At 43.7% G+C, this 66,939-nt stretch overlaps 3 protein-coding genes across 5 annotated transcripts; all 3 read left to right on the top strand.

Annotated features, from left to right (window-relative positions):
- Positions 1-6,227: 6,227 nt before the first annotated feature.
- On the top strand, positions 6,228-27,592 carry CHI3L2 (chitinase 3 like 2). Of its 3 annotated transcripts, none has more exons than XM_077951420.1 (13): positions 6,228-6,652; positions 10,564-10,648; positions 12,106-12,389; positions 14,145-14,174; positions 15,048-15,249; positions 15,548-15,604; positions 18,503-18,653; positions 19,218-19,342; positions 19,600-19,729; positions 22,904-23,086; positions 25,477-25,593; positions 26,384-26,523; positions 27,367-27,592. In XM_077951420.1, exons 3-12 carry the CDS (start codon positions 12,350-12,352, stop codon positions 26,519-26,521), a joined length of 1,173 nt encoding a protein of 390 aa, XP_077807546.1. In that variant the 5' UTR covers positions 6,228-6,652; positions 10,564-10,648; positions 12,106-12,349; the 3' UTR covers positions 26,522-26,523; positions 27,367-27,592. The 3 variants fall into 3 exon arrangements, with proteins under 3 accessions (XP_077807546.1, XP_077807544.1, XP_015003648.3); XM_077951418.1 differs by having other exon boundaries at positions 6,233-6,652; positions 10,564-10,798; positions 27,367-27,588; XM_015148162.3 differs by lacking the exons at positions 6,228-6,652; positions 10,564-10,648 and adding an exon at positions 11,637-11,753 and having other exon boundaries at positions 27,367-27,588.
- On the top strand, positions 27,451-41,598 carry LOC144332098 (acidic mammalian chitinase-like). Its single transcript, XM_077951655.1, has 7 exons — positions 27,451-27,588; positions 34,907-34,963; positions 36,453-36,577; positions 37,116-37,237; positions 38,021-38,206; positions 39,031-39,147; positions 41,308-41,598. Exons 4-7 carry the CDS (start codon positions 37,235-37,237, stop codon positions 41,344-41,346), a joined length of 345 nt encoding a protein of 114 aa, XP_077807781.1. The 5' UTR covers positions 27,451-27,588; positions 34,907-34,963; positions 36,453-36,577; positions 37,116-37,234; the 3' UTR covers positions 41,347-41,598.
- A 12,548-nt stretch (positions 41,599-54,146) lies between these two features.
- On the top strand, positions 54,147-60,330 carry LOC703284 (acidic mammalian chitinase). The gene is made up of 11 exons (XM_015148169.3): positions 54,147-54,274; positions 54,720-54,749; positions 55,739-55,940; positions 56,640-56,696; positions 56,792-56,957; positions 57,202-57,326; positions 57,508-57,631; positions 58,287-58,472; positions 58,981-59,100; positions 59,216-59,357; positions 60,009-60,330. The coding sequence occupies exons 1-11, from the start codon at positions 54,250-54,252 to the stop codon at positions 60,254-60,256; spliced, it is 1,425 nt and encodes a 474-aa protein (XP_015003655.3). The 5' UTR covers positions 54,147-54,249; the 3' UTR covers positions 60,257-60,330.
- The last annotated feature ends 6,609 nt before the right edge of the window (positions 60,331-66,939 follow it).

Here is a 66,939-nt window from a genome sequence, read left to right as displayed (position 1 = left end):
CCAAGACACAAAGGAAACCAAATGCAAATTGATACTTATTCTATAGGGTCCAGATACCAGTCTCCTTCTTAACAGGAAATTGAAAGTCTCAGTAAGTCTCTCCACAGAGGCCTGTTTGCAGGAGGCCAGGGCAGGAGGTAGAGCTAAGTTTGTTTATCAGCTTATTCTGGGGACGGAGGTAGAACCGTCACCCACAACCAGAGGAAACTGTCTGGTTCCCCAAGGTCGTTATGGGACTTCCTGCCAGAGCACCTGATGGAACAGTTCACGACTGAGGTGGGCCCTCACCTTAAAATCTTTCTGTAGACAGACGTGGGGGGTGGGAGAATTTGTAAATGACCAACCAACCACCTGTCAGGTCAAATCTGAACTCCCTGGTGACTCGAGGGAGGTTTTGTGCAGGAAAAGCACCAGGCCTACCAGGCCTGCAATGCAGTCAGAAATTGCTGCATGTAAATCCTGGCCCTGCCATTTGAAAGTTGCTCAACTTGTTCCCTGTAAGATGGGGAGAGGCTATAAGGTACACTATACCCCGGTGATGAGGGTTATGTAACTTCCTCTCCCATTCATTTTCATTTCCCCACTTTCCTTCCCAGTTCCCAAGATCCTGTTATCCTTCCTTTTACACTGACAGCCAAAACTTAAAATTCTACTTGTTTTATTTTGCTGAGCGATTTAGTTCTGTTTCATTTTTTCCTTTCAAGACAAGATTCTGGGACCTAATTTTTCAGCATTAAACAACCAAACAAATGTTTTACTAACACACACACATGTGCACACGCACACACACACACATACATGAGTCCTCCAAGAGGAATTCTGCCTCCAGCTTTAAAACACATGCATTTTTCTTTTCTCACTATATTAGTTTTTCAGTCTATACTTCCCTTGTTTCTCCAGAGAACCTAAAACGAGCAAGACCACCAAGCCAGTCCACCATCCTCTACATGGGTTTCAAGGGTCCCCAGAACACTATGCTTTTTATGGCCATTTTATAATCTGAAATGGTGCTCCTCCATGCCCCTCCCATGTCTTTCAATCAGCTTATTTATAAAGTCTTCCATAATCATAGTGCCATTGTGCCAATATCTTATAAAAACATGTTTATTATATACACCTGCCAAACATAGGCACCAGGTATTTTGCAATAAAAGTGAAAAAAGCAATCAACAGTCAAAATTGTTCATCACTAGCCCAACATCCCTCCTACCACATGCCCCTTCTTCTCTGCTAATAGAACCCCTATTTGCTAGGTAATGGTAGAAATTCTTTGACTTTAAAGAGAGGACGCCTCCTGCCCTGGCCATAATGTATGAATTGTAATTCACCTAAACCACGCATAGTAATTTCATTCTCCTATAACTGGTCATGTGACCCAATGAGATATGAGGGTAAGTTTGCTGAAGGTAGCACCCAGGAAAGCTTTTGCTTTCTGGGCGAAAAAGGACAAACTCAACTGGTAGGGTCCCTTTTGCCCGTCTGCCATTTTTTCTTTCCTGTAATATTGACATTATGCATGGAAGTACTGCAGCAATCTTGGAACCATGAGGCACAAGGAAAAGAACAAAGAAGCGATCTATTAAACTATGGCTTAGCAGAAAGATAGCAAGAGCCTGGGACAGATGACAACTTTGAGTAGCAGACCAGCCTTGGTCTGACTGGTTATGTGAAACAGCTAAGCCCTCATTTGTTTATGTCACTGTAGCTGGGTTTCCTGTTATATATACTTAAATGCAGTCCTAATAGGTACATAGTGCATGCTCTCAAAAACGGTTAAAGGCTCGTTATATACACCTTTGCATCAGTCTTGATTCCAAATCTAGCACATGAGCAAATCCTGTCTGCTGTACCATCAAAAGTGTATCCCAGATTTCAACCATTTAGTACTTCCCACCACTCCCACTGCCATTAACCTGGCTGAAGCCACCGTCATCTCTCACTCATAATGCAGCGTTCTCTTAATGGGCCACCTGTGTCTACTCTTTTCTTCCTTCAGTCTTTTCTCAACATGGCAGCCAGAATGATTCCATTAAAATGTAAATCAGATGGTATCATTTCTCTCGAAAAGCTCTCCAGTGGTGCCCCGTTACTCAGATTAGAAGCCAAGGTCCTTAAAATGGACTATGGGGCACCTACCTGATTGGGCTCCTCTCTGTTTTCTTCATTTGTTTCGTTTTGTGCGTGTGTGTGTTTGTTTTGGTTAGATACTTTCTATTACTGTCTTCGAGTTTGCTTGTTCTTTTGCAGGATCTAATCTATTGAGCTCACTCAGTGAATTTTTAAATTTTGAATCTCATATTTTTTAGCTTTTCTTCACTTTTTGTTTAATTTTTCATAATTTCTACTTCTCTCTTCATTATACTCATGTTTTCCTTTAAATCCTCAAACATACTTTTTTTTTTTGAGATGAAGTCTCACTCTGTCGCCCAGGCTGGAGTGCAGTGGCGCGATCCTAACTTACTGCAACCTCCGCCTCCCAAGTTCAGGCAATTCTGCCTCAGCCTCCTGATTAGCTGGGACTACAGGCACCTGCCATCATGCCCAGCTAATTTTTGTATTTTTAGTATAGACAGGGTTTTACCATGTTGGCCAGGATGGTCTTGAACTCCTGACCTCAAATGATTCACCTGCCTCGACCTCCCAAACTGCTGAGATTACAGGTGTGAGCCACCCTGCCTGGTTTTGAACATACTTATAATAGCTGCTTTAAAGCTCTTGTATATTAATATCTGTCATTTCTAGGTCTGTTTCTATTGATACATTTTTCTCCTAGTTATAAGTCACATTTTCTGTTTTTTGGTATATCTGGTGATTTTTTAATTGGATGCTTGACATTGTAAATGTTATGTTGTTGCTGAATGTTTAGTTTTTGTGGCCAGGCAGTTAATTTATTTGGAGATTGACATGAGCTTTTTATTTATTTATTTATTATTATTATTATTATTATTATTATTTTGGCAAGGTCTTATTCTTGGCCGGGCATGGTGGCTCACGCCTATAATACTAGCACTTTGAGAGACTGAGGTGGGTGGATCACTTGAGGTCTGGAGTTCAAGACCAGCCTGACCAATATGGTGAAACTCTGTCTCTACTAAAAATACAAAACTTAGCCAGGCGTGGTGGTGCATGCCTGTAATCCCAGCTACTTGGGAGGCTGAGGCAGGAGAACTGCACGAACCCAGGAGATGGAGGTTGCAGTGAGCCAAGATTGCGCCACTGCACTCCAGCCTGAGTGACAAAGCAAGACTCCATCTCGAAAAAAAAAAAAAAAAAATTGAATTCAAGGTCTTATTCTGTTGCCCAGGCTGGAGTGCAGTGGTGTGTTCATAGCTCACAGTAGCCTCGACCTCTTGGGCACAAACAGTCCGCCTGCCTTACCTCTCAAGTATCTGGGACTACAGGTGTATGCCACTATGCCCAGATGATTATTTAAAATTATTTTTTGTAAAGACAGAGTCTCTATGTTGCTGAGGCTGGTCACAGACTCCTGGCCTCAAGCGGTCCTCCCACCTTGGCCTCCCAAGGTGCTGGGATTATAAGCATGAGCCACTGTGCCCTGCTCAACTTGAACATTTTGAAGCTTATGTTTAAACTTTGTTAGAACAGGTCTAGAATCACCCTTACCATGGGGCTAGTGTAGCCCTTAACTAAAGTTTGACACTTCTGAGGTTTCTATTAAATTCCCAGCTGCTCAAGAAGGACTTTCCACTCTAGCCGGTCTTATCAAATGTCTGCCAGCCCACTGCAAGCTCTAGTGGTTGTTCAGCTTCCAGATCTCTGGTGGTGCTTATTTCCTTGGTAATTTTTATTGTTGTTGTTATTGTGGCCCATTCTCCTGCAATCTCACCCCTGTATGGGAGCTTTGTATTCAGCCATGGATCCGAGGGAACCCCGTGAGATTTCTGAAGCTCTTTTTCTGTACCGCTTCCTTATCTCCAGCATTCTATTGTGAAGTTACCAAGCCTCTCAGCCTCTTCAAACTCTGTTCTTTGTCTCAGTGGGACTTGCATGCTCTCCGTAGGGCCCCCTCCTTGTGTTGCAGTCTGCAGAAGGCACAAAGCTGGAGTTGCGGGAGGGCTCACCTCATTTGTTTTCACAGCCCTGCATTGCATGTTGCTCAATGTCTGAAAACAATCATTTTGTATATTTTATATCGTATTCTAGTTTATTGTGTGAGTTACTCAGTCGTGACTGGAGGAGGCCACAAATACTTATTAAATGTGTGAAGCATTTAACTTCCATGCTGGTTAGTAGGCTGTGAAGATGAGTTAGCGTGCATAGAGGAAGTAGAGGGACTGAAACTCAGGGTGGGTGGGTGGGGAGGAATTTACCCAAGACAAAGCTATTGTTAGACCTAGGAGGAGAAGGCTGGTGTTTTGCATCCTCGGGCTGTGCTTTCACACTCAAGCTACATCATCTATTCCCCGGCTTAGCTGCTCTGAGCACTGCCTCCTCCTCAGTTGTCTCCTCAGTTATGTCTTCCAGCACTTGAGATGCTGACTTCTTCAGCCAAGCCCCCTGGAAGCCCTCCCCATACCCACATTCAGATAAAGTGGAAAGAGGTTTTCCATCCCAAGTGTATCAGATCATTTGGAAAAACCAAGACCCACTAGCTCCATCGTGAGCCAGTGGATGAGCTTTTTGATTGTCCCTACTTTGACTCCTGCTTCTGATTTGCCCAAAGGCCCCCTCACCACCATGCAGCCTGCAATATGAGACCGTGTCTGTGAAACCGTGCCATGAGCAGCAACACGTAAGCAAACTGGATTCTTTAAACAACAATTGGAGCAATAAGCATCTGCCTCGGTGTGCCAGGCCACAGAGGGCACAGGCAAAAGGCCTGTCTTCTCAAGAAGCACTGATTCTAGAGACTGGCTGCCACCGTGGGGTTCAGTTCGCAGAAAACACCCTGCTGCCAGTGGCTTCAGGGTCTGCCTCAGACGCAGATAAGGCAAAGGATCCCTTTGCCCAAGGTCATGACTTACCAGGGGAGCCCATAACTTGTGGCTGAATGAGGAGGGCGTATAAAGACCCAGGCATTTTAGTCTGAAGTGAGACAACTCTGATGGACGTCACTTGCTCTGGATCTCCCAGCTGAAGCTTTGTCGGAGCTGCGCCCAAACTCAGCCTCTTCCTCTGCCCAATCTTGCTCCCTCTTTCCTTTCACAACTGATAATTCCTAATTAACAACTTGTGCCCACACTTCACACGTGCTTCCAGGGGGCCCAACCCGTGACACAGGGAATGACCATGGTCATGGGCTTTGGCATCTACTGTCCAGTCCAGTTTCCCTGCAGACAGGGAAAGGTCAGGTCAGGCAGGGGATGATGACTCCACAGAACAGTCACCCTGACACCACAGGCTTCAGCTTCTCAACACTTTTTATCTCCCTTCTTTATTTTTATTTCTATTTTTTATTTTTTTTTTTTTAGATGGAGTCTTGCTCTGTTGCCCAGGCTGGAGTGCAATGGCACAGTTTCGGCTCACTGCAATCTCTGCCCCCTGAGTTCAAGTGATTTTCTTGCCTCAGCCTCCTGAGTAGCTGAGATTACAGGCGCCCTCTATGCCCAGTTAGTTTTTGTATTTTTAGTAGAGATGGGGTTTCACCATGTTGGCTAGGCTGGTCTTGAACTCCTGACCTCAAGTGATCCACCCACCTCAGCCTCCCAAAGTGCTGGGATTACAGGCATGAGCCACTGCATGCGGCCAACCTCCCTTCTTTATCAATGTGACAGAAAGTTGAAATGAAGATGAATTACTGGGACATGAGATCAGATCATGTTTATTGAGTGTACACTCTGAGTCAGGTACTATGCTAAGTGCTTCACTTGCATTATCGCATTTCATTCCCTCAAACAACCTCCCAGGGAGGTAATCTCATTATCCCCATTTTATAAAGCCCCTTGCCTCTGTCTTATGAGAGTTGGGGCAGGCCTGAGGGCAATGAGTGATGATCTCAGATGCCCTCCAGCCTCCTGGCCTGTCTTCTACAGCAGGAATCCCTGTGAGCAGCTTCATTCTCATTGCTGGCTCCTGCTTATCTCCTCTTTTTCCTCCTTCCTCCTCCAGTCCTCAGTTCTGCAGATCTGGCAGCACCTGCTCAGACCCCACCAGTACATCAGAGGCACTTTCAATGCCCATCCCCCACCCTCAAAACTAGGAAGAGGAGAAACTCTCAGACCACATCCTGCATTCTAGCAAAGTTCCCACCAGTGGTTCAATTCAGGCAAACATTTATGCGACATCTTCCAGCTCATAGCTAACCTAGCAACCACCAAAGCTGGGCTCCCAAGAGGTCATTCATTCACTCATCAGCAATGGACTACCAGTGATGGACCTGCTATGTGGAGGGGTGGAAACTGGAAGTGTACAGATGAGTGATTCATTCATTTATTCTTACACTTTTTCACCTAACAGTGACTTACTGAGGTCTTATTTTGTTTGAAGCACAGGTCCTAAAGATGTGGTGGGTAGTGAGAAAGAGTCTTGATCTCATGTTCCACTTGGTAGAAGAAATAGGATTTACAGTCCATTATCAAACAACTTTGTAACAGTCCAGTCATACGCACACAAAGTCCAGAAGAATGTGCAAGAGATCTGTAGTTTGGGATGATGGATCATAACATCTCACACATAATGGGTCTCAGACAAGGTGAGTATTGAGGTGGCTGCTGCAGTTTGTTTTCTTCCTCCCTGGTTCTGCACTGGGCCCAGGTCTTTCTATTTAGACTCTCTGGGTGCCTCACAGACCCACTGCTCTCCCCAGGGAGCACGTGCCTCTCTCTGAAACTGCTACCTCTTCTCCCCCACGCCCCATCCCAGCGGGCACTTGGCCTCTTTAAACCTCCCTCTAGCGTCCTCCCTTATTGATGGCCACACTGAGCAAGTATCCCAAGTGTCCCATGCTGAGATATGTTAAAAGAGCCAGCTTTTCCTCAGCCTTGAAGCACATTAACAGACGTCCCTTTCTGTTACACCAGTCTTAGGCCTGAATCCGGCCCCAGAAAGCAAGATGGGACAGCGCCAAGCCTCAGGAATGCAAATGTGTTAGAGCAAACAAGAAAAAGCCACTTTGCTATATTTAGAACAGAGCATTTCTTCTTCCTTCATTTTTATTTTCGTTTTTCCCTTTGATCTTCCCTGGTGTTCTCCCTCTGCCTTCTCTGTTTTGGGTCATACTTATTTCTGCAGTGAACAAGATTATGACATCATCCCTCTCTCCTCACTCGTCCTTCCAACATTTCTGAGACAACTCCGGGGCCAAGAAGAGACTGAGAAGCTGGGGGAGGTAGGACCTTCCCAGGACACCAGCCTAGCGCCAACTAGGTGTTGAGCTGCCTACCAACAACCACCAGAGGGCACCCCTTCCCCATGCCTCTGCTGCGGAGGTTCCCTCGGGAGTCCAGGCTTGGGGTGGGTCAGAAGTGCTGCAGGCCGTGGACACAGGCTTGTATCTGGACAGTGACAGTGCCTCTGCCTCATCACTGACTAATAGAAGGCCACGTGTCATTGTTATTTCCTCCCTGTGGCAGAACTGGGTTCTGAATTTCTCCTCCAGCAAATCTCCAAAGCATACTTGTAACCTAACCTTGGGTTAATAAGTATAGTTTTTCCCACCTTTAGGGATTCAAGTTCCCCCTGGGGTTTGGAATGGAGGTAGATCCTGCCTTCGCAGACCCCTGTAAATCAAGGGGAATCGAAAGTGGCATTTAAATCTGGCCTTACATGCCAAGAAATGGACATCTTCATGCTTCCACCCCGCTGGTGATCTCAGTTCCCATCATACCCCTACACTCTCATTAAGTCACACTTGTTCCCACATCTGCCACAGAGTTACAGAGTCCAACTCTGAGACTTCACTAAAACTGGTCTCCTTGTGTGTTTCCTATTCTCCTCCTGGCAATGCCCAGATCCTCCTTCTAATCCCTTCTCGAAGCTTGCTTTCAGGACGAAGCCAGCCGGGTCCCTACCAGGGCAGTGTGGCCTTTCTATTCTCTGCAGTCCTCCATTCTTTCTGTCCCACTGTGGGGTTTGTGTTTAATTCTCTGCTCCTTTATCCTGCCTCTTACATATCTCTTTCCTGAGCTAGATGCAAAAACTGAAAATCAGATTGGCAGACATAAAAATATTTTTTAAATTATATAATGAAAACAATATAAACACAATAGGAAGTAAAAACTGAAAAAAATACAATAATATGATAATGGATTAATTTATATAATATAAATTATATAATGGCTAAAAAGCCATACCAAAGAGATGGAGAATCCAATAGAAATGGCCAGGCAACTCAGAGAAGGAGAAAAAGTATTGGCCAACAAATGTATACATTAAAACGTTGTCCCACCTTTAGTTTTAACATAAATTAAAATAAGAAGGCATAATTTTAATATAAAAGATAGACTGATAATACCCATTATTTATTGTTTACTAGAATGGGGGTAATAAGCATGCCCCATATGTATTTGGAAGGAGTACATGCTGAAGCACAGTTTGAAATGTAGTATAAAAATAGTAAAAGGATGTCTTTTATACAAAATCATCTCATTGCAGAATTATCTGTGACTGTGAAATTTGGAAACAACTGAAATATTCATCAATGGGAGATATAGTCATTGAAAATCACATATAAATTGATATTCTCTATTTTGATGATGTGAAAGGATGCTTTGCCATAAATTGTTGAGGGTGGGGGAGAAAGAGAGAGTGTGTGTGTGTGTGTGTATGTGTGTGTCAAGAAGGAGGAGAGAGAGAGAGAAAAAGAGAGAGAGAGAAGGGAGTTAGGGATGATACATACCAAAATTGTTAACGGTAGTTTCTTTAGAGAATGAATAGGTACTTTCATTTTCTGCTTTATATATTTTAATATCCTTAGGGTTTTGCTGCAATGTAAATTTGCTACAATTAAATTTTTCAAATTTCTTTTTGAGACAGAGTTTCGCTCTTGTTGCCTAGGCTGGAGTGCAATGACGCAATCTTGGCTCACTGCAACCTCCGCCTCTTAGGTTCAAGCGATTCTCCTGCCTCAGCCTCCCGAGTAGCTGGGATTAGAGGCATGTGCCACCATGCCTAGCTAATTTTTTGTATTTTTGGTAGATACAGGGTTTCTCCATGTTGGTCAGGCTGGTCTCGAACTACCGACCTTAGGTGATCTGCCCGCCTCGGCCTCCCAAAGTGCTGGGATTATAGGTGTGAGCCCCCGTGGCCGGCCTAATTTTTTAAATTTCAAGTTTGAGGAAAAAAGGAATAATTTGTTTATATGTTTGTCTCCCCTACTAAACACATAAGTCATTAGAAAGCTGGAATCAAATTGTATTTGGTTCATATTTGGTTTACTGTATAAATTGTATTTATACAGTGACTGACAAAGAGTAAACACTCCATTAATTCTTTAAATTAATTTTCTTTTATACATTTTTTTTTTTTTTTTTTTTTTTTGAGACAGAGTCTCGCTTAGTCGCCCAGGCTGGAGTGCAATGGCGCTATCTCTGCTCACTGCAAGCTCCGCCTCCCGGGTTCACACCATTCTCCTGCCTCAGCCTCCCAAGTAGCTGGGACTACAGGCGCCCGCCGCTTTGCCCGACTAATTTTTTGCATTTTTAGTAGAAGCGGGGTTTCACCGTGTTAGCCAGGATGGTCTCGATCTCCTGACCTCGTGATCTGCCCGCCTCGGCCTCCCAAAGTGCTGGGATTACAGGCGTGAGCCACCGCGCCCGGCCTTCTTTTATACATTTTAAGGGTGGATGCTTTATTTAGCACATACTTCATTCCCCATAATGTTATATTTTCCTGTATTTATACATTTGCCTCCCCAAGTAGAGTACAAGTTTCTTGAGGCAGATCAAATAGGGACTCTACAAGCTCTTACCAGTTCTTTACAAGGTATAGATTTTTCCGTAAGTGTTTGCTGTACTTGTTGGATGCTGAAGGACTGAAAGCCATTTTTCCTCCTTGGGCTCCAACTCCCCCACCCACATTATCTTCCTCTTCCACGGTGGGGTTTGAGTTTAGAACATACTAATGTCTCTTGTGACTGAAAGATTAGGAGTCTAGTAAGGAATGTCTCCAAGTTAGGTTTTCAGTTGGAATGGGCACTGGAGCAGATGAAGACCTTGCTTAGGAGAGAATCCACGGCTTAAGCCTGGAAGGAAACTTGTTTAAGAAAAAAATCTGCAAATAATTGCCATGACCTTGACCATGAAAGTCAAAATCTGATTGACTAAGTTTTCTCTTTTAGTCCTGGGTTCATCATTTTCTAGAATTAAAATGTCAGGATAAAAAAGATACATCTCTCCATTCACCAACATAATAAGGCGTAATGTCAGGAAAGCAGAGATAAAACGTTAATGCCTTTCTTTACTGTACTCTGAGTGCCAATCTGATCATCTGATTGAAGTACAGAGATAGACGCCTGCAAAGCAATGCCAGCGAGAGTGAATGCACAGGCACACTTGTAAAATGCTACATTACCTCCTTCAGCAGGGCAGGAAATACCTACCATAAGATGAAAAGATCACAGTTCAAACTAACAAAGAATGCCATGAGTGCTTTCTTTTTTTTTAGATGGAGTCTTGCTCTGTCACCCAGGCTGGACCATGAGTGCTTTCTTAAATCTCATTTTAAATTTGGAAGAAGAATGGATACACTGGTATGCATAAGAAGTTTAGTATGAACCCATACTATATTTTGTTATCAACAAAGAAACAAGAACAAAATTGGCACCCTCTCAGTAAGCTGAGCTGAGGTATTTTCACACTGAAGGTTCTGCAGGCTTCTGGAGCCCTTGAGAACTGAGTAGGTAGGTTCAGGCAGCTCTAACAAAATACCACAGACTGGGTGGCTTAAACAACAAACGTCTATTTCTCACAGTGTGAAGGTGGGGAAGTTTAAAACCAAGCTGCACACAGATGAGGTGTCTGGCGATGGTCCTCTTCCTGACCTGCTGAGAGCCGCCTACTCGCTGCATACTCACATGGAAAACAGAGATAATCTCTTTTGTGTCTAGTTTTGTAAGAGTACGAATCCCATTCATGAGGATTCTACCCTCATGATCTGATTACCCCAATGCCCTTTCTCCATAGACCATCACACTGGGACTTAGGGCTTCAACATGTACATTCTGGGTTGCACCGAGGAGCCAGTTATGAAAGAGGCCCTGGGAGATAGGCAGGGAGAAGATGTGCAAGGCCCTGAGGATCTGAGCCTTTGAATCTGGAGTGCAAGTCCATTCTCACAGGTTAAGGCAGGATCCTGAACAAACATTTGTTGAGGTTTTTCTTTTTGAGTTTCACATAATTCTTTCTCTTTTTTTTTGAGATAGAGTCCTGCTCTGTTGCCCAGGATGCACTGCGGTGGTGTGATCGCAGCTCACCATAACCCCAACCTCTGGGGCTCACTCAGGTGATCCTCCCACCTCAGCCTCCCAAGCAGCTGGGATTATCAACATGTGCCACTACGCCTGGCTAATTTTTCCTTCGCATACTTCTTGTACTTGCACAGTGGAGACAGACATAGACACCAATACATCATGATACAGTGTGAAGGAATGAAAGGAAATAGAATGCACTGTAGGCAGAGGTGCCAGCTAGTCTCGGCTCAGGGGGAAGTTGGAAGAGCTACAGAGAAGGTGTCATTGGAGGTGCCTGGTAAACAATAGCTGTTGTTGGGTGCGGTGGCTCACGCCTGTAATCTCAGCACTTTAGGAGGCCAAGGCAGGAGGGTCACTTGAGCCCAGGAATTCAAGACCAGCCTGGGTAATGTAGTGAGACCCTATCTCCACAATTTTTTTTTTTTTTTAATTAGCAAGGTGTAGTGGTGCATGCCTGTGGTTCCAGCTACTCTGGAGGCTAAGCTGGGAAGATCCTTTGAGGCTGGGAGGTTGAGGCTGCAGTGAGCTATGATTGTGCCACTGCACTCCAGCTGGGGTGATAGAGCAAGAGCAAGACCCTGTTCCTAAAAAAAAATAAGCAGGCCAGAGGTGGTGTGAGCACAGAGAGAGGTGGTGGCAAGAAGAGGGAGACAGACTGGGATGATGAGGAAGGAGATTCACGGCTGAGGGTGATACCAGGAGGCAGAGCCTGAATATCACCTCCTTCTCTTCTCCAGGACCGGGTCCCTTTTAGGTGAGACTAGAAGAAAAGGACTCTTCAGCAGCTGTCTTCACAGCAACTAATTTCTGGCAGGTCAGAGTTGGCATTGCTCAAATCTGGGCTTCGTTTCCGAGAAGTTTCACAAGTCTGCCAGGGGAAGTCCCTGGACTTCTTGCTGCTTTCGTGTAGGGCAGGCTGTCGAAACCTCAGTGGATAAAAGACCTAGAGAATGTGCATCCCAGAAGAAGCTGGTCGAGGATATGGGAGCAATCACCATGGAACAGAAGTCTCTCTGGGCAGGTGAGCATGGGGTTGATAATTCAGCAGGAAAGTTGGTGAGGAAGAAAGAGGTAACAGGTCTGTAGAAGAAGTGATCTTCCTCCTTTCATGGGATTTCAGTCTTTCTGTTGACCTTAGTGTCAAAAAATTTCAGGCCAATGCAACTGTCGTAGGGGAACAACCTGATCTTTCCTGAATGGGCAAGAAGGCAGCAGTAGCTGGAGCCCTTTGCACTGGCAGGATGTTCTCAGTTTGCACAGAGGTTCTTCTTGTCCACATTAGAACTGGAGCTAAGACAGGAGAGAGGCCAAGCTTTCTTAGTCTCTTGGTGTATGAGCGTTGTATTGGGAGTCACATCTTTCATGGGCTCTGCTGTGGTTATATTTCACAACTTTTGAAGAGCTTCACATTTCTCATCTGCAGAATGATTTATTGAATTAAATGTTTTCTGAACTCTCCCTTTCAACTCTAAAGTTCTGATCCAAAACTCTAGCTTTTGTGATGGCCGGAAATTGGGATGAGAGTGGGGATGAGGCTAAACAGGGTTATGAGTGAACGAGGGACGTTTACCAGGAGGCGAAGGGAGGGTAGGGAATATGTCTGCTGGAGGAAATAAATCATTTCTTTGTGTCCATACCTCTTTCACCTTGTCTTACCCTCTCAAGCCATGAAGCACCCACTTGGCAAGAGCCTTTTGGGTTCCCTGTTGAACTCAGCTTAGCCCTGGACCCACCCTTGACAGAGTAGACAGTAGGGAGGCCACGCTTTGGAGAAGGGCCTGGAGGCTGACCTGAGAGTGGATGTGCCAAACAGAATTTCTCTGACCATTTACACAGTGAGTGTGTGGAGAGCCAGGGCCTAACTTCCCTGCCTAAAAAAACATGTGAATCATCAGGAGAGAACAGTAGAGCCCTGCTTTCCAGCCCTAAGCTCTGCAGGGGAGGAATCAGCTCCAGCAGCTGTGTCATTGAAAGTTTTCTCTCCTTTTTGGCTGCCCCTTTCCTTCACTTTCGGATCTCTAGGGGTTTCGGAGTGGACAATATCCCCAGGCTGGGGGAATTGCAGTTCCAGGAGTCTTGTCCATGGGGCAAAGTTTCTAGGATCTAGGGGTCTGCTCTTTCTTTCCTTTAGGAGGATGTGTTAAGTATAGAATAACCTCACCAGTCTTCCAAGGGTAGATGTCCTATGGAGAAGAGACTGGGTGTAATCTCAAACGTAAGTTTAAAGCACCACCAGGACCAGCTCACACTGCTTACCTTGTTGTAAGAATTGTTTTTACATAGGGTGACCATCTCATTTTGCCTGAGATAGTTCTGGTTAAGCTATCGTCCCAGGGAAATTATTAATAATGCTCCTTTTCACTCTTTGAAGGGTCTCATTGGGCAATAAACTATATGGTTACCCTACCTATATTCAGCTCCAGACTAGGCTGTGAGCTCCTTGAGTGCAGGGAAGGCATTAACTGCATTGTAATTTCCCCAGCGCAATGCTTAGCACAGAGCATAAAATTCAATAGAACTTTGTTGGATAAATGAATGAAAAAATAAATTCCCGGCTTGGAAAATGTTTCTGCCTAGGAATGTAGAGACACAAGGCACCCCAGGGCCGGGGAACCTCAAGGTCCTGTAAAGAAACCACAACAGCTGTGGCTGGGGAGCCCAGATGAAGTGTGGCTCTATCTTGTATGTGAGCACACCCACATTTTCACGGCCATTATCCAGTACAGCAGAACCAGGTTTGGCTCAACAGATTTCTCTTTCCACCCATCTATTGCAGGTGTAGTGGTCTTGCTGCTTCTCCAGGGAGGTAAGTAGTCAGTCACTACCGCCTGGATCTCCTGGCTTGGTTGGGTGCTTTCATTTTTGATGTCCAGTTTCTTTTTCTGCTACATGCTTTTTCTCTTGGTTATGCTCTCTGGTTCTGCCACTGACATATTTATGACAGAGTTTTTTTTCTCTGTATCATTTTGTGTATCCCTTCTTCTAGTTCTTTTTGAGCCACTCTCTCTCTCACCCCTCCCCCATACCTGGCCTCAATATGTGTGTGTGTGTGTGTGAATACAAACATACACAATGTTTGTATTATCTGTTTCTCTACTGATCTGTGTCATCCATCCATCCATACACACTGAACCTTAGTGCTCCATGGGTGTTTCATATGTTGATGGTATTTCTGTCTTTCAATGTATTTTAGTTTTTTTAATTTTTTTGAGACAGGGTCTTACTGTGTGGTCCAGGCTGGAGTGCAGTGGTGTGACCATGGCTCACTGCAGCCTGGACCTCCTAGACTCAAGCAATCCTCCAACCTCAGCCTCCTGAGTAACTGAGACTACAGGCATGAACCACTACACCCGGCTAATTTTTAAATTTTTTGTAGAGATGGGGTTTCTCTATGCTGCCAGGGCTGGTCTTAAACTCCTGGGCTCAAGCAATCCTCCTGCCTTAGCCTCCCAAAATACTGGGATAAGAGGTGTGAGCCACTGTGCCCAGCCTCAGTGTATTTCTTAACTGGGGTCTGGGTACTCAAGAGCCAGCACTAAAGGCCCAGGCTGAATGGCCCTCAGAGGCTCTGGCAGAATGAGCAAATGATACAATGGCTGTCTTGGGGAGAAAGTTGTGGCTTTCTGGGCTCTAAGGCAATAGCACTAGAGTCTCATTGGCTCTCTTCACTCCACTCCAGGATCTGCCTACAAACTGGTTTGCTACTTTACCAACTGGTCCCAGGACCGGCAGGAACCAGGAAAATTCACCCCTGAGAATGTTGACCCCTTCCTATGCTCTCACCTCATCTACTCATTCGCCAGCATCGAGAACAACAAGGTTATCATCAAGGACAAGAATGAAGTGATGCTCTACCAGACCATCAACAGTCTCAAAACCAAGTCAGTAAGATGAGGGTAGAAGCATCCGGCATGGATTTTAGAGGAGGGAAGCTGGTTTTAAGCTGGGCCTAAGACCTACTGTCTCATTCATTCATTCATTCATTCCTGTGTATTTCTCTGGGTGTATTTCTGATCCTAACTGTTCTCACCACTGCTTCATCCCTTCACTGAACTTCACTTTGGTTCAAACAGCCAGGCCCTAATTGTCCATATTCTCTACACTTAAGAACTCTGTTCTTTAGACAAAGGCTTCCCTGGCAGCCAGAAAATAAATAATCATCTTATTCTTCTGCTTCAGGAATCCCAAACTGAAAATTCTCTTGTCCATTGGAGGGTACCTGTTTGGTTCCAAAGGGTAAGACTACATCTTTATTTTTTGTTCATTTCCCGATGTAATTTTTGATCATCACCACTTTTCTTCCTCCTGAGAAGAGATATTAAACTAGGCTTTAAGAGGTCTTCCCTTGGCCAGCTGCAAAACTGATCTGAGTTTTGTCACAAGAAGAGGTGCAGCACTAGGTTTCCTGGGGTGTTTGAAGGAATTCTTCTGGAGCTTAATACAAGCCCAGACACTCAAGGCTTGAAAGTGGGCCATGAACAATAGTCAGAAAATTCTTAATTATTTGCATGAATGTTTTTCCCTTTATGGATTATAGAGATAGTTTTAATTGGAAAGTGCAAATTATTTTAAATTACTTGAGAGTTTGACTTTGCACCCTGGGATGGTTTGGATGGGCTGCTTCTGCTTAGAAGCCCCGCCTTGGACCATGGCAGTCAGTGGACTACAACGTCTGGGATCATGGCTCCGCAGCCAAATGGCCTGAGCACCATCAGAGCAGCAGAGGAGAAAATCGGTTCTGCTTTGCTTAAAACCAAAATAACCATTGATACAAAGCAGACATTCGAAGTAATATTTTCTACTCACATGAAAATGGTATCCCACTCACATCATGAGCTAAATGAAAATACGTAAGGATAAATATCACATTTTTTCAATCTTCAACTACAGTTTATATAATTTTGAATTTCTTCGGCTTTATTATTTAAAGTGTTAACATCTTAAAAAGTCCAGAGATCTTAAACTCGGCTAGGAGAGTCTTGGAGTTTTTACAGAAGTCTGATAGTACACCTTGTGAAACCTGTCAGTACTGTTACAGCCAGAGTAGGCAGAGAGAAGAAGTAGTGTTAGAAGACCTATGGAGATTTCTGCACACGGAAAGAAGGAAGAAAGATCAGGCTACCTAACTTTTTTGGCTCTGTGTTAACCCCTCCATGAACACCCTTCAATATGAATGGGCTTCCATGGCACCCATCCTTCTAATTCTCAAATTCTCTTCCTTTCCTAATACTTGCTTAGGTGTTGATGCAAATAAAAATGTCTTCATTTATTCATTCATTCTTGCATTCATTCATTCATTCAGTAAATAATTGCTTACCAGTTTAGTGGTTAAAAGTAGAACTTTGGAGATAGATATATTTGGTTTGGATTTCCCTTTAGACGCATGCAAGCTGTGTGACTTCTGTCAAGTTCTTTAATGTCTGCATGCCGCAGTTTTCTTTAACTATACAATAAGAATAATAACAGAATTGACCTCAGGGTGATGTAGAGGCAGGCAATGCAAGCTGTCTAGCATTGCCCATGTGCAATAAGGGCTCAATGGTTGCGGTAATCATTATTATATGATTATTGTTGTTATTATTAGGTAAATGCCAGACTTTGTGCCAGGTGCTGTGCAGAATAATTACATATGTGTAACACACAAACTTGCTTCTAAGGGACAAATTAGTAAATTTCTATTGAATGGGCATGTCTCCTAAAATTGCAGGCATCTGCCCAGAGGCTCAGGTGCAATGGCTTTCTAATTATTGTAAGCACTTTCAAATGCAAGAGAAAAGCTAGAAACCTTTTTCCACCACTGTTTCCTGATACCAGGCCAGTTTCTTGCTATCTCTTCCACTTCGAAGATGAGATACATGCAGGAATCAAAATCTCAATTTAATATTGAATAAAACAAAATTAATTCAAGGATCTAAGAAAGCCTGGGGGTGGGAGGTATTGTAAGAGGTGAAAAGTGACACAACTTAAAGGTTATGTCCCCAGGAAAATACCAGTATCTCATCTACAGCCTTGGGTTTTAAATGCTCTTGGTGCCCTTGGTGTGGGCATCTGAGAATCAATTTCATGGCTTCAGAATTCTAGTTCAGATGAAGCCCTTGAGGAGCTGCTGATTTCAAGTCCTGTTTTCATCAGAAATCCTGGGGGTGGGGAGATCTGCATTGCCTATTTGTGGCTGGGATGCTTGTTTGGGGACCATGAATTCACTGGAGTCCAGTCCTTTTTCTTGGAACTTCCCTAAATGTTACCCCCTTGAGGCACATGAAGCAGGATTAATACCCTCAGTCTCAATTTAGAGGTGGCCAGACTGGAACCCTGAGAGCGGGTTAATGACAAAGTGGCCATCAGAAAGGACTCTGACCTGGGACTTCAATCTAGCTCTCCTGATCCTAAGCCCACCACATTGCAAACTGCTTTTCCAAGGGTGTAAAGTGTTGAAGAAAACCAAAGCTGGACAGCATTTAAGCAGTAAAACAGATTTTATTCAGGAAATATTTCAATGGGGGAAAAAGACCTCAGTATGGTACTGGGTTCTATTCCAAAGGCAGCAAAGGCAAGTGAGGAAATACAGCCAAAGAACACACTGGGGGAAATCAGTGGATGGAAAATCATAAAGAGGAAACATCAGGGCTAGGGGGATTCTTGCTAAATTGATTCAACAGGATTCCTGTCCTACCAAAGGATGCCAGAGTGATGAGATATCACCTGGGGGATGGCATGGGGTGAGTGATCAGGTACCAGGGGCGGGGGTTTCTCACTAAACTGACCTAGCAGGACTTTTGCTAGAATCAGACACGGCAAAGAGACACAGAAGCCCAAGGTTGGGGTCCAGTTGAGAAGAGGGCTCAGAGAAGCCTACCTAAAGTTTGGTCAAGGCAAGAGTCTTTGTCAAAGGCAGCTCCGTTACCCTCAGGAAGATCTGCAGAGAACCCAGTCTTCCTTTACCTGGCCGGATCAACATTCTGGCCCAACAATCCTTCTTCTCTCATCTGTTCCAAAAAGCAAAAGCATTAGAATAGACAAATTGCAAGTGAATATTGGGGAAGAGAAGACTGCTCAGGATTTTTGTGAAAAATGTGTTACACTACAGATGTTACTTGTTCTTTCCAAAAAGACACTTGTATTGCTTCTTTCCAGGTTCCACCCCATGGTGGATTCTTCTACATCACGCTTGGAATTCGTTAACTCTGTAATCCTGTTCCTGAGGAACCATAACTTTGATGGACTGGATGTAAGCTGGATCTACCCAGATCAGAAAGAAAACACTCATTTCACTCTGCTGATTCATGTAAGTCAGATGCCATGGTGTACTCAGTACTCTGACCTCCAGAATCCACAGCCACATTGGGAGACATAAGGAAGAGATTGAGTGTGGTGGGAAGACACAACCCCAGGCTTTCTGAAGCCCCCACTGATGACAGAAAAGCCCCTGTTCCTATTTTAAGGCAGGAACAATATGAAACAATGGAGCCCCCTTGTATATTTATTTTGATGTTCTTCTTTTTGATGAAGAACATCAAAATAGAGCAACATCCATATAAAAGAGTGTGTAGCCATAGGATTTCCTGGGTACTGAGGTAGCCTCATAGAAGATCTATCAGATAGATGCGAAAATCTGTCAGGTAGAAACCAAGATGATTATTTCCTGGGTACAGTGAGGTTGGGGTCCTCCTGCCTAATGTGGAAACTTCCTGAGCCGATACAGGCACAAGGCATCCCCATATGGGATGGAGAGGAAACGGCTGATCTTTTCCATCTAATGTGGTTCTAAACCTCATAGATCCCAGGCAAGAAGCTTAGCGCTGTACTCGGGGAAGGGGAATCTAACACCTTGTTTCCTCATTTTTCCTAGGAGTTAGCAGAAGCCTTTCAGAAGGACTTCACAAAATCCACCAAGGAAAGGCTTCTCTTGACTGCAGGTGTATCTGCTGGGAGGCAAATGATTGATAACAGCTATCAAGTTGAGAAACTGGCAAAGTGAGTACATCAGAGCAACTTTCCATCCCTCTGCTTCCAATTTGGTCCATGCAAATGATGCATCGCATGTTTGAGGGATGAGGGGAGAAGGAGGAGAGGGAAGGTCACTGTCCTAACCCTGCGTCATGCAGCCAGGAACAACTTTACAGAGACTTTCAGTCCTTCTAGCAGCATCATTCAAAGCTAAAACAATCACTTAACAATTGTTTCTACCACTGCTCTTCACAAAATTTCTCCCTTTGCTTTTGGCACTTTAGAGATCTGGATTTCATCAACCTCCTATCATTTGACTTCCATGGGTCTTGGGAAAAGCCCCTTATCACTGGCCACAACAGCCCTCTGAGCAAGGGGTGGCAGGACAGAGGGCCAAGCTCCTACTACAATGTGGTGAGTAGGCCAGTGGAACTGCAGGGGTACTGGCTGTGGGAGTGGGGCTGGGGAGAGTCCAGCATGTCTAGAGTTACTTCTGTCTTGAACTGAGGAAGAGCTATGAGCCCAAGAGGGAACTTGGTAGCCCCAAGAGCAAGTGAGTGCAGGAGAAGTGCTTTGACCAGGCACCAAAAAAATGTCATCTGGAAAATGTCAGAAGTGCTGATAGCTGAAGTGCCCTAAGCTCTGTCTCTGGCTCAGAGTGTCCCCCATCCCAGTCTTCTCTGGATTCTCCATCTTTGATACATTTCTTGGCATCTACACAGGTGAACAGAGCTTGTACCTTCCTGTGTCCGTCTACATTCCCTATTTAATTCTGTTTTTAAAACAACCCCATGAGGTCAGCTGGGTAGGAAGTGTTACTCCCACTTCACAGATGATGAAACAGAAATTCGTCAGATTCCATTGACTCTTCAAGGTCGTGTGATGTGAAGGTCCTGGTGGTGGGAAATGAAAAGTAAAAAAAAAAGATAGTAATGTAATAATGTTGTTGATGCTGTTCTGGAACATAACGTATCCAGCCAATGAGTTTTCCTTGCCCACTGATTTATCAAGATAGGGGAATTGCAATAGAGAAAGAGTTTAAGTCATGCAGAATCGGCTGTATGGGAGACTGGAATTTTATTATTACTCAAATCAGTCTCCCTGGAAATTCAGGGATCAGGGTTTTTAAGGATAATTTTGTGGATGGGGGGTCAGTAAGTGGGGAGTGCTGATTGGTCAGGTTGAAGATGAAATCTTAAGGGTTCAAAGTGGGTTTTTCTTGCTGTCTTTTGTTGTTGGTTGGGATCACAGAACTGGTTGAGCCAGATTCCTGGGTCTGGGTGGTGTCAGCTGGTGCATCAGAATGCAAGATCTGCAAAATATCTCAAGCACTGATCTGAGGTTTTGCAACAGTGATGCTATTCCCAGCTGCAATTTGGTGAGGCTTGGAATCTTGCAGCCTTTGGCCGCATGACTCCTAAACCATAACTTCTAATCTCATGGCTAATTTGTTAGTTCTACAAAAGCAGACTGGTGTCTAGGCAAGAAGAGAGTTTGCTTCCAAAAAGGGCTGTTAATCATCTTTGTTTGAAAGCTAAACTATAGACTAAATTCCTCTCAAATTGAGTTGGCTTACACCCAGGAATGAACAAGGACAGCTTGGAGGTTAGAAGCTGTTGGAACCGAACTGTCGATTCCCTCCTGGGCAGGGGTCGCCACGAAAGATCACCGACACGAGATTCACAGCAGAGAGTTATTTATTACTAGCGCGCTAGGGTCCCAAGCTCTAAGTTGGCCCTGGGACCCCGAGTGCTTGTTACAGGTTGTTTATATAGGCAAACACAAGTTCAAACACAGCTTAGGGCGCGAAATTCAAACAAAGCTTTAGGCGTGTGGTAATTGGGTCTGTCTATGGCCTGAGCAAGGTATCTTGTTCTGATTGGTTGGGGCGGGACCTTAGGAGGTTCTTTCCTGGAATTGCTGATTCCAGGAACATCGGGGACATTGAGTCAGGGTGGGACCCAATGAGGTTATCAGGGTGGGACCTCATGAGGCTATCAGGGTGGGACCTCATGAGGTTATCAGGGTGGGACCCCATGAGGCTATTTCCCGGAATTGTCTTTCTGTTTGGGTTCTGGGAACATCGGGGGGCTATCCGTGGCCATCTGGGGTTTAAGTTTCATGATGGCCAAGCTTTCTAAATTTTATGAGGCTTAGGAATTATGAGGCCTAGTTTCAAAGCAACATGGAGTCAGTTAGCTCAGATCTCTTTCACTGTCACAGTTTTCTCAGTTACAATTTTTGCAAAGGCTGTTTCATATATATGGATGTATATTCCTAAAATTCTGGGAGAAAATAATATCTGTGTTGCGTGTTTCCAGGCCTTCATATTCAAAGTTACAAAATGGATCAGTCCAGAGCTAGATATGATTTCTGGTTGGGGTTTTCTAGGCCTTCACGTGGCTAAGTCACATCAGCCTCCTTCACTCCTTCCTCTCTGTCAGTTATCTTTAAGGATGAGGAGACTATCTTTGTCTTCTCTAACCCTTTATTTTGTTCTGAGAGCAGGAAAGCCAAAATTAACCTCTTACCTCCCAATCTATCTGTAAACCAAAATTAAATTCTAAGCCCCCCAAACATCTGAACAAATCCCTCCTCTTGGCCAAGGGCATTCAAAGTTAATCTGAAAAATTAATTCAGGTCATGATGGGAAGTTGGGTGTCAGACATGCTTCGCAGCTGACCAGCACTAACATCAACACAGAGACCTTAAGACTGATAGAGCAGACTTTCTAAGTCTGATGAGAAACATTTACAATCTAATCTTTCGGAAGCCTGCTACCTGGAGGCTTTATCTGCATGATAAAACCTTGGTCTCTACACCACTTATCATAACCCAGACATTCCTTTCTATTGACTCCAGGCCTTTAGATAATAACTCTTTCAACCAATTGCTAATCAAAAGATCTTTGAATTCACCTATGACCTGGAAGCTGCAGCTTCTAGTTGTCCTGCATTTCTGGAGTGAACCAATGTACATCTTACCTATATTTATTGATGTCTTATGTTTCCCTGAAATGTATGAAATCAAGCTGTAACCTGACCACTGTGGGCACATATCCTCGGGATCTCCTGAGAGCTGTGTCATGGGCCATTCGTCACTCATATTTGGCTTGGAATAAATCTCTTCCAATATTTTACAGAGTTTGACTCTTTACATTGACATATCCCACTGGGTTCAAGGTCATTGTGAGGCCTCATGGACCAGGAATCTGACAGCCACCTTTGTCAGTATTCACAATGAGCCGTTGTGTAGACAAATCCCACAGGGATTTTGTGTTGACTCAAAAGGGAAAGGAAGATGGTGACAACCTTGATTTCATGTTTTCTAGGTTTCTTGACTGATTTCTTTTGTGATCCACCGTCTAGTTCCTTTCAGAAATTAGAAAAAGCTGTATAAGCCTCTTGCTGCTGAAGAGCATATGTGCGTTAGAACAAGCACTCTTGTCCTGGGGAGGTCTGGTCTGTTCACACTCAGATGTGGAAAAGAAACCAAGCAGTCACCTCTGTGAAGTTTGGAATAGAGGCTAAAAAAGGCCTGACACCTTTCTTTCCCCACTCTGAGCCTCCATCTCTCTTCCCATTCTAGGAATATGCTGTGGGGTACTGGATACACAAGGGAATGCCCTCAGAGAAGGTGGTCATGGGCATCCCCACATATGGGCACTCCTTCACACTGGCCTCTGCAGAAACCACCGTGGGGGCCCCTGCCTCTGGCCCTGGAGCTGCTGGACCCATCACAGAGTCTTCAGGCTTCCTGGCCTATTATGAGGTACCTGGAAACCACCTGTACCCTCAGCTCCCTGCCGTGTCTGGGTAGATATTCCAGCTTCAATCTGACAGCACAGTAAAGCATTCTGAGTGTTGTGAAGGGGAAAGTTCACAGAACTACTGAACATGTGAAGGGAGCTCCCAACTCTGGTTTGGGAGAGGGTCAGGGAATGCTTTGTGGAGGAAGTGAAATAAGCTGAACTCTGAAGATGAGATGGAGCTAGCCAGGAATGGGGATAGGTAGAGGAGGATGTGAGAAACTAAAAAAGGAAGACTACCTCAAGTTCTTGATTTGAGCAGCTAAGTGAATGGCAATGCCATTTACAGGAGATAGGGAAGACTGGAGGGAGAACAGAGTGGACATTGGTCCTGCTCATGAGATCAGTTTTGGACATTCTGAGTGTGAAGAGCCTGTGGGACATATAGATAACAAGTGAGTCATTGAATATATGGGTTTGGATCACAGCAGACCAGTCTGCACTAAAGAGGTAGATTCAAAAATATCAGCATAAAGGTGGTACCTGAAGCCAAACCATACAATGAGAAGTGCATGAGGCCCAAGACAAACCCAAGAACCTCCTACACCTGAGGGATGTGCAGAGGAAGGGGAACATATTAAGGTAACTGACAAGGAACTACAAGAGGGTTAGGAGGAACCCACACAGATCTGTGCCAAAGACCTTAGAGAAGTGGGTGTTTCAAAAAGGAGGGAGTGGTCAAATGTGTCCAATTCTGTGCGGAAGTCAGATAGATCATAGGGATAACAAAATTGTTCAGTTAATTGTACCATCATTTCTCTCTGCCCTCCAATCTGGGGAAATTTATTTAAAAAGCACAGGGGAAGATATAAATCTAACATTAGGTCAACCAAAAGAAACTCTTTGGACGCTCTCATATCCCAAACACTGGGTACTGTGAAAGCTAGAAATAAGTAATTATCCATCCTTGTCTCTAAAGGGGTTATTGTCAAGGTGAAAAGAATGTAGAATACAGACGTAACTAGTTAAACAAGAGTTCAAAAACAAGGTAACTATAATATTTAATAAAATCAGAGAGGTATTATAAAACAATATGGGATTCAATGACCAATGAATGGTGCAGAGTGACATGAGATCAGAGATGTGTGACTGGGGAAGGCTCCACGGAAGAGGAGAAGTTTATGCTGGGCCTCGAAGGATGAGTAGAAATTTGATCAGGTAGAGAAAAAATATATCATTCTATATCCTGGTCTGTCTTTGGAGTCCCAGCCTGACCTCTCATTGTGAGTGTGGACATGCCATGGGCCCATGCTGAATGACTTGGCACCCACCAAGGTACCCATTCAGTGTAATGCTCAATTTTTCCTTTCACCTTACACATAGGAATGATTGACATATCATCAATTCAACAGGCAACAGGAATGGGACATGGGTCATCGTGAGAGTCCTCAATGAATCTCAGGGTGCCTGATAGATAGGAGGTGGGAGAGAGGCTGACCCATCCTTGGGTAGTTCTAGGTTGATAGCAATAACACTCTTAATTTAAGGGAGAAGAGAGGTCATTGCTCAGAATCTACTGGTAGGGTTATAATATCAACCACTAGATATGCACTTCCCATCTCATGGAAAGTTTGATTTGATTGTTCAGTTCATAATGACTCTAGGCCACTATAACTTTGACAGGTTGATATTTGCTTAAATATTCAACTTTCATTTTCTGCCCTCATTGTAGTAAGCGTGAATGTAGTTCATCCAAAAAGAGTAATCCAAAAGGGATTTTCTATGTGATGTTGAAATGCATTTTTTAATTGAAGATTTATCTTTTTTAGAGCTCTTCCTTATGCTAACAGAAAGAATGTAGCTAATAACAGAATGGGAGCCCCAGGACAGGGCATATTGGGAATGGGAGGGGACAGAGGGGGAGTAATGAGATTTAAGTGGAGATGCTACAAGATGAGGAATAGTGGTGATGGTCAGGATAATACTTCACATTTGTAAAGCACTTTACTGTTTTCAAAAAAATTTTTTAATGTGTATTAGGTCATTTGATCCTAACAACAACACTGGAAGGTAGATATGTTGAAAGCATTATTATAATTATTTCCATTTTGCAAATGAAGAAATTGGGAGATTTATTGGTCAGTGCTGGGATCTGATCTGGAACTCAAGTCTTTTCTGATTTCTAGCTGCTGTGTCTCCTCCTCATGAGACTTTAGCACAGACACTTCCCAGTGGTTCACCTTGGACCACCCACTTCGTATGATATATGTGGTCATTTCTTTCATTGTCTGATCCTTGGGATAAAGGTTCTGATATTTTCCCCAAGTCCCTAGTGGCTCACTGTCCTGTCTACCCCCACCAAGTTTCAAGAATAACCCATTACTAACCCTCTCGTTTCCCTTTCCCCTGCCAGATCTGCCAGTTTCTGAAAGGAGCCAAGATCACGAGGCTCCAGGATCAGCAGGTTCCCTATGCAGTCAAGGGGAACCAGTGGGTGGGCTATGACGATGCGGAGAGTATGGAGACCAAGGTAGGTGGGCAACAGGATCTGGAACAGGCAGATGCTCCTTTAGGTGGGGAATGGGGATATGTAGTAAAATGCCTGAATACTCTATGCTGAAAGAGAGAAGCTTCTGAGGCTCCAGACTCTAGGATGGGATCCAGCAGTCTCTATAGCTCAAGTCTAGTAGTGACTCTATGTCATACCTGTGAGCAGCTGTGGTACAGGTAGACGAGTTGGAAAGGACACAAAAAAGAGTTGAGAACAAGTAAGTTTATTCTGATAAGTAAGGAGTGGAGAGAAGAGAAAGGCAAGGAGAAGGGAGAGGGAATAAAGGAGACATTGGTGCCTGTATAGGTAATCTACTTTGTTAATTCTCTCAGGACAAACTGTTTAGTCCTTCTCATGGATTACCTAACTAGGAGGCTCCAGATTCCTGAGCCTACCAGTTCTTAGACCTTGGTAAGACATTTGCGTTCCTTTCAGGGTTAGGGCAAAAAAGAGGCTTGAGTGTAATTGACAATCCTGGCCACTTGTCTTGTTAAGGGCTTCCTAGTTTCTTCCCTTATTATGGAGAGTTTTCTCAGCCTCCAAAAATGCCAGACTTTGAGTGTGGTGACTCAAGTCAGAATGAGAGGTGGCTAATGCTGACTTGGTGGCTCTCTCTCCCTCAGCAATCTTACCCCTCAGGGAGTCTCTAACTCCAGAAAACCAGTTAGTCTACCACTGTATTCTAAGCTGAGACCCTCATCTGAACCTGATATGGTCCTGGGCATTTAGGGGTCACTTCTAATCTCTATGTGTCCTGTGCCTCCCATAGGTTCAGTTCTTAAAGAATTTAAACCTGGGAGGAGCCATGATCTGGTCTATTGACATGGATGACTTTACTGGCAAATCCTGCAACCAGGGCCCTTACCCTCTTGTCCAAGCAGTCAAGAGAAGCCTTGGCTCCCTGTGAAGGTAACAGTCCAGGCTGGAGCTGGGAGTGGGCAGAGAGATGGGCAGAACAGGGCACAGGAGACTGGGGGAGATCATCTTCACATATTTGGGCTAATCCTTTCTCATGCTCCTTTGGCTCTTCTGCCATGTTTTCTTAGTGATTAGGCTGGTTCTGCCCTTTTCATAGGTTTCTCATAGACTTTTAAAGTGACAATAATAATATTGATAAATTTTGGCTACCATTTATTGAGCATAGTATGAGCTAAGGACATATATATTAGGGATAAATATTGACTCCACCACAATTCTTGGTTACAAAATCATCAGCCTGTCTTAATTTTCTGAATCACAATAAATCTTACTCTGTGCCCTCAATTCACTTGACTGATGACAATTTCCATCTTAGTCACTACCTGATGCTCTTTTTCCCCACCCTCAGTTGATCTTACTTAATCTGGACATTTGTGAGTTCCCATGGTCATTAGTGATACGCCTTTACCCAAGTCTCCCTATTACCTTGAAGGTCGGTGGCTTTGCTGCTGCTCCATCCCTGGGCCCCCAGTTCCCTAGGTGCGTTGTATATCCTCCTGTGCAGATGAAGGCTGTTGCTGACCAACCAGTTATGCTGTGATACATTGGTTCTAGGGCAGAGGGTGGAGTAGCAGGGCGCTGGGGCTCACTGCACACAGACAACTAAAAAGGACTGGCTCTACTATCCTGGCAAAGGGCCTAGAACCATTTGAACACTCCTGACTAGATAATTGGGTAGCAGCCTTCCAATTCTGAGCATCCATTGTTTAGTAACTTGACTTAGGCCTCAGTTTACTGAGTTGGGCTTTGAAATATTTTTCCTTTTGTTTCCAGGATTAACTTACAGAGAAGCAGGCAAGGTGACCTTGCTGCCTGGGGTCTGCTCTCTCCCAGGAATTCTAATGTGGGATTCCCCTTGCCAGGCTGGCCTTTGGATCTCTCTTCCAAGCCTTTCCTGACTTCCTCTTAAATCATGGATTGGACCTGGTTTTGTTTTCCTGCAGCTGTTGACTTGTTGCCCTGAAGTACAATTAAAAAAAAATTCATTTTGCTCCAGTAAGTATGGCCTCATTTGTTCAGTCCTTGACCCTGTGATATCAGGTTGTTCTGTCCCTACTATTTGTGGGGTCCAGAGCTAGGGTGAAAATGGAAGTTTGCATATCATGTTTAAATATTAAAAACAGCTAACGTGCTGTTAAAATATGACTTATGCTCCAACATTAACACATACACTTTGCAACCACCTAGAAGATCAGAACTTGAACATTTAAAATTCTGAGATTCCTTGGAATTCCACACAAGAATTCCCATCTTTGCCTCTGTCTCTCACAGCAGAAGCCTCATGGGCATCCTTGTGGACACTGTAGGCTTTGCATCCAAGCTTCATCTGCACTCTACCCTCTACCCTCAACCTCCAACACACACACACACACACACACACACACACACACACAGCCACACACACACCTCTGGGCTATGCATGTGCACACAAGCATTGTAGTCCACTCTCAGTGAAAATGGGCCCAGGGAAAAGTCATGTGCAGTCCCTGAGAGAGCGCATAGGCTCTTCTGGCTGTTTGGGTAGAAATGCTGGATATCTGGATCATGATTTACAAGAGGAGGTATGCGAGCTGTAGGTGAATGTGCTCCTAGCCTGGCAGTCTCCTTACCTTGTGGGGAGGGGTGCAACTGGAAGAGGGCCCAAGCGGGACCCTCCAAAGGAGGGTCAGAAAACTATGGCCCATGGATCAAACCTAGCCCACTGCCTGTTTTTGAAAGTAAAATGTTATTGGAAGACAGCCACACCCAGTTTGTTTACATATTGTCTGTGGCTACCTTCTCCCAACAATGGCAGAGTTGAGAAGCATGACAGAGATGGTATGGCCCGCAAAGCCTGACCTATTTACTCTCTGGCCCTTTACAGAAAAGTTTGCCAACTCCTTTTCTAAAGCATGGTGCCCACAGCACCAGGTCTAAGGCTGATTCTGGTGTCAGACTCCTTAATTTTAGGATGAACTGTTTTCCCCCATTTTCCCAATTTCTTCCAATCTTTTCCTTCCAGAAAAGCCACTTTTATCTTGACCTTTGAACAACAGTTTCATACATATGTTTAATCCTCATGGTTTGTGAAGTGACAATAAGCCCAATTTTCAGATGAGCTAACTGGGGCATCAGTGTAAGGGTACATGTCTGATAAGTGGTGGCAACTAGACTGAATCCAAGAAGGCAGCAGCACCAGAATGTCTGTGGAGGAGGGGATTAGAGGTGGCTCCATGATCGAAGCGGCATAGGGTGGGAATACTAGGAGACTTTTTCAAAACGACTTTGAATATCCTATTATGATGGAAAACCCCAGACGTACATACCAAAGAACGGCAGTGGCAAGCACTGACGGATACTAGGGGAAGTTAGTCCCCAAGGTCCCCTTGAATGCTGCTCCAGTGCTCAGATCTTCTTACTACAAGGTAGAAATTGCTTGGGCACCTCTCTGGCTTTCTAACTCTGGCTTTCTAACTTTGCTTCCTGTGGTAATTGAATTCTCAAGAAGCAGAAGAGCAGAGTAATTAAGAACATAGTCCGGAGCCAGATCTCCTGGGTTCACACACACTGGCTTTGTCACCAGCCTAGTGGCTATGTGACCTTGGGCATGTTATTTACCTTTTATGTGCCGCCAGCTTTCTCATTTTTAAGGTGGGGATAATAAGAGTACCTACCTCTCAGGGATGTGATGATGGTTTGGTAAGTTAATATTTGTAAGGCATTTGGGCAAATGCCTGACACATCACAAATACTATTTGTGTTTGTTATTATTTCCATTAAAAGGAAAACATTAGATAAAACAAATCTAACAGAGTTTATTTGAGCAAAGAATGATTCAGTGAATTGGGCAACACTGAGAACCAGAAGAGGTTCGGAGAGCTCTCCTCTGCAATATGGAGAATGAGTATTTACAGACAGAACAGAAAGTAGAGAAATAATCTAATTGGTCACAGCCAGGAGTCTGCCTTATTTAAACATGGTCTAATCAGTTGGCTGCCTGTGATTGGCCGAGATCTAGTTACTGTTACCAAAAAAAATACTTCTAAGTTAGGTTTCAGTTTATTTATATACTACATTAGGTTCCAGTTCATTAGTAGGGACTCAAACTACAGAGATAACCTCAGGCCAAAGTTAATTTAACACTTCCATTATCCAGCTGCTATAACAGGCACGAGAGAGTATGGGCAGCTGCCCAACACATTAACCTTGGCCTTGCATGGAGCCTGAGAGCGCATTAAAGGTCTGTGTCTTGAGCTTTAAGCTTTGAACTCTATGGAGCTTGCTGTGACGATAGAACCATTTGTTTTGCAAACATCCAGGAGAAGATTAAGGAAATCAAGGCCCCTTGTTTGGTTGGGGTTGGGGATGGATCCTGATCCCCTCCCCTCCTTTCCTTTCCCCTCCCCTCCCATCCCTTTCCCTCCCATCCCCTCCCTTCCCCTCCCTTCCCCTCCCTTCCCCTCCCTTCCCCTCCCTTCCCCTCCCTTCCCCTCCCCTCCCTTCCCCACCTTTCCCTTCCCCTCCTTTCCCCTTCCCTCCCTTCCCCTCCCCTCCCTTCCCTTCCCCTCCCCTTCCCTCCCCTCCTCTCCTTTCCTTTCCCCTCCCCTCCCTTCCCCTCCCCTCCTCTCCTCTCCTCTCCCTTCCTTTCCTTTCCTTTTATTCTCTCCCCTATACCCCCACCCACTACAACCCCTTTGAGGAGATCTTTGTAGGCTAAGAGTCTTATGCCAAGGAGGAACCATATCTTAGACTTGCTCAGGGGCAGTATAGGTGAGAGTCAGGAGGTCATAAGAACTCAGGCCCCAGAGTCCATTTGTCTCTGCTTGCATTACAACTCTGCTACTTCTCAGTGTGATCTTTGGCAGTTTGCTTAGTCTCCTGTCCCTCAGTTTTCCTAATACATAAATATATGATAGTAATAGCATCTTCCTGAAGGGATAGTTTTGAATAAACGAATTCATACATGTGAAGCATTTAGCACATTGTAAGTGCTGAATGAATGTTAGCTGTTGTTGTGTTCAATACTGGTCCAGTTCTAGTCAGTCAGTGCATCCAGTTTTTGACATTCTTCTAGGGTTCACACAGAGGCCAAACAGTCAAAAGCCTGGGAAGGATGGGGACAGATTGTAGGTAATAAATAGCTTTGGAAATGTCATCAGCTTCACACAACCACACACATGTACTGAAGTTTCTAGGACCCATTTCTATTTTCTTTGTGAATCTAAATTGCCTTTAAATGTATCCAAACTCAAAGCTCCCAAAGGTCTGAGTAGCATCTCCCAGAAAAATCTTGAAAATGTACCTGGCAGATCTCTTAAAAAGGAGGTATCTTGGCATATACTGGGAGTGGAGCCAGCAACAAGACTCTCTCCTAGATGGGATTTCAGTTAGGTTATGTAGACGCCTCAGGGCTAATGTCAATACCAAAGGTTTTTAAAAAAAGGCCTGCCTTGGAGGAGAGCAGACCACCATATTTGGTACTTTCGTTGTCTTCTGGGGTGGAGGGACCCTCAGAAATGGTCTAGAAACCTATGATGTGGCATCATGGTGGGCTTCCTGTAGGTGGCATCCCTTTATGTATGGGTAGTAAGACTGGGGATGGAGTGGAAGGAGGTGGGTAGTAAAATATTGTGATTTTCAAAGCCTGGGACCTGTCCCAGGTCTTGCTGCCTCTCCTTTCTGAGTGAAAGCATAATTAGAAATGTCTGCCCAGGTGAATTTTCTCTAACCTCTGTAAACCAGACAACCTTCGAATAAACAGAAACAACCTTGGAAAATGATGCTTTCTCATGCCAAACTTGATAGAACTCACAAACTTCTTGTAGCCACTACCCAAATCTATTGCTATAATAGAATCAAGGTGTTAGGGCCTGGGCAGGGTCCACCTGCCCAGGATGGTTCAAGAATATGGTCAAATGGCTGCTTGATGTCCTTTGTCCATATCCCTCTGCTAGCATCCAGCTGGTCTCTTTGGACACATGGGGCCTACTCTGACCCCAAATGACTTTAGACTCTAGGTCAGCCTCATAAGTATGTCAAGTATGCAATTTTCCTCAAAGAACTTTCAGTCAACAGCCTTTTAAAGCTGCCCTCTCATGTGTCCCTGGGTTGATTACCCAAGATGGAAGACACAGATAAGATTCAGAGAGGTAAGGGGAGCCATATGCAACCTGTACTCCTTTATTACTGATCTCCCATCATGTCTGCTGCAGGGGGCCAGGTGCAGGATGAGAGGGCATGCGTGCTCCCTATAAAAAGCTGTTGAGTACCCTACTCAGAACTGGAACTTGCATTTAGGACTTCCCAGCAAAATGGGCAAGCTGCTGATTCTTGCCGTTGAGTCTTTCCCAGGCAAGCTGAGTTTAGCTTTCAGAGCAGCTGCCTTTTCTCCTCGGTTCACTTGCTCTCTCCTCCCCTATCCTATGCTCCAAAGGCCTGCACTGTCTCCTTCCTCCCTCTCTTGCAGACTTCTTGAGTTCATAACATGGTGGGGAAGTAAGGAAGGGCTCACTGAGCACCTTAGGGCTTCATATGGGAGGGAAAGTGGATAACTCTGGCAGACCAGGACAAGGCCATTTCCCCCACGTGAAATAATAGAAGACTTAGGCCAGCCCCCACCCCAACGCCTTTCCAGTGTTCCGTGACTCCTGCTCAGTGCCAGCCACAGAGCAGGAGCTCAAGACACTCACTTAATCAAAGATTAACCAACTACCAGGAGCAATTAGTAGAAAAATGAATGAGGCAGATGTTTCTCTGAATGTAGAACTCTGGGAGCAGGTGTGTAGGAGAGGGTTTGGGAGAGAGGAAGACAAGGCCTTAAAGAGTTAATGCAGCTCCCCCAGGGCTAACTTGTTTCCCAGAGAGAGTGACCAAACTGTAGAAAGGAGCCCAATAAGGACGATCACTGGGCTGGCGCAACAGCACATCCAGGGTGTGGTTAGGTGGCTTGGAAAAGGATACAGTTTAAAAGCTTCATCTGAGTTGAAAAGTAGAGTGTAGTTGTTCCTGGAAAAGGTGAGTTGCAGCTTTAGGGTGAAGAGACTGCTATGGGAAGGGGCCCTCTGCCTGAAATCTCCCCTTCTTCACCTTCAATGCCTCCTGTGCCCCTCCCCACAAATCTGGTTTATTTTTAGGGTCTATTCATTCAACACTTATTGATAGAGGGCTGACTGTGTGCTGGGTAGTGGGGACTCAGCAGTGTCAGCACAGCCCTTGCCCTCACAGAGCTCGCAGTCTGATGGGCAGGCCAATAAACAATCATCTTTCAGTGTGGTAAGGGCTGTGATGGGGATAAGCACAAATGTCAAAGGGGCCTAGAGGGAGAGCAGGGAGTTCCAGTCCCAAGGTCAACTCTCTTGGGAAGTCTTCCCTGACCTCTGTATCTCAATTTTATCACTTGTCATATGGCATTGCACCTGTGTGCTTACAGGTGTGACTTTCCACCAGACTGTGAGCTCCTTAAAGGCAGGGACCCTGCCTATGTAGTCTTTTGATCTCTGGCACTCAGTAATTAATATAGATTTATTGAAAGAATAACAACACGTCCTCCTGGCTCCTGAGTCACACACCATCATCTGAGCTTCCGAGTAGCCAAGTGAATGCCTACATTAGCCTCCTGCTCCAAACACGTCATACAGTAGCCTATGTTGGGAAAGGGTTTATAGAGCAGAGGGGGCACCAACCCCATCTCCCTTTCCCCATTTACTGGCCAGGGCTGCCGTCGCCTTGCCCCTTCCCAGCCAGAGAAAAGGTGACCCTGGCACCCTCTGACCAAGGTCCTTTGTCTTTAGGTCTGGTCCTCTTGCTGCAGCTGGGTAAGTATTCCATGAGAGGGTAGGGAGTGCCTGCGTATGAGGAGGACATTAGGGCAGGACACATATCTTACTTCCCTCCCATTCTGGGCACAGAAACCAAAATCATCTGTTACTTCACCAGCTGGAGCCAGTACTGCCCTGGGATTGTCCGCTACATGCCCCAGAATGTGGACCCTTGCCTGTGCATACACATCTTCTATGCTTTCGCTGGCATGGCCAACAACCAGATCAAAACCATCGAGTGGGATGATGAGGCCCTCTATGCCAGCATCAATGGCCTTAAGAACTAGTGAGCTCTGAACTTGGGCTTTGTGCTGGGTTGAAGGCTTCTACATGAGGCTTTCACGAGTTCCCCAAGAGATACCGACACCAGAATGTTTAGCCTTTGAGTGCTGTCCGCAGTCACTCTCATGCCATGCCTCATTAGTAGAGCTTTCAGCATCCTTCTCCCCAGGAGAGGCAGGTTGCTGTCATTTTTCTGGATTATTTTCTCCAGGAAATTCAGATACCCAGCATTCTATTCTGTGTGTCACAGGAGGTGCCATTCACAAAGGATTCTTTGTGAATAGTGTCCCCTAAAGTTTGCCATGTTGCTGTACAGCCCCACAACAACCTATCAACTAGCTACCAATTTAACCCAAAATTTAACCTAAAATTGCACCAGCTAAATGCTTAGTGTATTTATTGGGTAACTACTGTGTGCGAGGTGCTTTTCATTTATTATTTTATATGCCTACACAATAAACATGATGAAGTGGGCATATTAAAACCATGTTAAGGTTGAGGAAACTGAGTCATAGGGAGATTAAAAGCTTTCCCTAGCCCACAGAACCCAGGAAGGCCAGATTGCCTTATCAGCTAGGTTGATGCTTTTGTCTCATCAGGAATCCAATGGGTAGGTTTTATGGTCAAGCTCACAGGACCATGGTACAAAGGACTTAGGTGTGAATCCTGGCTCTGCCACCTTATGCATTGGATGATCTTGGTCAAGTTGCTTAATCTCTCTGAATGCCACTTAAAGGTCAAATGATATTAACAGTTTCTGCTTTGTGGGATTATAAGGGTTAAAAAAGCAATGCATGTAAAGTGCCTGGCATTTAGCAGGCACTCAGTAACTGGTAGACACTTCCACTGCCTGTGTTCCTCGCTCTCTCCTAGAATCAGACTTCCAGCTTTCTGGCCTTGTGTATCCCAGAAGCTCCAGCCAGTCTACTTTCTGTGCTAAGGGGTTGATTTCTGGCTCCCTCATCCTGCCCAGGATGCCCTGTCTTTTCTTCCCGGAAGCTCCCTTCCGCACCAGGGTCCATCAGCCCATTGGCAGAGATGGGAGCAAGAACCTACTCAACGAGTTATTTATAGCATACCCTGGAGGACTCATGGCACAAGGGCCCCTTGATCCTACAGAGAGCTCTGCTCCCAACACAAGGCCTTGTGTGGGATGTGAGGGTAGAGGGACCGACTGGCAAACGACAGCTCCTTGCAAGTGCAATTTCTTTACACTAGTATCTTTTTATCTCCAGCAACACAGAACTGAACACCTTGCTCTCTGTTGGTGGCTAGAACTTTGGATCCCAGGGGTAAGACCTTATATTCAGGACGGAATCATTTCCAGATTAATCAGTCTCTTCCAAACTCCAAGGACTGTAAGTTTCTGTAACATGAGTGTACTCTGGGCCTCAGACCCCAGTGTAGACCTCTCAGAACTCCTCACTGACCAGGTCTCCCTGAAGTCTGCTCTTCCTTCATCATAGCTCTTACCATACTATTTTTTTAATTGGACATTTCATGAATTTTTGTTATATCATTTTTAACTTTGTTTTTTAATTGACATATAATAACTGTACCTATTTATGGGACACATAGTGATATTTCAACACATATAATGTAGAGTGATCAGATAAGGGTAATTAGCATATCTATCATCTCAAACATCTGCCATTTTTTGTGTTGACAACATTTAATATCCTCTTTTTAGCCATTTGAAACTATACATTATTGTTAACTATAGTCATCCTATACTACACTGTATTTTAAGTTCCATTTACTTATCTATACCTTCCTCTATATGAGCTCCTCCAGGGCAGAAACTATTTTATTCACTACTCTATCCCAGCAATGTTAATAAATGACAGAATAACTGAATGATAGTAAATGACAATAAATGACAGAATAACTGAATGACAGTAAATGACAATAGATGACAGAATAACTGAATGTATGTCCAGGCAGATAGTAAGGAGGATAGGTGGCAAGACGGAATATCCAGGGGCTTAGGCTACTGTGATTTATGCTGCGATGACTTACTGACTCCAGATTCTCTGACGTGGTGGCCACTGCTGAGAACTGCCAGACCTTCATCCAGTCAGCCATACAGTTTCTGAGGAAGTACAACTTCAATGGGCTGGACATTCATGGGAATATCCAGGCAATCGTGGCAGCCCAGCTGACACCCAGCAGCTCTTCACCATCCTGTTGAAGGTGTCTCACCCTCACTGTGTCCAAAGAACACACAATCTGGCCCACAGCAGGCTGTGACAAGGCCTCTCTCTGGAGAGGGGTTCTGAGAGAGGCTGAATATATCCTGGCCAGGGGTGCAGATCTCACCCTTTCTGGCTCACAGCCTCATCTCTTTAGTGTAAGAGCAGATCTCTCTTTTGGGGAAAACTGCCACTGGCAGTGAGAAGTATATCTTTGAGCACCAGTGTTGGCTTTAATGCTCTTATTTCCCCTTCCTCCGTTTTTCTGATAATTAGATGCAATCACATACAGCTTGCAGGGCTGGAGGCCATTTTTGTCTCTTTAATACAATCTCCCTCCTTTTTTTAAAAAAAATTGTACTCTGGACATTATTTGTTTATTTTAAAATTTAATTGTCAGAGGATGACCGAATTTCCCTCATTTCCAAGTTTTCGGAAGACAGCTTACTGTTGTCCCCAGAGACCAACGACAGCTTTTGGATCAAAGGACTCTAAATCAAGCACTTTGTAGCTTTCTTCATAAGAGCTGTGACCTCGTCACATGCCCACTGGTCCCTCTAGCCTGTGTTCGGTGTCTTCTGTTTCACAGGAAATGCATGAGGCTTTTGAGCAAGAGTCCACCCGCAGCAAAAAGCCCAGACTGCTGATTTCTGCTGCTGTGTCAGCTGGCAAAGGTACCATTGGGACTGCCTATCAGATCCCCAAGATGTCAAGGTAAGCAAACCCAGGAGCCCATACTCAGAGCTAAGTGACCCTTAGACCTTCCCCAGGCATTGCCAAATGCCCAGATACCAGTGACCAATGCTCAGGTACCCAGGATAGAGAGGACTCTATCTCAGAGGAATGAAATGACCCCAATTCCTGAGGAAGAGGCAGAGGGAGCCAGTATGAATGCTGGCCTTGTTTCTAAGTCTATCTCCAAGGTTCTCGAGGGTAAATGGCCATTTGGAGAAGGTTAATTGAGTCTCAAGCTTTTACAAGTCCTGAAGGTCTGAGTGTAGCCAGATAGTGATCATGGTGTGGGTGCCTATTATATTCCAGGTGCTCTTGAGATGAAGGTAAGGGAGAATGGAATAAAGAATAATAATGCATAAGGGAATCCTTATTGCATAGTAGCAAACAGCAGATTTGGCTGTTTGGCAAATCTGCAATCAGCCGATTTGGGACTAGGAGCATTAGGGGTAGTGGGTTAGAAAGAGTGATTTCCCTTGGGTCATTTATTTCCTCCTGTTCCCTCTCCCTACTACCTAAGGTACGTGGACCTCATCAGTATGATGACCTGTGACCTAAGGGGCTCCTGGGAGGGCTTCATAGGAGAGGACACTCCCGTTTGCAGGATCTAATGACTAGGGAGACTACAAATACTTTAATATGGTGAGTGAGGAAGCCAGCCCTAATGGACATCTTCAAAGCCTGTCACTGGATCCCCGGCCCCAGACTGCAAAGGAGGCCAAGAAACTTGATGGACAGCTCATGTTCTCTACCTCCCTGTCCCTATGACTGATTGTATCCATTCATCTTTCACAAAAAAAGGAAGCAGAATAGTGGCTTGGGATAATCCCAAACATTGGGGAATTTAAAAAAATATATTTTCCATTTATGCTAGGAGCACATTTCATGATCCATCTTCTTCCCACTCTTCCTTGACTCCCTTCCAGCCTCTTTCTTCCTAATTTGTGTGGTTTAGGCAGCTGTAATAATTAGTCTGCTTAATGATAAGTAGGTGACTAAATGGGCTAGATGTCATTTCAGTGGAGATTTCAACCAAGGATTTAAAAATTGACATGGGAAAATCTCCCAGTTGATGCTCCATGCACAAATAACTCTCAGCATTGTAGTAAGCCCGTTGGGAAGACAAGTGGATGCACAGCTGAACACTTGTCATGCCCCAAATGAACTCCAGTATAAAGAAAAAGAGGATCTCTGGCTAACACTGGGCCCTGCTACTAAAGCAATGGACCTCTTGACCCTTTGGTCAATCCATTCTTGAAGGGGCAGCATTCCTTTCCTTTCTACAAGGTTGAACTGTGGAAGGGATTTGGCTGGATGCTGTACCCGGAGACACTAGGGAATTAGGCAGAAAACCTAGACTATTCGAAGGCCTCTGGGTACATGCTCAGCTGCTTTCTAATGATACCTGCCTCATCTTGCCTCCAGGATTATGCAGTGAACTCCTGGAAGAGCCCAGGTGCCCCTGCTGAGAAGCTGATAGTGGTCTTTGGGGCTTATGCTCACACCTTCACTCTCACTAATCCTGCAAATCATGGCCTGGATGCTCCCACTTCTGGCCCTGGGACTGCTGGGCCCCATACACAGGAGGCTGGGACCCTTGCCTACTTGGAGGTAATGTCCTCAGAGGGCCTAGAGGACCCACTCTCTCTGTTCTCAAGGTTAAAGATATGTCAATGGAGAGAGAGAGTCTATACTCTGATTTCTAGTAGAGGGTACTCTGTTGCTGACTGCTCTGAATATATGTGGCAATGAGAGAAGGAAAGAGTGAAAAGATGATAAAACATCTTAAATGTTAACCTTTTAAAGTAAATATGCATCTTTAACACTAGAACTAGCTAATGCTTACTGAGTGCAAATAGAGAGCCAGGTTGTGCTCCAAGTGATTTTTATATATAATCTCATTTAACAAACAATAAGGTACTGCCTTCTCCCCATCTTATTCAAGAGGTCACCGAGGCACAGAGAGGTTAAGCAATTTGCTCAAGGTCACAGAATCAGTAAGTGGCAGAGCTGGGATTCAAACTTAAGTTGTGCAGCTCCAGAATCTCAGACCTTACCCATTATGCTACACTGTCCTCTTATTAGCTCTTTTGAGACACCACTCTTTCAAACAAAAGGACCAGTCAAATTCATTTCGAAAGGAAACCAGGACACGAGGCACAAAGAAGCTGCTTGTCCATTGTTACACATGAGGTTATTGGCAGACACATAACTGAATTCATGTGTCATCTCTCTAGCTAGTGCAGTCCACTGTCCCACGAGACAAAAGCAGGGCGGGGACCTGGGTGACACTGGAACCAGGTTCTGTTATTTCCAGCAAAGGGGAATGGACTGGGATGTGGATCTTAGAAAAGAAATGGAGGGAGGACATAGAAGTGACCTGAGAATAGCAGGGCCCATCTGAGTTATGACTGCTCCTTCTGTACCTGCCCCAGTTCTGCTGCTTCCTGAAAGGAGCCACTGACGTGTGGAATGACCCCCAGGAGGTACCTTATACCTACATGGGGAATCAGTGGATGGGGTATGACAACTCCAAGAGCTTCACCCTCAAGGTAGGACCCTCCACACTCTTCCTAATGCATGGCTGGGGAGAGGTGGGGGACCTGCCCTCCAGCTGCCCTTGAATTGCAATCCCAGGAGACCTGAGGGAGGTGAGGAGAGACACAGGGAGGCTGTGAAGTTTCAGGGGGAGCCAGTGACCCAGCCACAGAGCCTGGCAGTTGGAGCAACCCCTTCAGCTCCTTTTCCTTCCTTTCCTTGGCTCCTGCAGTTTCTCCTTCCCCCCACCCCTGGAAACTCTCCTTTGGCCCCTCCCCTGCTCTTCTCTGGTCCTCATGCAGCTCTTTGATTTGTGCTTCCTGACACAGGTGTTCTTCCCCACTCCAAAGATAAAGTGTAGACCACAGAGTTTTTTCCTCTCCTTTGCCTCTCTCCTGCTCATGGCAAATTCACACAGGCTGAGCCCAAATCAGGAGGTGATAGAGGCTCTGGTCTGTGAGGTTATGCTCAGGTCTAGGGAGGACATGACTGCTGTTTATCAATCCCAGGGCCCTTCACCCTACACCTTCCATCTAGAGCCCTCTCGCTTTGCCCAGGCACTTTGCTGTGTGAAGGGCCTATATCTCTATAGCACTCAACCCACCCAAACTCCGGCTGTGAGATGCCTTCTCAGAAGGTGGTTGGTGATAACAAAGGGGGAAAGAGCTGCTTGGGGCCAAGACTTATCCTCCATGACTTAGTCCTACAGTCCTTCTGTACATACAAATATGTTAATGAATTCCTCAAAGTTGCCTCCTCAAAACCCACCCCCAGTCTCTCCTCTCCATGACTAGATCATGGTCCTCCTGCCATCCTGCTAGAGTTGCTCCCTGCATTCGTGCAAAGACACCCCAGAGTCCCCCTGGTTCTCTCCCACTGGCTTAGTGGCTGCTAAAGAACAGATTTGGAGGGGCCATGGTCTGGGCCATTGACCTGAATGATTTCACGGGCACTTTCTGTGGACCGGGGAAATACCCTCTCATGAAGGCACTCGAATCCGCGCTTGGTGTCTCCGCACCCCGTAAGCAGTGATGACCTACCAGCCAGGAGATAACAAACTAGACATGGTTAAGAAGAAGAGAAGACCAGAGCTCCTCCCAGCCTCACCTCAAACAAGGCCTCCTCCAGATCTTCCAGCTGTCCTAGTGTGTCCTGTTGGAACTGGCATTTAGAACCCAGAAAGCAAGACCCAGCAGACTTACTAGCACGCAGGCCATGAGTGACAAGCCTGGCAAGTAAAAGGGGACCTATCAATATTCTGGAGGATTCTCCTCTGTAGGGCTACTCAGGCAAGCTTCTATAAAGTGAACTGAACACGCTGGTGCCTGGGTAGGGAAGGGAACACAAACACTGTATTCCCTGTCACTGCTGCTCAGCTCCAGCTTTTATGAACTTTGTGGGTCAGAGTTAAAATAAAAAAAAAAAAAGCAAGGGATTAAAAACTTACAAGATGAGAAAAGAAATGAAAGAAGGAGAACTCTAAAGGGGCTCAGCTAGCATCTTTCCTGAAGTGGGAAGCAGAGCTACAGATGGTCTCAACACGATTCTATCCCAGCCCCGAGAACAGGGCAAGTCCAGGAAGCAAGAGGGGCTGGGAAGCTGCGGAGAAAGCTACTGCTGATCATTGGATCTTTACTCCGTGTCAAGCCTGCTGGTTCTTTAGATTTCGTGTAATTCTCATAGGCACTCTTGGTGCCAGGTGTATTAGTTTACTCACAAATAAAAGCTAATAATTATATAATATAATAATAATATATATTTATATACTATATGTATGCCTTATATATAATAACATAATATATTATATATAATAATAAAAGCTAATAATTACAAATAAAAGCAATGTGCATGCTATATGACTCACTATGTTATATGGCATGCACATTGGAAAATGCTTTATCTAATAATTCTAAGAGATAATACAATTATGCCATCATTTCAGAGAGAAAATTGAGGCTCAGAGAAGTGTTAATGAATTTCTCATGGTCACATAGCTCATGGCAGAGCTGGGCTATGAACTTGGGTATCCTCGATTGAGGCTCAGAGCATTAAACCACTGGTTTAGGTAGGATGTGCACTGAGAGAAACCCACAGTGACCTTACAGACATGACACTCATCCTGGGAAAGGAGTCCTCTCCTGAGTTTATGGGGTCCATTTTCCTTCTCTCTTCAGGTTGCAGAGTACCCACCTCTACCCTGGGAACCAGCTTGACTCCCATCGTCACTGTAGCACCTGGAGGTGGCAGTGGATTCTGTACTGGGAAGTCCAATGGTCTGTATCCTAGCCCCACCAGCAAGCGTGCCTTCTACAACGTGTGGATGAGCACACCTATGAGGAAGCTTGTCAGGAAGGCCTGGTCTTTGATACCAGCTGCTCTTGCTGTAACTGGGCATAAGCTATTCACCTGTTGCGTCCCTTGGAGATTGTAAGACAAAAGGATGATTAAAGGGAAGTTTTGCATGTGAATGTCAAGTTGTCTGTTTTGATTTGTAAATCTGTGTGATACTATCCTGCAAGTAAAAGATAGCCTACTGCCACCCCCTAATCCCCATTGTCCACCAGCTCCCAGGAGATGCCCAAACATTGAGGATGAGAGAGAAGGAGGAACAGGTACCTGGGACCTCTCTGAACATCTCTATGGGAAGTTCTGGTACTCTGGGCCCCTCCTGAAGGAGGATGAGAGAGGAAATAGGCTCTAAGGAACAAGAGAAAATAAAGCCTCATTCTTTCTCACAAATTCGCCTCCAAAGGGTCTTGCAGAAGGACCCAGAAGAGTGGCTGGACTTGGAACATTTAATTTACGGGATCCACCCTCTTCAGGAGCTCTACCTACACGAAGTTTACTCATTTCCCACCTCCATGGCAAACAACCCTAAGAAAGCCTGTGTTTTAAGGACACAGCATGATGGGCCAACCACAGGCTAGTTTACACACACCACTTCCACACCTACGAGGTTAGGAAACAAGACCATTGCTGACGATTTCAAGATTAACTCATTTTCAAAACAAATTCATTTATTATCATTTTATTGCCACACTATGCTCCAGCGTACCCTTCGATACCCTTAGGGAAGGCAACAAGAAAGCTAGAAGGAAAACCACACTACAGCAGGAGTCAGAGGTCCTCTTTCTCCTACCACCTCCAGAGCCTGGCCTTGGCTTTTTCCCCAGTTGCCATGCTGCAGAAGGCAGGAAGAATGCAGCTCACCAAGCAAGGGAGACACCTCTTTGTCCAGCCACCTTAACTGGTTTACTGGTGAATAGGAAGGGAGTCTGTGGATTATACCATTTTGACAAAACTATCATAATCAGTAAGCAGAATCCCCAGAAGTTTATTTTGTGCCTCCTGAGCAGGATGTCTATACAACTCCGTTTTCTCAGGAAAGTCACGGTTAACTATAGTTCCAGTGTCCAATTCATTTAGCAATTGTGTGGGTTTAAAACTTTTATTATAAAGTATTTTTATTACTATTGTATTGATGTTATAGGACATGAATTTATACCCCTCCACTTTATACTACTTTTTGCTGTATTTCATAAACAAAATTCTTTAATATGTGGTTAAATCTGAACACTTACCAGAGATAACCGCTCTCCTTTCCTGGCCCTTTTCTGATAAACAAACACAGCCCCTTTTCAATGACTACTTGCTGGGTGCTTGCTAATCAACTGATGTGTGCTAGGACGGAAGTAGCCAGAGATAGCTATCGCCTCTGGTCTCCAGGACTGGTGAAAGACTGCTGCTCCTGCTAGCCCCTTAGTGGACCAGCCAGTTGTGCCATGGCCTGTGAGATGCATAAAGCCATCAGGCCACCTGTCGGTAGGATCAGTGGGTAATCATAGGTTAAGGGTATGCAGAATATAAACAGGGAAATATTAATAGAAACCAAGAAGACATTCCACTGAGTTTGTGGAGAGTAGTCTGAATGCTCTTCTTACAAAGGCTTTATCATCTATTGTGTAGTATAAATCTACAATCACTTATTTATTTTGTTGTTTGGTAACACTTTTTATTTTGCAAATAAATGCTTTTGTCAGCAATGAGTTTTAAAGTTCAAATGTCTACATAATAAAAAATTAAGTAATGAATTTCCATTTTCCAAGAAAGTTGATGGTGATTGTATAACTTATGTATAACTTCGCAAGATGTTGGTTGACATTTACCAACCACCATGGGGTTGTTTGATGTAGCATGAAAACCAAAACACATAAATCTGCTGAACAAGCATCAGCATCTACTTCAAAAGAAATCATTATTTTAAGAGAATTTTGCCTAAAGATGATGATTTCACAAAAGTAGTTGCCAAAGTTATTATTTATATCACTAGGTGCCATGGTCTGAATGTTTGTGTCCTCACCCAAATTCATTGAAATCCTAACCCCCGGGTGATAGGATTGGGAAATGAGGCCTATGGGAGGTGCTTAGAATTGGGGGCCTTATAAAGAGAACCCAGGGAGCTAGCAAACCTCTTCCACCATGGAAGGACACAGCTAGAAGTTTTCATCTATAAACCAGAAAGTGGGCCCTCACCAGACACCAAATCTGCTCACTCCTTCATCTTGGATTCCTAATCTCCAGAACTGGGGAAAATAAACATCTGTTATTTCTAAGCTACCCAGTTTATTGCATGTTGTTACGGCAGCCTGTGTGGACTAAGACACTAAGTGAAACAAAAATTTTCATTTAGGTAGATCAAATGACTGATGCTTCAAATTAACCTTTCTCTTTTCCTATTCCAAGTTTTGTATGTGTGTGTGCACATATATAAAAGTGAAGTTCTATTTGCAGAACAACTTTCCAAGGTTTTAAATAATACCAAGTTAATATCAATGTCATCAGTTATTCCAAATAGAAAATCAGATAAGATAGCTTTTCAAATAATGATGGGATGGTTGCATTTTCTTCACATAGCTTATGAAATAAAAGTAAAGCTTTTTTGGTGGTTCATTTCGTTAAAGGAGAGACATCTGATATTATCATAAAAGCTATTTTTAATTCAGTTAAATAGCTCAACACCAAAATTAATTATTTTGTGGTGATCTGAATTCAAATATTGATGGAACATAACATTATGTGAAAACAATATTCCTTCTAAATGTCTTAGTACTTTTATGCTGCTATAGCAGAATATTACAAATTGGGTAATTTATAGAAAACAAATATTTATTTCTCACATTTCTGGAGGCTGGAAAGTCTAAGATCAAGGTGACTAATGACAAAAAGAGAATGGGAATTTAATTTATTGCAAATCTGACATACTTTGCATATATTTCATGGCCATTCGAGTGGACCTGGACAAGGGTTTCTTGATTCCCCTGTGATCCTTGAGGGTTGCACTTCAGCTCTTTGTGTGTCTGGATTATCTTCATCTTGAGAATCCCCATACCCTGATGGCTCCTTATCTTATTGCCCTGGCTAGTCCGGGGACGAAGATCAGCTGGAGTCACCCTGGGTATTCCCCCAGTCCTCTCTCCAACCTCCTTCCTGCCGCTTTACTTATTTAACAACAGTACTCTGAGCAAGCCCTGTCCAGAGCAGTCTGTGAACATGGGAATCTTCATAATGACCCTATGCGGTAGTCATGGTTCTTACACGACCACTTTACAGGTAAGGAAACTGACAGAGACACTAAGAGATTTGACCAAGGTCAAACAGCTCGAAAATGCATTTCGAAGCTGGCTGTCTGGCTTCGGTGTCCAGGACCTTAGCGCACATTCTGCTGTTCTTTGGCCCTACTGCAACTGGAGGCCACCTCTCATTCCTGCCCAGGCTCCAGCGTTTGTGGACCTTAGGACCGAGGGAAAGCTGGGTGGAGCAGGTCAGATGGCACCACCTCAAGTTTCAGGATTCCCTCTCTTCAAAGCACCCCATCCGTGACGCCGCCCCTAGCTGCCTGGCCGCCCTCGCTGCGCCCCCGGCCCTCTCTACTGATGGATGGAGCATCGCCGCCAAGTGGTGACCCAGCGGTGAGTGCCGGGTGGCCCAGGGCAAGGCGGACCGGGAGCCACCTCACACCCACACAGCCTGCCTGAAGGATTCGACAAGGTGAGGGTCGCCCCGCGCGGGGCCGCAACAGCCACCGTGGCTCCCTTCCTCCCGTGTATGACTGGACCCCAGCCAGAAAGAACCCAACCTGAGTGCCCAGCGAGCGCCTGTGCTTAGCCGCTCCGACCCCTCGCCAGGGGATGTCCGGTTGGAGTAGCGCTGAGCTGAGGTGACCGCGCGGGGGCGCCAAAATCTCCACTTAGGGCGATAAAGGGAAGTCGGCCTCCCTCTTGCTGGCACTGAAGGAACCGGCAGGGTGCGACAAGGTGGGGCGGGCCCTCATCCATGTCCGTAGGAGTAAGGCACAGTCTGGAAGTAGCAGCGAGTCTGAAGTGTCCAAAATCAAGTCCTCCTGCAATTCACAATTCGTATGACTATCTGCACCTTTCATTTACCCACTGGCCGGGTGACTCAAAGCTAAAGGTTGCCGACGTTTTTCAAAATCTCTGGAGGGGCATTCAACACTTTTTAGGTGGCCCGAACTACCGAGGAACACAAAGGCTGGCCAGAATTCAAGTGAAATACTACACAGGATCCCCCAAGGCACGAAGCTGGCTGGAGAGAGCTGGAGGGAGCGCTCCACCTGCCCTGGGAAACTCACCAGGGAAGTGCAGACCTTCGGTGGCGCTGGCAACCGCGTGGCCCTGAGTCCTAAGACCACTTGGCACTGGCCGCTAGGGTTCCCTTCCCTCCACTGCCTGGTCAGCGGCAGAAGCGGGGCGGTCACCACCGTCTCCAGCAGAAAGGGGCAGATGAGCGACACCTGGAATCTTTAAATCTCCTGAGAAGCCCTATTTGTCCAGATCAGAGGTGGGCAAGTCTGTGGGACCAGGTGCCCAGACTTGCCCACTGTCCCCCACCCCCACCCCGATGACGCTTGCTTCACTCTTGTTCTATCTTTAGTTCCTCACTCCATCACTCCGGTTTTGTTTTTTGTTGTTGTTTTTTGTTTTGTTTTGTTTTGTTTTTTTGATCGCTATCAGAGTAATCCTTTGGGTGTGACAAGTTCCATCAGCTGCAGCAGCCTTTCACAAAATGTTTCAAGTAACACTAGTTTTTTGCAAGCTAGTAACAAACTCAACCTGTTTTTTGGGAAATGCTCTCCTATACTCATGCTATGTGTGGGCCACAAATTTGGTTTTATATTTCTGGTAGTCCATGAAAAATTAGAAATAAAATTAATTACACAATTTATAATGTGCAGAAAATCAGAGCAAACAAACAAGGCAACTATTTTAGATTGAAAGACCAGAAATATACTTCCCTCCAGGATTCTTATTGCCAAAACACTGCATAATCCAAGGATCAACATCCTCACAGTAAACACAAAGGTCTATTTTTACATATGAATGCTCCCTATAGCATCCCTTAAAAGAAAGGGAGGGTGTAAGTCCAAAACACCATCAATCTTTCACAATGAAGATGCCAAAGCAATTGCAGCAAAAGCAAAAATTGACAAATGGAATCTAAGTAAACTAAAGAACTTCTGCACAGCAAAATAAACTGTCAACAGAGTAAACAGACAACCTACAGAATGGGAGAAAAGTTTTGTAAACTATACATCTGACAAAGGTCTAATGTCCAGCATCTATAAGGAACTTAAACTAATTTACAAGAAAGAAACACACAACCCTATTAAAAACCCATTAAAAAGTGGGTAATGGACATGAATAGAAACTTCCCAAAAGAAGACATAACATGCAGCCAACAATCATGACAAAAGTTTAGCATCACTGATCATTAGAAATGCGAATCAAAATCACAATGAGTGTCTATTATTAGTCAAATGTCAGAATGTCTATTATTAGTCAAAAAATAACAGATGCTAGTGAAGTTGTGGAGAAAAACGAACACTTATACACTGTTGGTGGGAGTGTAAATTAGTTTAATTATTGTGGAAGACAGCATGGTGATTCCTAAGACCTAAAGACAGAAACACCATTTGACCCAGCAATCCCATTACTGGGTATTTTACCCAAAGGAACATAAATCATTCTCTTATAAAGACACATGCATGCCTGTGTTCATTGCAGCACTATTCACACTAGCAAAGACATGGAATCAGCCTAAATGCCCACCAATGGTAGGCTGGATAAAGAAAATGTGGTACATATACACCATGGAATACTATGCAGCCATAAAAAAGAATGAGCTTGGCCAGGTGTGGTGTCTCACGCCTGTAATCCCAGCACTTTGGGAGGTGGGTGGATCACGAGGTCAGGAGATCGAGACCATACTGGCTAACGCGGTGAAATCTGTCTCTACTAAAAATACAAAAAATTAGCCAGGCATGGTGGCGGGCGCCTGTAGTCCCAGCTACTCGAGAGGCTGAGGCAGGAGAATGGCATGAACCCAGGAGGCAGAGCTTTCAGTGAGCCAAGATCGTACTACTGCACTCCAGCCTGGGCAACAGAGCGAGGTTCCATCTCAAAAAAAAAAAAAAAATGAGATCACGTCCTTTGTAGGGACATGGATGGAGTGGGAGGCCATTATCCTTAGCAAACTAACACAGGAACAGAAAACCAAATACCTATTATATGTTCTCACTTACAAATAGGAGCTAAATGATGAGAACACATGGACACATAGAGGGAAACGACACACACTGGGACCTATCAGAACCTGGAGAGTGGGAGGAGGGAGAGTATCGGAAAAATAATTAATGGATACTAGGTTTAATAGCTGAGTGATGAAATAATCTGTATAACAAACCCCTATGACACATGTTTGTCTATGTAACAAACCCGCACATCTTGCACACGTACCCCTGAACTTACAAGTTAACAAAAATGCGATCAATCAAAGCAAACCTACAGGACACTTATATAAAAGGCAAGTTTCAGCTTTCTACTGATCTGTCTAGAACTATGTTGTCCAATATTGTAGTCACCAGTCGCAGGTGGCTACTAAGCACTTGAAATGTGAATAGTCCAAACTAAAATGTATTACAAGTGCGAAATGCACACCGGATTTTGAATATTTACTAGAGAGAAAAAAAGTAAACTATCTCAGTAATTTTTATATTGATCACATGTTGAAATGATATATGTTAGATATACTAGATTAAATAAAATATATTATTACATTAATTTCATTTGTTTCTTTTTACTTTTCTAGATGTGGCTATTTAAAAAATTTAGAGTTCCATACGTGGCACCCATTATTTTTCTATTGGACAGAGCTGCAATGTTTCTTGAACTATATACTCTAAGATATCTATATATATACTATATATGACAAAAGGGTTTCATAGGTTAATAATTTGGAAAGCACTGCCTACTATATCCCCTCTTCTTGTGTTCTGCAGGGTAACCTGAGATTTAGGGGAAAAATTTATGGATTAAACATATTTGGGATATGTCAGTTAAGCATGGAGGACTTTGAACTCTCAATATAATGTGAATTATGATTTTCTAAGAGAGGCATCTTATATGCAGCGTTTCTCCAACACACTCAAAGAACACTTTTCATCATAAACACAACACCCATTAATAAAATTCTGAAGAACAGTTTAGGAAACTGGAGTAGAAGATAAAGCTCATAGGCCTTACTTTGCTTCATATATCTGTCATGTGGCTCAAGGCTTGGATTGTAAGTCTTCTCTAGCTTTTCACTCAACTAATAGTTAGACTAGTATTTTCACCAGATACTGGTGAAGTCCTCACCCCAGACATAATCAATCAGACCCTTGGAGATCACCCTTTTTGTGTTAGTTAAGCCTTGTTGTGTAACAAACTACCCCAAAATATAATGGTTTAAAGCGGCAACAATGTAACATGCTACTATATGGATAAACCTTGAGGACATCATCCTGAATGAAATAAGCCAGTCACAAAAAGACAACAGTGTATGATTCCACTTTTATGAGCGGTCTGGACTCGTCAATATCACGGAAACAGAAAGTAAAATTGTGGTTGCCAGGAGTTGGGGAGTGGAGGAAAATTGGGAGTCGTTTGATGGGTATGCAGTTTCCATTTTGCAAAATGAAAACTCAAAATTTAGTTGTTAGAAAGAGTCCTTGAGATCTGTCACACAACAATATGATTATAGCTAACACTACTGTACACTTAAATATGGTTAAGAGTGAACATTTTTATTGTGTTTTTTAACCATAATTTCAGAAAATTAAAAGTTAAGGTAAAATCAAAACAGCAACAATTTGTTTAGCTCACAGTTCTGTGGGCTGGCAGTTTGGGCTGGGATGAGCCAGGCGCTTCTGGTCTCGGCTGGGCTTACTCATGCGTTTGTGGTTGGCTGGCAGTCAATAGTGGGTTCTGCTTCTGGGGGTTGCGTGGCTATCAACTGAGAGGCCATTGGGAGTGACTGGCCACATGTTTCTCATTGTCCCTCAGGCTAACTCTGGTCACATGACAGTATAAGCTTTCCAAGAGCATGAGCAAAAGCCTCATGGCCTCTTCAGATTTAGGTCTAGAACGTACACAATGTTACTCTAGCTGTGTCCTATTAGTCAAAGCAAATAACAAGGCTAGCCCAGATTCAAGGGGCGAGCGAAGCAACTCCTGATACCAGGTGCTAAAAAACACTGTGACTGTTTTTACAATTGTCCACACTTGTTCTGCATCCCATTTTCTAGAATAATCCATTATTACCTGTTTCTTATATTTTATATATTCAGAAACATACTACTCTTTTGTGCATCACTTTCTTTTACTTTCTCAGACACTCTTTCATCTCATCAGCATGTCAGAAGTATTTTATTCTTTTTAGTGGTGAATTTTTGCATTATCATTTTGCTGGGCTTGCCTCCCTCCCCTGTCTCTCCATTATCTTTACTGTACCTCAATGCTAAATGCTAAATATTATAAAAACAATCTTCTCTAAAAGTGTTTCCTTGACTCTCTCCCTCTGCCTCTAACGATTTCCTTGGAAATCCTAAAATCCAGATGCCTGACTGTCCACTCCTTAGGCTGGTTCCTTTTCACTTGCTGTAATAGTTATTCCGGGCTAACTTGCCCTGCAGTGTTTGACTCACTAGGTCATAAGTTTTTACTTACTTATCTATCTGCACCAGTGATGGTAAGCCCTGTGTCTTGTTTACTAGTATAGCCAAGTACTCACAAGGTACCTGACACAATGTAGGCATTCAGTAGGTAATTATTAAATAAATGAATAAACGTTAATCAATGAATAGGTTGATGTAGGTGCATTCCCAAGGTGTTTACTGCAAACTGCACCATCTAACTATAAGATCTGCACCTCTTCTCCTTCTTCCTTCTAACTTGTGACTCATCTTTTACTGGAAGGATACCTTCTTTTAATATCTCCTACCTGATTTCCCATATGCAAATCGACACTCTCAGCTTTCATGTGTTCACGCCGTAAGTACCATCTGCTAGACCCTTTATCTTTATTAGAGTATTTCTCCTCTATATGTGCTTTAACTGATGAGAGTGCTCTAGAAACAAGAGCCCCTTTCCCCATCACTCCTTCATATGCACTTGAAAAGAATATGATTGCGTAAAAATGCATATTGTGTAAATTTTTATGTAATGTTTGTGTATGTCAATTAGGCCAAATATTAATAACATGCTCAGGTCCGGACACTTACTGACTTTTTTCTTTGTTCTGTTACTATGAGAGGTATTAGAAATCTCCTACTATGATTGTAGACTTGTCTTTTCTCCTTTTAGTTCTGGCAATTTTTGCTTTCCATATTTGGTAGCTATGTTCATGAGTACATAGAGATTAAGAGTTTTTATATCTCCCTATTAGATTGACACTTACTATTATAAAATGTCTTTATCTCTAGGAATGCTTCTTGTTTTAAAGTTTACTTTGTCTGATATCAATATAGCTATACCTACTTTCTTTTGGTTAGTGTTTGCATAGCATACTTTTTCCATCCTTTTATTTTAACCTTGCTGTGTCACTGTGGTATTTTTCTTAAAAGCAGCATTTGCTTGAACATTTTTAAAAAAGAAAACACATTGGTAATCTTTGGCTAATAAATGGAGTATTTATCCCATTTATATTTAATGTAACTACTGGTATATTTCTGGTATATTTAATTAACTTTCCCAAAGCCACAGCGTGTTAGTGGGAGAGTGCACACTAGGCATTTCCTGACTTTCAAGTCTGGGATGCTTTCTCATTCATTACCCCAAACTTGGGGTAAAGGCTGTATTTCCCACCCTCACATCTACTCCTGCCACTGCTGTAATATTTATTCCTTCAAGTTCCTTGAGAGATACGGGCAGCACTGCTCTGGAATCTTAGCCTGGAGTTCTGCTCTTAACATTAAAAGAGAGGCCAGAACAAAGGAATATTAATAGCCCTCTGTGAGCTTTCCGTGAGCCCACACAATAGGATTGGTAGGCTTTCAAGGAAATCAGATCCATTCCTGAACTAGCACAAACAATTGTGAATTTCCTTGAACTCACCTGAAAGCCTTAAGATCCGGGAGTAAATTTAGGGTCAGGACCTCAATGCCATACTACAGGTTGAGAACCCAAAACATATCCAAGGTAGGACTGAATCTAGGACCTACAACCACCAGCAAAGAACCACATATGCTATATTGCTAGCACTCCCTAGCTCACCTATTTCACTTTTTTTTTTCGAGACCCAGTCTCACTCTGTCACCCAGGCTGCAGTGCAGTGGTGTTATCTCAGCTCGCTGCAACCTCTGCCTCCAGAGTTCAAGTGATTCTCATGCCTCAGCCGTCCGAGTAGCTGGGACTACAGGCATGAACCATCACACTCGGCTAATTTTTGTATTTTCAGTAGAGACGGGATTTCACCATGTTGGCCAGGCTGGTCTTGAACTCCCGACCTCAGGTGATCCACCCGCCTCGGCCTCCCAAAGTGCTGGGATTATAGGCATGAGCCACTGCGCCCAGCCTATTTTACTTTTAAGAACAAGGAAGGCTTTAAGCATTCTAAAACACAACTAGGGAGGCACAGGAGAAAACAGTGGTGATCTGGGAAAGCTGGAATACAAGATGAGTGAAACTACTCACCTTCCTGCAGCTGCTCCTAATGTACACAGTGCCTCAGTGCCTCTGTCTTACGGCTATGAGCTTTACAGCAATCTTTCTCAAACTGCAAAAAGGCCTAATTAAAATCCATCTTGCAATTCCTAGCACTTGTGTTAAGGTAGGCAGCATATCTACACATCCTTCTATAGGGTGTGACTTTAAAGATATCAGAAGATTTTTTACCCAAAAGATGCCCTTGTGCCAGCCTGCTTTTTCATGTGTAAAATTCAACAGTTACTCCTACTAAAATTAATTTATTTGGTGCTCAATGAATGTTTATTTAGAAGTCCTATCTTGCATAGGAAACAGACTTTAGGTACAACATGGGAATTAACATGGGTTTGACTATTATTGGGTGTTTTTGGAGGACTGGTATTCTTAAGGAGTTTCTAAACAGAAGACAAAGTACATGTGCAGATAGTCTATAATGATTATTATTTGTGGATTGTTTAGTATGCACCTGATTCTTTACAAATATTTCATTTAATGCTTACAACTGCCCTACAAAGTAGGCATTTGTGTCCCAATTTTACAAATTAGGAAACTGAGATTAAGGAACTGTTCCAATTTCTCAAACCAAATGGACAATGGAAAGAGTTTGAACCTCAATGGTAGAAAGGATTTGAACTCCAATATGTGTGGCTTTTTCCACTGGTTTCACATTTCTTCCCTACCGATGGTTCCTAAAAAGAAGCAGTGAGTTTTCCGAATGGTACAAACAAAATACCAGAGAAGTAGAGGTGAGGAAGGTGGTCACTTCCAGGTGTGATGATTGGGGAAGGTGTCATGGGAGAAAGCAGTTGAAGTGGGCCTTTAATGGAGTGGGAGGTGGGTACAGGAGGACAATATTCTGTATTCTAGACAGAGGGAATGGCCTCAGCAGGAGGGTGAAGATGAGACCATTTTTGAGTATGGAGAATAGTATAATTTAATATGCAAGATTTAAATAGGAAGGCCAGCAGACGGCAAGGCGGAAAGTTAAATTGAGGCAAGACTGTGGAGTCTTGACGACAGGCAAAGGAGAAAGAACTCTATGAGGCAATAAGGAGCTGTTAAACTCTGCCCCCAACTCCAGGGACTTGGAGCCATGTACAGAAAAGATCTAGAAGAAAAAGAATGGAGCTACAGTGCACTGTCACAGTGCTAAGCTCTGAGAGAAGTAGTGGTGGGGAAAGCAATAGAAGATTCCAAGGACAAGGGGAAGTCTAAGACCAAATAGAAGAGGACTATAGATTTCAGTGACCAATGGACTTTGGAGAGTAGAAGTGTATGAATCACAAAAACTAGAGTGGTGAGAGCCTCGGTGATCAACAGAAATTTGGAACCACACACAGAAATGTGGGCAACAGGAAGAGGTGCTGGCTTAGGGGAAAGAACCACCAGGAAAGTGTCAGCCATCAGGCTCAGGGTCTGGTGGTCAGGTATGTTACCCTGCCTCAGGCTGAGGCAGGCTGAATCCAAGGAAGTATCACAAAGGAAAGGAGCCTCCTGAGAAGAGAAGAACCAAGTGAAGGCCACTTCAGGGGTAGAGGGCTGGGAAAGGGTAGGAGAAATAGAAGTAGAAAAATCCACAGAAGGAGAAGAGGTAATGATTTGGGGTCAAAAAGACAGTAGGTAATGACCCTCCATAGCCTTTGCTTAAGGAGGAAACTTTGTTCTTAAAATGAGTGAAAGAATGACTGTAAAGAATAAATGAATGTAAAGTCACTCAATGCTTCTGCCTGACAAAGAGTGCGTGAAATAGCCAATTAGTTGCTTCACTATCCAAATGGAGAATATAGTCCACCGTACATAAGCCATTTGATTTACATAAGCTACTCCATAATGGAGCTTATTAGTGTGGCTCCTGGGCTTGAGCCCAATCTTTTCTTCTTGTTAAACGAAATCAAGATAGTATTGTTTCCCTGTCAATAATGGGTTCTTAAATGGGTTTGAGCTTTGTGAGCACTGCCAATATCAACACTTACTTTAGAGGCAATCTCCATAAAGGAGAATCTGATAAGGCACAAGAGAGGGCAAAGAGGGTATAAATGGCAGGTTGGATGAGGGAAATACTACCACTGAGGCAACATGGCCAAGCTTACCCTCCTCACTGGTAAGAGATCGTCTCATCTCTGTACCTCTGAATGACTCTCTCCCTCTTGTTTTTCTGCCCCTTTAAAACCCTTTTACCTTCAAATTTAAACCAGATGATCTGAGATTTTTGCTTTTGGCAAAAGTATGGGGATGTACTGAAAGGGGGAAAGTCCCAAATTGCCTGGTGGTAGGTTTCTCATTGCCCTGCCAATCTCCTCCCTTCACCAAGCCCCAAAGGCTCATGGCACTTTAACCCTTTAATGGTCTTTTGAATGGAAATAGAGGGGAGTGGATTTCCAGGGCAAATCCAAGGCTTTGCCAGCCTCAGTAGGTTGGACTTCTACAGAGGATCTTAAAAGAACGAAAAATAGAAAAAGTTTCCTACTGCTAAAGTGAGGTTACTAATGTATAAAGGCTGCTCTACTCACATTCCTCCAGTTCATTCTTCTCTCTGTTGCTTTAAGGTCTGCTCCTTGTGCTGACAGCTGAGATAGGTATGTATATTTTTTGGGATGAACCACTATATTGTTCCTCTTTTTCTTCTTCATAATTTGGAAACTCAGTATGGCCCTGTGTCCTTCCACATCAGACAGAGAATATTAACTACTCTCTAGAGAATTCGAGATTCCCTAACCAAGTTTAAAGGATTAATACCATTGGCCAAAAAAATCCCAAAGCAGAAACCAACTAGATGGCCGTCTGAAAGAACACGTGTTAACAATAAAAACTAATATGGTGAGGCAGCTACATGGTGTCTTCTGCTCTTAAAACGTTTTAAGATCTGTCATCTCACTGAGTTTTAAAACAACTCTTCTTTGAGAGGTGTACAGGAAAGGCATTACCGCCCCATCTCACAGACTAGTTAACCGGGACAGAGATAAGACATATGACCTGACCCAGGTAATATAGAGAGTTCACAGCAGAATCTGAACTAGTAGCCACGGCCCTTGGCTCCTGGTGGATGACTCACTACCCCCCGGGTGGAATTACTCAGGGAGACATCTAAAAGGGCTAAAGAGACTTATACTATCACCCTTTCTGTGTCTCAGTTTCCAAATGGGTAAAATGGGAAAAATAATAGTACCTCTTTCACAGGGTTTTGATGAGGATTCATGAGTAAATATAAGTAAATTTCTCAGAGTAATGTTTGGTACGTAAGTGCTAATTCCCACATAAGGGAGCCCGAATACATCTAAATCATAGTTTGCTAGCTTTAAAGTTCTATTTCAGCTAAAGGCACTGGTTTCTAAGGTTATTCAATTCTCTCTTGGAGGAACAGAGCTATCTTCAGCCCTGAATTGCCTGCTCCTTATTGCCTGCAAATTATATAATTATAGGTTTGCTGCAACATGAAGTTCTTACATCGACTTTTCCCCTTTCCTTTGAGACTTCAGATAGGGAAATCATTTGGAAATCTGTGGTTTACAAAGAAATCTGTGACCACTAGGGAGCTTGTCTCTCACCTTCTTCCTCTGGGTAACAGGCTCTGCTTACCAGCTGACATGCTACTTCTCCAACTGGGCCCAGTACCGGCCAGGCCTGGGGCGCTTCATGCCTGACGACATCGACCCCTGCCTCTGTACCCACCTGATCTACGCCTTTGCTGGGATGCGGAACAACAAGATCACCACCATCGAATGGAATGACGTGACTATCTACCAAGCTTTCAATGGCCTGAAAAACAAGTAAGTGACGGAAAACCTGAGTTTCAAGTCTTTTAACCTTCAAGGACAGTTTAAACAAGATCTTCCACAGCTGACTTCAGGCTGAAATTCCAAACAGGCCAACAAGCAGGTAAATTCAGCTTTCTTATTACTTCAAGTGCAAGAATGACTCTAATATTAAGGGGAATGGCTGGCTCACAGAAGCTAGTTGCCAACTAAATCCCACCTCAGCTGCCAAGGGAAGCTTACAAGTCCAACTACTGGTGGACTCAGATGAGAACAATCTTCTACTTAGAATCAATCCAAAGCTGTCATTGATAAAGCATTCAGTCTCCTTGGTCAGGAGATTCACTCCTAGGGAAATAATTAGAACTGTGCAGACATTGGGGTGCAGCAAACCAACATGGCACATGTATACCTACGTAACAAACCGGCACGTTGTGCACATGTACCCTAGAACTTAAAGTATATTAAAAAAAAAAAAAAAAAAAGAAAGAAAGAAAGAAAAGAAAGAACTGTGGAGACATTGAAACTTACCAATCATAGTCACCTATTCCAACATTCAAAAAGTAGGAAATAGGGATGAGAACAAAGATAAACCAGGATGAGAGGCTGCATGACACTTTCCTGGCTTCCTCCTCACTATTGCAGCTAAATGTTGAAATGCCTTCCCTTTCTTTTCATTTGTTCTGATAAAACACTTTGTTTCTTTTCCCTCAGAAATAGTCAACTGAAAACTCTCTTGGCTATTGGTGGCTGGAACTTTGGCACTGCTCCGTAAGTTCTTTTTGGAGATGACTTCCTAGGTTGATTTTACTCCAAAGTGTTGGGACAACCAAGGTCTCACCCTGCCTTCTTTGGGTCTCCCTCAGTTTCACTGCCATGGTTTCCACTCCTGCGAACCGCCAGACTTTCATCAACTCAGTCATCGAATTCCTGCGCCAGTATGAGTTTGATGGGCTGGACTTCGACTGGGAGTACCCCGGCTCTCGTGGGAGCCCTTCTCAGGACAAGCATCTCTTCACTGTCCTGGTGCAGGTGAACTGAGTTCCCGATCATTTTGACTGGAAAGCATACACCCATCTCACATGAAAGATCACTGGGACCTTAAACTTAGTTTCCTACAATTTTAGTTGGGGTGAAGGACCTGAAAATCCTATTCCAGTAAGGATGTTGAGGAATGAATGGAAGGATGGAAGAGGTTAATTTAATTCAGAGTCATGAACCTCATGAAAGTCAACTTAAAGTTACTATTCACAGACTTTCTCCTGCTCCTGTACAGGAAACGCGTGAAGCTTTTGAGCAGGAGGCCAAGCAGAGCAACAAGCCCAGGCTTCTGGTCACTGCTGCAGTAGCTGCTGGCATCTCCACCATCCAATCTGGCTACGAGATCCCCCAACTGTCGCAGTGAGTGATGTGCCTTATCTTCAAACCCCTGGAGGTATCACTCGGGCAGACTAGACTTGTCTTTTGTCTGTCTTGCTATTCAGGGACCTTGTTTAGGAGGTTTTGGAAGTGGTGCCTTATGACTGCACAGGTATGGGAAATGACCATCAGAAATGATTTTAAATCCTCTACCCCACCTCAGGTACCTGGACTACATCCATGTCATGACCTACGACCTCCATGGCCCCTGGGAGGGCTACACAGGAGAGAACAGCCCCCTGTACAAATACCCGACTGACACTGGCAGTAACGCCTACCTCAATGTGGTGAGTTCCTGTACAGATGCAAGTACAGACCAGAGATGGTGATGAAAATCACACAGAGATTCAGGCACAAAAGGCATCATAAGTTTAGTGGTTTTCTCAAATGGGGAATTAGGCTGCCATAATTAATCAACTGTTCTCATTTACTAAAAAACTTCCCTATTTACTAACACCATACTGATAATTCTACCTAATATGAAAGAAGATTAATAACAAGTGCACTGCTTTTTAATAAAAGAACATGATATGCCACTGCTCCTATTTCAATAAATTATAAAAGGCTTTTTCCACTTTTCCCCTTTTGCTGTTTCCCTTTTGCCTTACCCATTTTCTACTGTTCTAATCCCTTGCCCATGTATATCATATAGAATTTCAGCCATTAACTAATGAATCATACCAGGAATATCATTTTAAAAGCTTTACTCTTCCATCATATATATTTTTATATGAAGGGTATATGTAAAGTGCACGTTATTAAAAGAATTTAGTTGAGAATGAGACCTACCACTTTAATAGATATATGTCAGTGATGCTCTAAAATATGTTGCAAGTGCTTTGTAGAGTGGGCACAACCAAACCGAAAAAAAGTTTAGCTAATAATTAATCACTAGGCCATCAGCTGTGGGTGAGAACTCGAGCTAACCCTCTACCATTGCAGGATTATGCCATCAACTACTGGAAGAACAACGGGGCCCCAGCTGAGAAGCTCATCGTTGGATTCCCAGCCTATGGACATACCTTCCTTCTGAGCAATCCCTCCGATCATGGAATTGGCGCCCCTACCACTGGTCCTGGCCCTGCTGGGCCCTATACCAGGGAGTCTGGGTTCTGGGCCTACTATGAGGTATACACTCAGAAATTTTAGAGGAAAGGTGGCTTCCTCTTGGTACATGTAGCTAATAATATGAGCAATATTCAACAGTATTTGAATCATTCTTGGATTGGAGCTGAAAGTGGATGTTTGTGACTCTCTAGAAGGGAGGCAAGATAAGCCCCCCTGTTGCACCACTTTAATTGGCCCTTCACTAGGGTCCTTTCAGGCTACATTCCAAACACAGAGAGTGTAGGAAAGCAGGCTCTCATTGGTGAGGGTATATCAATCTGTAGACACTTCTGACTGCCAGGGCATTCCTTGATTTAAGAGTTTCTCCCCACATTGAAAATAAATTACTCAAAAGGGGTAAAGAAACAGAATCCCAAATGAACTAAGAAATTTGCTGATAGAGTCATAGACCTTTGTTTTCAAGTAGTTTTTATGCAACCCTCCTCTACTTCCCCTTCCCCATGTCCTTTTACCTCTGCCACCACAAGGACACTGCCTACCTCTTGACCTGTTCCTTATATTCTGTTAGATCTGTACCTTCCTGAAGAATGGAGCTACTGAAGTATGGGAGGCTAATGAGGATGTTCCCTATGCCTACAAAGGAAATGAGTGGCTTGGATATGATAACACCAAGAGTTTCCAAATCAAGGTAGACTGTGTTTTATGGACTGTTGTTGCCTGTGAGCATGTTCCCATTATAGCCCTGGAGCCGCAGCTCAGCCTTGGTGTCTGTACATAACTGACTTCCTTTCTAATTACCACAGGCTGACTGGCTAAAGAAGAACAACTTCGGAGGCGCCATGGTCTGGGCCATTGACTTGGATGATTTCACAGGCACTTTCTGCAATGAAGGAAAATTCCCTCTGATCACCACCCTAAAGGATGCTCTGGGCCTGCAGAGTACAAGTGAGTTAGGGAGTGAGAAGGGACACTAAGCCTCAGACGTGAGAGAAATTCCAAAGGTTCCTTGCAAGTCAGGGAGCCATTGCGCAAGTAATTGACTTGCTCCATTCCTATCTGGTAACAACTGATTAATGGTGTGAAGAACAAACAGGGCTCTTCACCATTTCTTCCTTCCTTCATTCATTTTACAAGCAATTTGTTGAACATCTATTACATATACAGTGCTCTGTAGGTACCACAGGCAATCCAAATGCATAAATATCCATATCTACTCTATGGAATTTACAATCTAGTGAGAGAAATTGGATTTACAAAAATTGCAAAGCTAGACAACAATACAGAAGATATTATGTGATAATGTGCCCCTCAAAAGAATAAGTAACCTTCTCGTGAGTTCATGATAATGAAAAATTTCATTCAGTAAGCTGTAAGGAGGAAAAAATGCACTGTGCCTTGAAGGATGAGGAAGGAGTTGGTAAGCAAAGGGGTGAGTGGAGTAGGAAGGACATATCACATCAGAAGACTGAAATATGCAGAGACATAGAAGGAGGAGCCAAGAACAAAATCCAGGGTATTTGCTCTCACACATCAGGTATCACTGGCTAAAAGCAAGGAGGTTCAGGATTTGTTTTTTTTTTTTTTTTTCCTTCTCAGGTTGCAAAGCTCCAGCCCAACCCATTACTCCCATTACTGAGGCACCCGTCACAGGCAGCGTCAGCCACAGTGGTAGCTCTGGGGGCAGCCCCAGTGATAGTGAATTCTGTGCCAACAAGGCCAATGGCCTGTACCCTGACCCCACTGACAAGAATGCCTTCTACAATTGTGCAAATGGAAAGACTTTCATTCAGCACTGCCAGGCTGGCCTTGTCTTCGAAGCCTCCTGCTCCTGCTGCAGCTGGTGATAGCATGTGTCAGATACCACCTCACCCAGCCGCAGAAGTTGTTGTGCAATAAAAGGTTGAGCATTACTGTACAATGGCTTCTGCTTCTTTACTGTAGGATCTTAGATGTAATTAATCCCTATTTCCCAATGATACACAGTTGCTCCACCAGCCCCCAAGCCTGCAGCATGCACTGCTCTTCCTGGGTGTTGGGTAGCAGAAGCAAGCGGATTAAAGGAAAATACATCATCCCTTCATTCTCAAAATGTACTCAGATGAAAGTGGGGAGCCCAAGAATGTAAGACTCAGATAACAATGACCCGTAAACAAATGTCATTTTTAAATGATTGATTTGCCCTTTTTGCTGAGAATGCACAATTATGAGGCTATTGCAGTGATTCACGGGAGAGGTGCAGATTTAGAACAAAGTAGCAGCAGTAGAAGTGGTCAGAGGTGATTGCATTTCAGCTGTATTCTTAAGATTTGTTAAGCCAGCAGTTTTCTTTATGGGTTGTATGTAGAGAGTGGGAGACAAAAAGAGGAGCCAAGGATAATTTCAACATTTTGGATTAAGAAATTACAAATATGAAATTACCATCAACTGAAATGGAGAAAGCTAAAAGTAAACTAGATTATAAAAGAAGAGCAGGAGTTCAACTTTGGACATGTTGAATTTAAGATTGTTATTGGGTTTCTAAGTGGAGATGTGGAGTAGATAGTTGGACATAACATTTTTAGAGGTAGTTTGTATTTAAAGTAAATAGATTAGATGAGATCATTAAGGGAGACAGAGAAAGGAAAGCATTCAAGGACTAAGCTCTGAGCATTTCAGCATTCAGAGGGAGACTGGAGAGAAGAGTAGGAACAAGTAATGAAGACCAAAAAAGGAGGGCTAAATGAGGTAGAAGGAAAACCAAGGGAAAAAACATATCTAGGAGGAGAAAGTGATCAAGTTTGTCATATACTACTTAGGTCAGGTCAGATGAAGTCTGAGAATTGACCATTATGCTTAACAATCTGTAGATCATTGATAAACTTGACAGAAGTGGGGTTGGTAAACAATTTAGTGGCAAAAGCCTGAGTGAAGTAGGTTTAAGACAGAATGGAAAGGTAAGAATTGAAGACAGTAAGAATACAAAAACCTGTCTTATATGTGTTAGAGGGAAGCAAAAAAATGGATTAAGAATAAAAGATTATGGAAAACAGAAGCTGAATTTATGTTTTCAAACCCACATATACTTATTCAGAGGTATGGGAGATAAAAATCTAACATTCTTTCCATACCTCTCATTTTCTTATTTTTATTATTATTTTCACAGAGTCAAAAAAGTTTTTTAACTTAAGAAAAATTGTTTTTTGAGACAAGGTCTCATTCTGTTCCCCATGCTGGAGTACAAAAGGCACGAACATGGCTCACTGCACCCTTGACCTCCTGGACTCCAGTCTCAGCCTCCTAAAGTGCTGGGATTACAGGCGTGAGCCATCACATCCAGCCCCAAATTTTTAATATCACTTTGTTTTATAACAGAACTAAAGTCCTATATTTAAATCAATGCAATATTCACTCCCTATACTTACACTACAGCTTCTCCAATATTCATTTCTTTATCTTATTTGTTTTGCTTTTGTTTACCAAGAAGGACTTGCAGTATCTTCCATTTTCTTGCATGTATGAAAATGCCTGACTGTTGCCTTTATATTTGATTGGTAACTTTTGGACACAAAGTTATTGGCTCACTCTTTTACTCAAAATTTTGTAAATACTACTACTTTTTTATTCTGACATTGAATATTGAGCTAGTTCTTTTCCTATGGCTCTTTCATTTACTTTTTCAGGGTTGGCTGTTTTGTAGTTGAATAGTTTTCCAAGTAGTTCTGTGACTGCCACAGGCCTTAAGTTCTTTTATATGTGAGAATGTCTTCCGGTCTCCTCTGTTCTTGAAAAGTATTCTTCAAGGATATTATACTTGGTAGAGTATAATACGTTGGGCTTGTACTTTCTTTTCCTCAGAACTCTTCAGGTATAGACAAAACTTCTTAACATTATTTCAAATGGTGTCTGCCTTACCTTTTAATTCCAGTTGAAGCTACAGCCACCAATTCTGCATAAGCCTTCATGGTCTTCGTGGCGTTGTGGAATCTTACCTCAGATCTGTGTTGTGCACTTCTTGCTACCCTTCCTAGGGCTTCTGAGACACAGGTTTCCACTCAAACAGGTACAATCTAGACATTAGAAGGGTTACTGTCACTTACGAAGATCAGGGGAACATAACGTTTCCACCCTTCCTCCCCTGATGTTCTAGAAGCACATTTTGTAAGACTTCTAACACCATTCCAAAGGGATGGAGCACTTAGTTGTTTCTACCAGTGGCTAATTTGATAAAAGCATGTTTTTATTGGCCCTCCCTTCTTCCCTGTTTCACTTCCCTGTCTCTTACTCTTATTCTTCGCATTCCACTCCCAAATTATTCTCACATGAGCTACTTCCAGGTGAACTTAGCTTTAGATAGTAGGCATTACTCCATTGTGTCCTGGCACTGAATGTTGTTGTGGGGATGTTTGAAGCCAGTGGATGATCACTACCCTTTCTTTAATCCACGCTTATAAAGTTATTTGACTTTTTTCCTGTGAGTGCCTGAAGAATTCATGATTTATTCTTGAAGTTCAATAACTTAACCAGGTTATGCCTTGTTTATGATGGTTTTTGTCAATTTCTCCTATAAGACAGTTGAGAGGTAAGAATTAACTTGCCTGAGTTAACAGACCTGCAAGCGGCCTCCTGGAAAAGAAAGTTGGCCTGTTGCCTCTGGAAACAAGCTATAATCTATAGCCTAGGTCCTAATGCAATCCATCCTGACAGAGAGCTGACGATGGTGAATGAGAACTTCAGCCAAGTTTACACCAAGCAGTTGTGTATAATCATGGGGATGGATTACACCAGAAGAAAGCCAAGTGTTCTTCCAATAGATGAATGCTAAGGTAGTAGATAAGACTGAAAGCCAAGATTCTGCTATATCATACTGCTATTAGACCCCATATCCCAATCTCACTAAAGAGTTTTGTTAAGAAGCTTAAAAGTCCCAACATCCAAGGCCCAGAGCCTCTTTCTCAGAGCTAGATATGTGCTATGTTAGATTGTTGTGTGCTGCCTGAGAATAAAATATACACCAGAGGATCACTCTGCCATTGCTTCTGTCTCTGATTTTTTACCCAGAAAGTACTATTCCAGGAAGCTCAGTGTGCATGCTGCTTGGCTACTCACCCTGAATCACTTGACAACTGATGTAGAGAGCTGGATGTCAGACTAGGGGCACGCACCATGGCCTTCTAGAAGTGAACCAAGGGACTTGGGATTTAAAAAGTGTTTCTCAGATGATCCCATCGCTTTCAAAGATTGGTATGGTAGTCATGGGGACTAGTCCACTAAATTCCTGAAGATACAGAGTGATAAAAGTACACTGGGTAGTTAAGATCATCGAGGCTAGCATTCCATGATTGTTATTATTGGCCTTGGAAGAATTAGCTCTAAGGAGGCAGACTGAGGGGAGCTTGACTCAGCATCTCGAATGAAATTACAATTTGAAAACTTTGGTGAATGTGAAATGATTTGTATATTGTCTTATCCAAGCAGAAGCAAACAAATTCTGTCCTCTGACTCTCTTCCTATAACTGGTAGGATCAGTTCAAGATGGCACAGGTTGTCATGCTGTTAGGGTGTTATGAGCTCCAGTTAAATGGGTGCAAAGGGGAGGAAAGACAAAGTATGTGACTTATGAGGTTAGTTCCCTCATAACAAGTGAACAACATAATCTGAAATAGGTTGATTGAACCAACAGAACTTCTGGGTAGATTCCCACTATAGCTCCACCTTAGAAAGTCTATGTGATTATGGCTTCTATATAGAGGATTAAACATGATAAAATTGATGATGATCCCTATCTTTGTCTATGGAAAAAAATATCCAGTGAGTTTTGGGGGAACTCATGACCCAAGTCATAATAGGAATTTCAGGCCTCATAAAGACATCATGGTTGAAGTAGATGTGCTGTGTTTCCAGCAAAGCCCAATAAGTAACTAAGTTTTGCTCTTTGAAAGGAGGATTCCCCACCAGACTGGGAAGCAACAGCCTGGGCTCCAGAGTCGGACACTGGACTTAAATGTTGTGATCAGATGAATTTGCTCAGTTGCGTACTGTTGTGTTGCAAAATCAAATGGTATTAGACATGCTTACCGCAGTCCAAAGAGGAGTTTGCATCTTACTGCATACTGAATGTTGTGTGTATAGCCCTGACAATTCTCACAGTATTACTCACAAAGCCATGTTGAGTGTGATTTTTATTAATTGTGCTTTTAATTCTCCTGTACTTACCCTGTATCTGTAAACTATATCAAATATTCCCTTCCCCATGTATCTGTAAGGGTATTTTCGTACAATTGAGTATTAAACTGAGGCCGAATGTGGAGGAAAAGTTAAATATTAAATTTGAACTCAACCGAACATGGACACAAACAGTGGTCGCCAAGTCCCAGAACAGGTTGTATGAGCCCCTTGAGGCGTTCATCCAGCACTGTCTTGGAAAAATCTCTATTTCAATCTCTTCCTATATGTTAGTTATTGAAAAACAATAGACAATCGCAAAAAACAAGTTGGTCTTTTTGTGTTCCTTGAGTCCAGTCGTGAATTGCCCTTGTAACTGGGCCTCATGCCAAACAACTCTTTACAAAAACAGCTAGAGGCCCAGACTGTGCCAAAGCTTCATGAAACCTCTCCTCGTCTATGCACGAATAGGTGGCTGACTCTGGAGTCCAGGCTGTTGCTTTCCATGAAGAAAAAAAAAGATATAGATATACATATATTAAAAAATATATATATATATTAAAAAAAGATACACATATATATATATATCTTTTCCCTTCTCCCCTTCCCATTGCGATTTGCTTGTTATGTCAATTTGCTTATTATATCAAGTTGCTTTTTGTATCATTTGCTTATTATATCTGCATTGCCATTCATGTGGGATAAAGGTTGTTTACCCTTAAAGGTATTGTGTGTGTGTGTTTTCTTCTCCCTTCACATGTCTCTCACACAGAACATTTTATACCCAAAGGAATATAAATCATTCTACTATAAAGACACATGCACACATATGGTTATTGCAGCACTATTTACAATAGCAAAGATGTGGAACCAGCCCAAATGCCCATCAATGATAGACTGGATAAAGAAAATGTGGTACTGGCCGGGCGCGGTGGCTCAAGCCTGTAATCCCAGCACTTTGGGAGGCCGAGGCGGGTGGATCACGAGGTCAGGAGATCGAGACCATCCTGGCTAACATGGTGAAACCCCGTCTCTACTAAAAATACAAAAAACTAGCCGGGCGTGGTGGCGGGCGCCTGTAGTCCCAGCTACTCGGAGGCTGAGGCAGGAGAATGGCGTGAACCCGGGAGGCGGAGCTTGCAGTGAGCCGAGATCGCGCCACTGCACTCCAGCCTGGGTGACACAGCGAGACTCCGTCTCAAAAAAAAAAAAAAAAGAAAATGTGGTACATATACATCACGGAATACTATGCAGCCATAAGAAGGAATGAGATCATGTCCTTTGCAGGGACATGGATGAAGCTGGAAGCTATCACCCTCAGCAAACTAACACAGAAACAGAAAAATTAAACACCGCATGTGTTTAGTTGGACACACTCATAAGCAGGAGTTGGAACAATGAGAACACATGTACACAAGGAGGGGAACAAGAAACACTGGGGCCAGCTGGGGAGTTGGGGGCAAGGGGAGGGAGAGCATTAGGACAAATGCCTAATGCATGTGGGGCTTAAAACTTAGACGATGGGTTGATAGGTGCAGCAAGCCATGATGGCACACGTATACCTATGTAACGAACCTACACATTCTTTACTTGTATCCTGGAACTTAAAGTAATTTAAAAAAAAAAAAAGAGGCCGGGCGCGGTGGCTCAAGCCTGTAATCCCAGCACTTTGGGAGGCCGAGACGGGCGGATCACAAGGTCAGGAGATCGAGACCATCCTGGTTAACACAGTGAAACCCCGTCTCTACTAAAAAATACAAAAAACTAGCCGGGCGAGGTGGCAGGCGCCTGTAGTCCCAGCTACTCGGGAGGCTGAGCCAGGAGAATGGCGTAAACCCAGGAGGCGGAGCTTGCAGTGAGCTGAGATCTGGCCACTGCACTCCAGCCTGGGCAACAGAGCTAGACTCCGTCTCAAAAAAAAAAAAAAAAAAAAAAAAGAAAGTAAAAAAAAGAAAATATATAGCAAAATGCAACTGGAATTTCCAAATGAATTGGTATTTTATTTAAACATCTATATTTTAAAAATTATTGTAATAAAGAGAATACATAGACACAGGGATGGGAGCAACACACACTGGGGCCTGTCAGGGGGGTGGGGGAAGGGAAAGCATCAGGATAAACAGCTAAAGCATGTGGGGCTTCATACCTAGGTGAGGGGTTGATAGGTGTGGCAAGCCACCATGGCACACGTTTACCTATGTAACAAACTTGCACGTCCTGCACATGTATCATGGAACTTAAAATAAAATAGAATTAAATTAAATCTTAAAAATAACAATAATTGTAATAAATTTATATTTGAAACATGTAAGGTATTTAATTCACACACAATGTTTTGTGTGCAAACTCCCCTTTCCCCTACAATTACTCCTCAGCTGTCCAAGGA

This window comes from Macaca mulatta, chromosome 1 (assembly GCF_049350105.2).
Source record: "Macaca mulatta isolate MMU2019108-1 chromosome 1, T2T-MMU8v2.0, whole genome shotgun sequence".
Classification (NCBI taxonomy): domain Eukaryota; kingdom Metazoa; phylum Chordata; class Mammalia; order Primates; family Cercopithecidae; genus Macaca; species Macaca mulatta.
Note: the sequence above shows the minus strand (reverse complement) of the source record. Positions and strands in the feature narration are given on the sequence as shown.

Coding starts and splice junctions, on each gene's coding strand:
- LOC144332098 (XM_077951655.1), top strand. Junction 38,207..39,030: donor GGACCCTTGCCTACTTGGAG/GTAATGTCCTCA, acceptor TACCTGCCCCAG/TTCTGCTGCTTCCTGAAAGG. Junction 39,148..41,307: donor CCAAGAGCTTCACCCTCAAG/GTAGGACCCTCC, acceptor TTCTCTCTTCAG/GTTGCAGAGTACCCACCTCT.
- CHI3L2 (XM_077951420.1), top strand. CDS start 12,350: ATGGGAGCAATCACCATGGAACAGAAGTCTCTCTGGGCAG. Junction 19,730..22,903: donor CAAGCTCCTACTACAATGTG/GTGAGTAGGCCA, acceptor TTCCCATTCTAG/GAATATGCTGTGGGGTACTG. Junction 23,087..25,476: donor GCTTCCTGGCCTATTATGAG/GTACCTGGAAAC, acceptor TTCCCCTGCCAG/ATCTGCCAGTTTCTGAAAGG.
- LOC703284 (XM_015148169.3), top strand. CDS start 54,250: ATGGCCAAGCTTACCCTCCTCACTG. Junction 55,941..56,639: donor TTCAATGGCCTGAAAAACAA/GTAAGTGACGGA, acceptor CTTTTCCCTCAG/AAATAGTCAACTGAAAACTC. Junction 56,958..57,201: donor TCTTCACTGTCCTGGTGCAG/GTGAACTGAGTT, acceptor GCTCCTGTACAG/GAAACGCGTGAAGCTTTTGA.